The 63368-nt window shown below is 43.3% G+C and overlaps 1 protein-coding gene across 1 annotated transcript; it reads right to left on the reverse strand.

Annotated features, from left to right (window-relative positions):
• Positions 1 to 11487: 11487 nt before the first annotated feature.
• LOC311227009 (proteasome subunit alpha type-2) lies at positions 11488 to 56492 on the reverse strand. The gene is made up of 8 exons (XM_084312505.1): positions 56433 to 56492; positions 51662 to 51738; positions 32189 to 32321; positions 31495 to 31617; positions 25497 to 25578; positions 13215 to 13288; positions 12353 to 12410; positions 11488 to 11850 (listed from the first exon to the last, which is right to left on the reverse strand). The coding sequence occupies exons 1-8, from the start codon at positions 56471 to 56473 to the stop codon at positions 11734 to 11736; spliced, it is 705 nt and encodes a 234-aa protein (XP_084168631.1). The 5' UTR covers positions 56474 to 56492; the 3' UTR covers positions 11488 to 11733.
• Positions 56493 to 63368: the final 6876 nt, after the last annotated feature.

A 63368-nucleotide genomic window follows, 5' to 3' on the forward strand; every position in this document is an offset into this window, starting at 1 on the left:
GGGGGGGGGCGGGGGGCACACTGTATAAACAAGTAACACTGTACATTGAGGGGGGGGGGGGGAGGAGACACTGTACAAACAAACACAATTGTACATTGAACTATTGACAAAACCATACTAGGTAAATGACTGTACATTGGAGGGGGTTGGGTTAGGATATTTACAGGGGCCAGTGTTGAATTGCAGTCTCCCGTAGGTGTCCCTTGAGAGAGGTTTTGAAAGTGGGTAGTGATCCACATTCCTTTACAGCTTTGGGTAGGGCGTTCCACATTGATGTGGCATAATTGCGAAACGTGTTTAGTCCCTTATTTGAGCCGAATCTGGGTTTAACATGATTTGTGGAGCTCCCTCTGGTGTTGTGATCGTGGTATTCACTGACCTTTGGGAAGTATTTTGACATGTACATGGGTACCTTGGTCGTGTAGTGTATCTTGTAGACCAGGCCCATTGCAAGTTGTTGTACTCTGTCGTCTACTCTAAGCCATCCTAGGTTGTCAAAGTGGGCAGGGGTGAGGTGGGTTCTAGGAGTAAGGTCAAGCAGTAGTCTGACCAGTTTGTTTTGAGATGTTTGTAATTTTGTTTTTAGCGCCTTTGAGGTGCTTTGGTACCATGAGGTGCAAGCATAGTCGTAGTACCCCTGAATGAGTGCTCCTGCCAGAGTCTTCAGGGTGTTCTTGTTTACCAGAGAGGAGATCCGGTACAAGAATCGAGTTCGTTGGTTGACTTTTTTTATTACATTGGATGCCATTTTGTCACAGGAGAGATTAGCCTCTAGGATGGAACCCAGGTAGGTAATTTCATCTTTCCTTGTGACAATATTGTCACCCACTGTAACTGAGAAGCCGTCGGTCTTGCTGAGTTTGTTATTTGAACCGAAGAGAATGGACTCTGTTTTGCCCATGTGTAATGATAGTTTGTTATCAGCGAGCCATATGCAGATTCTGCCTAGTTCCGAGCTGAGGGTTTTTTCAACCTGTAACTTGTTCTTGTCAGAGACCAGCAGGGCTGAGTCGTCCGCAAACAGGAACAAGTTGCAGTCACAAGCTGACGACATGTCATTTGCATAAATTAGGAACAGTAGCGGTCCTAGTATGCTTCCTTGTGGAACACCACAGCTCACTGTGAGGGGGGGGGATAGGGTACCGTTTACCTCCACCATCTGTTCCCTCCCCTCAAGGTAGGATTGCATCCAGCTCACTGATAGACTATAGACTCACTGATAGACTAAGAGGGGCGGAAGTTGCCCAATCTGGACCGAGGCTCCGAGGCTGCAGCTGGACCCTATTGGAGAGGTTAGGTTTTGTTTCTCTGTCTCGAAGTTCGCATTAATTTTTCAAGAGGGAGAGCAAGTCAATACTGTGCAAAAATGCAACAGCAATTATTGCTTATCGCCACCAGATTCCTGTGTGGGGTCCACACAAAGAAAAAAAACATACAAAAACAATTATTATTGCAAAAAAAAATTATTAAAAGTCAGTACTCAACACACAATGCATAATGAAACTAACAATTAAGATGGCTAAAATTACATGCAAGCACAGAAACAGAAAACAAAAAAGGTTTTGAGGCAGGTTATTCCAAAGAGTTAATGCTCTAAAAATAAAAGATCTATATAGATCTCGTTTATTTTGTCCATTCTCTGCCTCTGCCACAAATGTATGTCTTAGTTATAAGGTGGTCTGTCACAGAGTTAAACATTTTTCACTATCAATATATTAAATTAGCCATTGTTTTTGTTTCTGGCCCCCCATACAATGGATTGGAAAAAATTTGGCCCTCGGCCAAACTTAATTGCCTACCCTAGAGGTTCCAGTAGTGGGTGGCTTGAAATAGGTCCTAAAACCAACGCTTTAAGGAGTTGATTGATTGATTGAAAAGTTTATTAACAGATTGCAGAATGGGTACAGTACAGTACAGTACAGCTCAATACATACAATTGTTAAGGGGATGCAGACGAGAGAAAGACTTTCATCTTGTTTACATCAGGGTCCCCCATTTTCAATTCATCATAACATATATGACACACACGACATACAGATAGACAGTACTGCTACATCTATACATTTATGACATACCAGATTTGCAAATACAGTACTGTTTGTGATACAAAAAGTGTCCAGAAAAGAGTGTATATACATTTGATGTAGAAACTGTACATTGGAGGAGGTTGGGTAGGTGGGGTGGGGTTGGGTGGGGGGACTGTACATTGGAGGTGGGGGGGGGGGGGGGGGTTGGGTAGGGGGTGGGTGGGGGGGGGGGACACTGTACACTGTACATTGGAATACTGACAAAGCCATACTTGGTCATTTACTGTACAACTGGGTTAGGACATTTGTAGGGGCCAGTTTCGATGATGATAAATGGATAGATACAGCGGATTAGATGCAGTCCAGAGAAAACAATCAATCTAGATATTTCAAGATTCTATGCTTTACATCCGTGCATTCTCTGAGAGATGCACAACATTTTTAGATGACAATCGATTCCGATACAATAAAGCAAGTTTTTATCACAAACAAATCCAAAGATATTTAATGTTTTACAAAACATGTCTAGTGTTGCGCCCGGCTTTAGAGGGTTAAAAGCCTAATTGTATTTTTTATTTAGTTAATAAATGTCTTGTTGTAATTCCTTATATACCTAATGTAGCGCATCTTCAGCTTTTTTTGCTCTGATTTGACTTGTTTAATTGCATTGTTACTGTTCACATGTGTGGTGCCGTCAGTCATATATAAGTAAAGATAAAGTTTGAATGACTTACTGAACTAGTGTTTTAATTTCACGCCACGCTGCTTGTTTGCTATTTCAGCACCAGGCGCTGTCCACCGACTTTTTTCATGTTGAGCAAGCGCTACATTGCACCTCGCTGCCTACCTGTTATTCACTCTGGATAAAACAAAGTATAATAAGCATTCTTTAGGTGGTAGTAAGGGAAATATATGAAAATCTGCAAACTAAATCCTTACCAATCAATTTCTTCACTAATGTGTTTGTAAAGGTGTGTAGTAAGATGTATTAAAAAGTTGAAGTTCAAATCCTGTATGTTTTTTCGTAACAACTGCTCAAAATTGAGGTACCGAATACCGATTTTCGAAAAATCAAATAAATTCTGTTTGGCCTTGGGTAACTTGTGAGGGGTCAAACTAGGGTTTTTTCAGGATTCTGAGTTGATTGCAATCATGTATTTTTCACTAAAATCATTCCTTGGTTGAAAAAAGGCCACGCCCACTCTTATATTTAAATCGAAAGTAGCTTTATTTGTAGTTACAAGTGCTGACCACTTCAGGAGTCAATCTCTGAGTCTTCTCCAGACTCACCAACATCATGACCACAATTCTTGCATGAAATTCCTTTACACACTCCACATGCTGAGATGCACTTAACGACATTCCTCTTGCAGCTGCACCGCCGGTTGCTGCAATCTCTGTCACAGTTGCAGCTTGTGAACTGCAGTAGCTCCTCAGGAGCCATGGGGTCTAGTGTTGGGACTGGCTCATAGCCATGTACACCTAATGTCCATCCATAGTCACTGGGGTTCAGAGACATACTCTGCAGAAGGATCCAGTCCTGGGTTTGTAGGTAGGCACGGATAGAATGCTGTGCAGCTGCACCCTCTGTTGGAGGTAGAGTTTCTGGTTTGATCAGCCCTGCCGCTGCCTTCTGTGAGAACATGTTGTGTTGAATTTCACCCAAAGAAGTACCTGCCTGGTAAATGTACTGGAAGATGGTAGTACCAGCCTGTATCACTGCATCCTTAGTAGCTTGTGTGTCAAGGAAGATATCCATGTGTTCATCAATGTCCCCTGCACAGAACCTGCAAAAAAAATGCACTTTGACATTTGTTTCAAATATAAAGTGAAATATAAAAGAAAATACATAAGGTTGTTTTCCCATGGCCAGCTATTGCAGAAACCGTATCACAACCAGTGAAGAATAGAATAGAATAGAAATACTTTTATTATCCCATGGGAAATTTGACACTGCAAATCGCTCAACATTTAAACATTTAGACAGAACAGGTCACGAATTAGAATAATAAAACAAATCAAATCAAGTTGCCTAGGATAAGAGTAGAGTCAAATAGAATACAAATGGAATAAAATATACAGTAAATAAATACAGTAAAAATATACTGAGGTCTACAGTAGGTGTAGTATTGCACTGAAATAGATATTCACAGTATTCACAGTGTCACATAATGTGCAGTATGCATCAGGTAGTGTTATAATTTACTATCTAACTAACTGAAATAGGGATGTCCCGATCGCCTTTTTTTGCTCCAGATCCGATCCCGATCATGTGATTTTAAATATCTATCGATCCGATCGTTTCCGATCCGATCTTTCACATTAGTAATCCATTTTGACGCACTTTTGTCAGAAACTGGCAGAGCGAGACAAGCCCATCTGTTGCCTATAGTCCGGGGCGCGAGCGCGGAGGCTTTTGTTATTACATTCACCCTGAGAAATGTGCTTCTGCTTCATATGAGAAATATTAAAAGTTTCAATATATGTTTGCACATTAGTATACATTCAGTGTTCGACTTACGTAATGGTCCATTCTGGTCTGAAACGCTGACGATAATCCTCAGTCACGTTATCCTCCAGGTGAAAAGTTAGTCTGAAAACTTCGCCTCCAGCCTGTCCTCCTTGCAAACATTGCAACTGGCTTGACTTTCTATTTTAAAATGCTTAGTTCCAAACCTCTGACATTAAGTCTAGCTGCTCAAGTCAGTGGATATTAACCGTGTTTCGGGAGCGACGTGTTGTACTGTTGTTGTGATGTGGAGCGTGTAGCGTGTAGCCGGTCTAAATTAAAGGGGATGTGTTTGTTGCAACGGTGTAAATTAAAGGGGAATAAATAATTATAATAATAATAATTTAGGACCTGCTCCGAGGTCATCAATTGGCACACATGCGATGCATGCATGCAATTCGTATCTGCGATTAACCCATCCCGTCGCCCTTCCCCCCCAAGGGCAGCCGGGAGCAGACAGGCGTCAACGTGAGCCGCGCCAGGGGACCAATCCAAGTGCTCCTGTCCGTCTTCGTCAAGGACGCCACAGCGTTAGCGATCTTGTTGTTGTGCATGTTTTTCCATTGGGTTTATCTTATCGGGGGGGAAACCCTTGCGAGCACGGGGAGAACATGCAAACTCCACACAGAAAGGCCTGGGAGATACCCCACCTGGGTAACTGGCATCATGGAAACCTGGTCCCCAAGCGGGAATCGAACCCTGGACCTTCTTGCTGTGAGGCGACAGTGTTAACCACTACACCACCGTGCCGCTTTGTGTTGTGTTTGTTGTGGACAATTATTCTGCTCTGTGTGACAATAAATACATTAATGATGATATATTATATGTAATTTAAAACCAAAACTAAGGCCTCCGTATGAGTTTAAGACGTGGACATGGTCATGTTTGTTGAATAAAATTTTTCTTTTTTTGACTGCCGATTTTTATTATTATTTTTTCCCGATCCCCGATCCTCTGAAAAGCATGTGATCGACGCCGATCCCGATCACGTGATCGGATCGGGACATCCCTAAACTGAAATATACATTATTCACAGTATCACAGTATCCACATAAGGTGCAGTATGCCTAAGGTAGTGTTATTGTCCTCCTTGGGTTCCTATTAGTCCTAGGTCAATGTCTGGCAGCAGTCGCTGCCCCCTGTTGTGGAGCCTGGAGGCCGCTAGTCGCTGCCTCCTGCCACTATGGAGCTGCCACTCTGTGCTCAGTGATGCAGTGAGGCACAGTGATGCATTGTATAGTCTGATGGCTGTTGGAATGAAGGACTTCCTGTGCCGTTCAGTGCTGCATTTGGGTAGTGTGGGCACTGAACATGCTCCTCCTGTCAGCCAAGTCTGTGTATAGTGGGTGGGAGGGGTTTTCCCTGATGGCCTGGAGCTTAGCAAGGCTCCTCCTCTCCGCCACCCTCGCTAGGGAGTCCAGCTCCACCCCAACCACGCTACTGGCCTTCCTGACCAGCTTATCCAGCCTGGTTGTGTCCCCTGCTCTCAGTCCGCTGCCCCAGCAGGTCACAGTGTACAAGAAGGCGCCCGCCACCACCGACTCATAGAACATCCTCAACATCCTTGTACAGACATTGAAGGATCTCAGCCTTCTGAGGAAGTAGAGTCGGCTCTGGCCCTTCTTGTACAGTGCCTCTGCGTGTTTTGACCCGTTCAGTTTGTTGTCGATGTGCACACCGAGATATTTGTACACCTCAACCATGTCCACATCAACTCCCCTGATGGAAACGGGGGTCACAGGTGCACTCCTCCTCCTCCCCAGCTCCACAACCAGTTCCTTGGTCTTCGCCACATTTAGCTGCAGGTGGTTTTTATCGCACAATGTGACGAAGTCCACTACCAGTTCCCGGTATTCCCTCTCGTCACCGTCCTTTATACATCCCACTATCGCAGAGTCATCAGAAAACTTCTGAAGGTGGCAGGACTCTGACCGATAGTGGAATTCGTTGGTGTAGACAGTGAAGAGGAAGGGAGAGAGGACTGTCCCCTGCGGGGCCCCGGTGTTGCTGACCAGTCTGTCTGACACACAGCTCCGTAGGCGCATGTACTGTGGTCTGCCCGTCAGAAGGTGTGACAAAGGAGCAGGTAGCATCTTTCTTTCAGAGAGAGCTTCGCGGATCCTTCTGACATCATAAGAGCCCTTAGATGTTGTGAAGAAGAGTGGATGGTTGGTGCTTGGAATATGGTGTACTACTGTAGCATCACTAGCACATCTGCATCTTCTGCCCGCACCTTAAAATAGAACAAAATATGTAAAGCGTGTTGCACTATACAAAACCAGATAAAACTATTCAAGTTTGAATACTCGAGAGTGAATACTTTTGTTTCCAAAGTAATTGCACAAATTAAATAGGCTACCTACACAAATGCTACTAACCTCAACAGAGTCATCTGTAGCAGTGGCCAATGCCTCTCTCACAATCGAAGTGTCAGCATCATTGTCACACTGCTCCACTGTGATGTTATGTTTTCGGAATGTTGAAGAGAGGAGGTGGATTAGCTCACTCTTGTTATTGGTGTTGTCCAGGAACTTTGCTCTTGGTGTCCAGTGTATCATATCCGGTCAAATGTGGAGATCACAGCATGACTTCTTAGTGCACCGGATGTGGTCATGATCTTTTGGTGATCGGCTATAGCCATCAAAGACCACAATGATCTTCTGAGAGCGGCGGCCAAGACACTGTACGTAGCTCAAGTAACTGTTGGCAATCTCCTGCCAAGTCTGACCTTGTTCCCATTTTACCATGTAGAGAAGCCATCCGCCATCAACTACAAGAGTGGAGCAGGATTGGTTAGTGAGGTCAAGCGGATCAGTTAACTCCTTCAGGCTAGTCTTGGAAAAGCCTGCCTTGTTCGCCTTGTTCATTTTCTGAGCTTTATTGCTGAAGAGGGACAATGGGAAGGGAGTCAGCTCATACTCCAAGCTTGTCTCAACTGTCATATCCCGTTGGGCAAAAATTATCAGTCAGTTGAACAACTTGAGTGAGTCAAGGTGTATCTTCTTCTCGTTGATCTTGGGAATCTTTCTGAGTGATGACAGGGCTTGTACCTTTGACTTCACTTCCATGGTCAATGTCACTGACTGTCCATCCAGCTTGATCTGCATCTCTCTCAGCATTGACTGGGTCATCTCCTGTGCTCCTGAATCCTGTTGAGAAAGACTCAAGCAACTCCTTGTCTCGATCGGGTGAGGGTGAGCACCCAGCACTTGTGACCAGAATCACTGTGTCTCATCCTCCCTCTGCTCAGTCCACCTTCTGACTTGGCTGCCTTCCATGGGCAGTGAAACTTTCGAATGTCTCCTTGTAAGCAGGCAAAGTTTCGAGTTGCTTCATGAGTTGACAGTACAGCCGTGCACCATTGGCATATTGATGATGCCCTGCAGCTGCAAAGATATCCAGCATCCTGCTAACAATGCAGCACAGGTGGCCGTTGTGATCTGCAAGCCGCCCAGTTCTGATGATGTATTTGTCTCCTGTAAGCGCTCCGAGATTCTCGCGAATGTGGAGCGCGGTACAAATCTAATCCATTATTATTATTATTATTATTAAGACCATGATCACATCTACCATGTTGTAACTGACCGCCAAGGGTAAAGATGCCTATCATCTTTATTGTCAGTAAGCTTTAATTTACATTGGTAGATGATCGACTTCTCTTTATTAGCTCAGAATACTGGGCTTTCTATTTAAGAAAAGAATATTTCAGAGCCACTTGTGCATTTTCATTTCGTGTCCACATGGGGGCAGAGCTCGTCTTTCCTATAGTATAAAGGTCACAGCATCCTGTGTGTGACCAAGGAGGAAGTAACTCAGAGACAACGATGGAGCAGACAGCGAATTATGTAGAATATAAGGACCTTACTTCAGTAAATAACACCCCTTGGTAAAGCGGAATAAGGTACGTCGAACACTAAAATGTATTATTGTTATTATTATTATTACTGTTGTTGAAGAGGTCTATATTTATGTGTGGTAAACATGTAAAGTGGTGCACTCACTGATTAGGTTCTAATCAAAGGCACCTGCTGCATTACTATTTATCATTATCTTTCCTTAAATGCCTTTATTATGGAAGACGAGTTCACCCTCAATAATATCTTTAAATTCAAATGTTTGTTTGAACACGTTAGGTGCTTTGTTGTGAACAATATTGAACTGTGAACAATATAACTAATTGTGTATGTTTGTGTTTGACTGTCCTATGCAGTTTTCACGGTGCAAACGGAGCAAACGATGCAACCGTCACAACATGTACAACTACGGTGCAACGACAACTACCAAAGAAAGACGACAGTGATGCTATGCTGAAATGCAAAATAAAAATAAATAAAAGCACCTGTACGAAACATAACCGCATCTTTATTTCAACACCAAGCCGGGGGGGCAGTTAAACATGTAGTGGTACTGCACCCAGAGAGCAGGCGTTCTTCCTCCTTCAGTAAGTATTTTTTTTTGTATCCACTTTTTCTTCCATTTTCTATTTTTCTCCCATCCCAATTTCGTATCGTCCAATTCAACCCTCCCCTGTTTCTTGCCTCCCACAAGCCGGCTGCAATGTGGACGAAGCCATACATAGCACGAGTCCCCTCTGATACTCGAGGTAGCAGCCATCGCATCTTTTCACCTGCGCGGCGCAATCTTTCAGCGTCAGGGGTCTGTGCTTTGGAGGGGCGCCGCCCCCATCGCTTCCTGATTCTACTGCGCAGGCTCACCAACCGACCTGTAGGAGTCGCTGTCCACAACGCCCGATCCCCACCCATCAGTTTCCCACCCCCTAAGTACGGACGACCAGCTAAACTGAAAGCAATGTGGAGCGCTGGGATCGAACCCAGCGTCTCCAGCATTTGAGGTGAGCGCCTTGCCCACTGCACCACGTAGCCGCCCCTCCTTCAGTAAGTCTTTTGAAGGTTTCTTTAAACCGCTGTTCAACCAGTGCCACTACTGGATGGTAAAGCGCTTTACGTTTTGTTACTCACATTTTACCCATTCCCTCACACATTCACTCACACACCGACGGCGGAGGCAACCATGCTAGGTGCCAACCTGCTCATTGGGAGCAATTATGGGTTAAGTGTCTTGCTCAAGGACACATTGACGCGCTGCCTGGAAGGAGCAGGAATCGAACCGGGAACCTCCGGATTGCCAGACGACTGCTCTACCTCCCAAGCCATTGTCGCCCCTGGATCTGTGTGTCTGGCTCCCATCATCCCATCAGCTACCTTCTCCATGAAAGTCCTCATTTCACCAAGTTCCTCCTCGGTTAAGGCATGTTTCATGATGTGCTCATAGATGGCTGCATCGATGAGGTGAGCACGGATTGCCTTGTCAAAACATCCTCCATCCAGGATGTGGTTGGCTGTTATACTCCCTGGATAGATCAGCTCCAGTAGTCCAGAATCCTCCATGATGTTTCCAATGGATCCAAGGTAGGACATCAGCAGGTGAAATCCACCCAACCTCGGAATGATAGGTAGATTTGTCTGTTTTATGATGTCCACAGCCAGATGGGAAGATCGAATGTCACTATAGTGACTCTGTCTGCAGAGAGCCGCATGCACTCTTTGAGAGTGGTGAAGATGGTGTTGAGGTCATTAGGGTCACCTTCAATGATTGGGAGGAAGTTGATCTGTGACTTCATAAAAAGCAGTCTGTCCATGATCAAATGAAGGTTGCAAATGGCTTCAGCATGTTAACTCTAAACGTCCTCACTCTGAATGCCAACCAACTAGCAACTACCACTAAACAATAAGTCCTAAAAGGGCAAATAGTCAAATAATCAAAAAGATTTTATGCTAGCAGTGGAAAGGTATTGTGGGGGTGGGGGGGGCGAGCGGGAAAGGTGGGCGTGGCCGTTTTTCCACAAAGGAATGTTTTTAGTGAAAAATAAATGTTTGCTATCAACTCAGAATGATGAAACCCCCCTAGTTTGACCCCTCACAAGTTACCCAAGGCCAAGCTGAACATTTTAGATATTTCGAAAATCGGTATTCGGTACCTCAACTTTGAGCAGTTGTTACGAAAAAACACAGGATTTGAACTTCAACTTTTTAATACATCTTACAGTACTACACACCTTTACAAACACATTAGATCGGTCAAATATCTGATAAAATGCCCTTACTAGTGGTGGTAGTTTCTCTATTTGGACATTATAGCTAACATATAGCCTAGCCTAGTTAGTCGGAATAATTTTTTTTTTTAATAATCTGAGGGGCCGGATATGATTGCTGGCGGGCCAGCAAGTCTAGTGTAATGCTCATGCACAGTATTACTAAACAATCCGTTTATGTATAAAAACTGGAGTTTTTCTGCTCATGAACAACTTGAACAGCACAACCCATCAACTGTATGCACATTTTATGCATATGTTAATTTTATGCTATTTGCTGTGGGGCACTTTGGGCTGCGGTCCATATGTGAAAGGTGCTATATAGTTATTTATTATTATATTGTAAAGAAAAATGTATGCATTGCAATGTCTAAGTCTCAACGACATTTAAAATGAGGGTGACCTCAATTGTACTTTGAGAATAAATAAAGGTTTGAATTGAATGTCTGTAAAATAGCAGTTAATAAAATATAAGGAATATATTACTCTGCAGAGGGCTCATGGATTTGACACAGCCCTCTGCCCTAAAGATATTCTCGAAAATAATCGGGCACACAGGAAGTGACATGTCACTGTTACGTCACCAGCAGCAACGGCAGTTTGTTTGGAATTAATAGACTAACTCAGTAGTTAGCACGCATTTTCAAGATGGAAAGCAAGTCAATATAGTGCAAAAACTACAGCAATGACCACTTATCACCAATAGACGTCGCCAAAAACAACTGAAATAAGGAGTTTACAGATGACCACTTTCAACATGAACGTTGTTTCAGATTTGCAAATCTGAGGCACCCGAGAGGATTACCCACAATCCAAATTGGAAGTGACAAAAGACGATCAAAGTCTGTGACTTATTTTTATTACATGAAGATATGCTGTATAAAAATAATCAAAACACACGTTCAGTAAGACAATAGAATAATTTACTTTCCAGGATAGTTTATTGAGTCGTGCTGAACTTGTCAGACGGAAGGGTGGGGAATCGGTATACAAAAAAACCAAAACAATAAAAATGCTGTTATGTTTAAGAAAAGAAAATACAGTGGATTCCAGAGATAAATTCTAGACATATTAAAGCGTTGGAATCAAGCGATTGCTGCCAGGTAGTCTTTGACCTCAGATGGTGACAGTCGTCTGAAACCGCCCTCGTTGCAGATTCCCACTTCAATGTTGTCTTCAGTCATCTGGCCCTCGAAGCTCTCCTGTTGACAAACAAACCTTTTAGATTAGATTCAGACGTATTGTCATCATGCAGCACAAGTTGTAAACAACATTAATTTTGGACCCACCAATATTTTTGTAATGATAAATAAATTAATAAATTTTGAGTTTTATTCCACACCTTCAAAGTATGCTAGACTGATGTATGTACACAGTATGCTTATGTACAGTGAAATATCCAACAGTTGTAGATACAAATATATACAGAATAGTATTATTGTACATCATACAGGTATGTAAACAGTAATATATGGGTAGACTATAGGATGAGGTAGGCATATTACAGTGCAAGGCAGTTGTAGACAGTGAAGGCAGTAGATGGGTATACATTGAGTATAGTCAATAGAGTTTACAGTTTGTACGGTATAGGCAACAGAGCGTAGAGTATAGACAGTGGGGTTCAGGGTTTATAATGAAAATGGATAGTTCCGTTTCAGGGGTGATACTCTCTTTAGAGACGAAAAGGACATGATGTAATCTGACCTTGAGTGTCAGGATGGCTGTGTGGATAGCGTCCTCCAGCTCTAGATCCTCATTGTACCTGAGAGGATGGGGGAGAAAAGAAGAGGAAGAGGATGAGAAAGGAAAGAGAGCAAGAGGATGAGAGAGGAAAGAGGATAGAGCAAGATGATGAGAGGAAAGAATAGAGCAAGAGGATGAGAGATGAAAGAGAATAGAGCAAGAGGATGAGAGATGAAAGAGAATAGAGCAAGAGGATGAGAGGAAAGAGAATATAGCAAGAAGATGAGAGGAAAGAATAGAGCAAGAGGATTAGCGAGGAAAGAGGATAGAGCAAGAGGATGAGAGGAAAGAGAATATAGCAAGAGGACGAGAGGAAAGAGAATATAGCAAGAGGAAATAGGATAGAGCAAGAGGATGAGAGAAGAAAGAGGATAGAGCAAGAAGATGAGGACAGAATAGAACAAGAGGATAGAGCAAGAGGATGAGGATACATATTTAAACTTGAGCAAGAGATTCAGCAGGTGAAATGGACTGCTATGAATGCTGTGGCCTATAGTTTAAGGTTTTCAACTTTTGTTTCATTTGTCACAATGAAATTGTGCTTCATACAGTAAAAAGTAAAAGAATAATGACCAAACACTATAAAAAATATACAATAAACTAAACAACAATGTACAAAATGCAAAAATATATAGATACTGAATAGGTTACATTTAGAAATAGTCTTGTTTTTGTAAATGTCAACAATGCTACTGTTGAGACCAAACACACTAGTCTTCACGCATGTTATCCTAGTCATCAACTGTCAAACTGACCTGAGTAAAGAGAGATAAATATTTGTCTTTGCGTTGTATCTGAACGTATTGAGACTCGCCAATGTTACCTTTTCTCCAAGAATGTTTTCCCATTGACGTAGTTCTTCCCCATCGCTGTGGCCTTCCACGCAAAATAGGCCCCCTATGAGGAGACAAACATTACATCACTATTATCAACAAACTATCTTTATGATCACCACCCGCATTTCATTTTTTTTCTTTTTCTTTATTATTTTACAGACACTGAGCAGTACCAACATTCTGTAGTATTGCTCGTTTTAGTGAATTACTTATCGGTATAGATGGACAATAATTATCAGATGTTTTGTAATTATTAAAAGCATCAAATTTTACTATGGGTGAAGCTGCTGCAACCCTATTGTATCTGTTAGGATTGAGAATGAGTAGTATATATTAGGTGCAGTAGTATATATTAGGTATAGTAGTAGTATTAGTGAGAATGAGTAGTATATATTAGGTATATGAGGTATAGTAGTAGTATTAGTGAGAATGAGTACTATATATGAGGTATAGTAGCAGTAGTAGTATTAGTGAGAATGAGTAGTATATATTGGGTATATATGAGGTATAGTAGCAGTATTAGTGAGAATGAGTAGTATATATTGGGTATAGTAGCAGTATTAGTTAGAATGAGTAGTATATAGGCATAGTAGCAGTAGTAGTATTAGTGAGAATGAGTAGTATATATTGTGTATATATATGAGGTATAGTAGCAGTATTAGTGAGAATGAGTAGTATATACTGGGTATATATGAGGTATAGTAGTAGTATTAGTGAGATACTATAGGGGTAGTATATATATTATTAGCAGGGCTCGAAATTAACATTTTTACTTGGTAGCACTGGTGCTCCCAACTTCAAAAAGCTGGGAGCACCAGCAAAAATTTAGGAGCACCTACCAAAATGTAAGGAGCACCAACAATATATATGTAATATATATTTTTTATTGATAAAAAAAAATGACAGACTTCCGGTATGAGAGCAGACGGGTAATACACGTGCGAAAGAGCTCCTGGTCAAATGAGTGAAAAAACGGATAAAAAAAGACCCGAAAAGTAATTAAAAAGGAAAATGCTCACGAGAAGTAAGGAAGAGACAACGATTGTGAAGGAAATAGAAATGGAGAACATACGAGAAGGAGAGAATCCGAAGAAACAGAATCCCCGGAGCGAAGCCGAGAAAAGCCAGGCGAAAGAAGGGGGAGGTACCGCCGAGGCAGACACGGGAATGCCAGGATGGGCTGTGAACATGCAGGCCGGGATACTGGAGAACATAACAGCGGCGATAAAACTGAACACGGACACGATAAGGAATGATATTGGGAAGCTACGGGAGGAATTGAGGAAGGAACAGGAGGACTTCAGAGGTGAAATGAATACAGAAATCAAAAGGGTGGAGGAGAAGATGGCGGGACAGGACAGAAACGTGACCGAGTTACAGACTAGGACGGCTCACGCGGAGGAATGGAACACGGAGATACACGAGGTATTAACATGTGTGATTCAGAAACAAGAACAGATGGAGACAAAGATGTCGGACATGGAGGGGAGGTCACGGAGAAATAACATCAGAATATGGGGACTGAAAGAAGGAGTCGAAGGGGAATCGGTGACCCTATATGTGGAAAAGCTTATCAAAGAACAAATGAAGGAAACGGGACTGGGAAAAATGGAGATACAGAGGGCCCACAGGGCGTTGGCTCCGAGACCACAACCGGACAGACCTCCGAGGGCGGTGATTATTAACTTTCTGAGATTCGAGGTTAAGGAATTGGTACTCAGAACCGCGTGGACCAAGAAGATTGAAATCGAAGGGAAAAGACTATCATTTGATCACGACTACTCGACAGCGGTAGCGATAACACGCAGGTCCTACGCGGGACTGAAGAAAACCCTGAAAGAAAACGGAATGAGATTCCAGTCACCCATGACCTCGCTAAGGATTCACTGGGAGGAAGGAGCGGCGATGTACGCGACGGCACGAGAAGCGGAGCGAGAGATGAGACGGCGAGGGATGAGGATGGCGGAGGACGGAGAAGGAAGGAGGCGGGAGGAACAGACGCGGAGCCTGCAGCAGAGATTGGAAGGAGCCCGCAGGTGGATCAGAGTGGAAGACCGAAACCGGAGAGAGGAGAAGGCGGAGGTGAAACGTGACGGAGCGAGGACGGAGACGGATGAGGAGGCCAGACGGAGAGGAGGCGGGAGGAGACGAACGGATGAGTACACGCACAAGAGATTGAAAAAACTATTCAAATAGAGACAAAGTATAGAAACTGAAATAACATATGCATAAGCACACATTCCCAGGTAGAGGCAGGATATAGAAATGAACGTAACGTATACATGGACACATAATACACAAGCTGATGGAGGAAATAAATGGAAATATAACTAGGTTTGATAGGCGAGACACAGACCATACTGAAACAGATACATAGAAACACGCTGTGAGTAACACAGTTGGGAGGGATTAAGGGGATAAATGGACATCACATAGAAAATAGAGGAGAGGAAAAGAAAATAATAAGGGGTACACGGGAGGCACCGCACACGGATATGGGAGGAAGGAGGGACAATGAAACATATGAGTCACATTGAGAGGGACCAAGAAAAGAGGGTCTTTGATCAAAAGGAAGGACAGAGCGCTTTTGACCAGGAGCTCGAAAGCAAAAAAAAAAAACAGTAAGAAAGCTGGACAAATATGACGAGCGATTGGGGGCAAGGGTTTCAAACCCCCAAGCCGTCAGGAGGGGGCCCCTCGCTAGGAGGGCAATTACCCCTCACCCACCAGCAGGGGACAGGGGGGGACACAGGGACCCCCCGAACGCCTTGGGAGCACTTTATGTAAAGTTTATGTTTTTTATTTATGTTAATCATTATATGTATTCGGTGAAGAGAGCGGAGGCTCCAACCGGAGGGGGGAATGAGTGTGACATGGGGGGGACTGACAGACGAAAGAAGAAGAAAGATGACAAGGGTTAAAGGTATAAAAATGATGTCGTTAAACGTTAATGGAATGAATAATGCGATAAAAAGGGGCAAAGTGATGTTGAAATGTAAAAAAAGTGAGATGGAAGTGATTTTTCTGCAGGAGACACATTTGGTAGCACAGGGTCATGAGAAACTGAAGAGATTTGGATATGAAAATGCATACTATAGTTCCTTTGAACAAAACCCGAGGAGAGGAGTAATCACGTTAATCAAAAACAGTCAAATTTGAATTGATCAAGGAAGTAAGAGACAAGGAGGGAAGGTTTGTTTTGGTGAAGGGGAAAATGGAGGGCCAAATGGTTACGTTAGTAAATGTTTATGCACCCCCAGAGAGTGAGAGGGATTTATATGAGACCATTTTTGACATGATAGTGATGGAACTAGAAGGGATATTGATATGTACAGGAGATTTTAACGTAGTACTGAATCACGACCTAGACACCACGAGTACTAGAAAAGGACGGGCGCCCATCAGTAGATATATGAATATTCAGATGACGGAAATGGGAATTACAGACGTTTGGAGGGAGATGCACGCCATGGACAGGGAATACACACATTACTCACACCCACACGTGACGTATGCGAGAATAGACTACTTTTTGATGACGACGGGGGACAGTTACAGGGCACGGGAGAGCAGTATAGGAGTGGCGGACATATCGGATCACAGTGCCATATATCTGACAGTAGATCTAGAAGGGAGACGGAGGAACACGATTTGGAGACTAAATGTAGGAATATTAAATAACAAAGGGGTGGTGAGTCAGATCAAGGAGGAGATAGCCAGATATAAGGAAGAAAATGACAACGGGGCGGTAGACCCGAACATTCTATGGGACACACTGAAGGTAGTGATAAGGGGGAAATTGATGGAAAAAACAGCAATGCTGAAGAAGGCCAGAACGGAGACATATCACAATCTGATAGGGAAGCTAAAGAAGCTAGAGGGGAGACACCAGATATCAAAAGAACAGGAAACGCTCGGAGAAATCAAAGAAGTAAAGGCCAGGATAAATAGGGAATTATTGACGGAAATAGAAAAGAAAGCGAGGTTCATGAAACAAACGTACTATGAAGGGGGACCAAAAGCGACCAGACTGTTGGCTAGGAGAATTAGAACGCAACAGAAGTTGAACACGATACACACAATAAGGGATACAAAGACTAATGAAATATTGAGGGACCCAGCTGAAATAGAGAGGACATTTAGAGAATACTATGAGAAATTATACACACAGCCAAAAGCAGCGGGAGAAGAGGAAATAGAAACATATCTGGAGAAGCTAGAGTTACCATCGATAGGGAAAGAACAGAATGAAGAGTTAAATAAAATAATTACGGAACAAGAACTGGAAGATGCAATTAGTAGAGCTAAAAACAACAAGTCTCCGGGGAGCGACGGATTCCCATCGGAATTCTACAAGACATTTAGAACTGAATTAGCACCCATGTTAGGGGCGGCGTTCAGACACACGATGGAAGAGGGGAAAATGCCCCCCTCGTGGAAGGAAGCCATAATCACCACGATACCGAAGGAAGGGAAGGATAGGGAATTATGTAGTAGTTTCAGACCTGTGTCCATACTCAACGTAGATTACAAGATGTATACATCGATAATATCAAAAAGATTTGAGACGTTTATGCCAGACATTATAGATGAAGATCAAACTGGATTTATTAAAGGGAGACAGACACAGGACAACGTGAGAAAGACATTACACATAGTAGAGGAGATACAAAAACAAGGGGGTAGCGCGGTACTGATTAGCCTAGATGCAGAAAAAGCGTTCGACAGTGTGAGCTGGACATTTTTATATAAAACATTGATGAGGTTCGGACTGAACGGGAGGGCGATGAAGATGATCAAGGCGCTATATCAAGAGCCGACAGCGAGGGTTAAGGTGAATGGCAGCTTGACGGATAGAATCAGATTAGAGAGGGCTACCAGACAGGGATGTTGTCTCTCACCGACGCTCTTCGCCGTTTTCATAGAACCACTGGCACAACTGATCAGGCAGACCGAGGACATCAAGGGAGTAAGGATAAAGGGAACGGAATATAAACTAGGCTTATTTGCAGACGACGTGATAGTATACATGAGGCAACCAGAAAAGAGCTTCCCGGCACTGATGGATCTACTGAAGGAATATGGCCACTACTCAGGATACAAACTAAACGTGACAAAGACACAGACCCTAGCATGGAACTATTCTCCAACGACGGAAATTAGAGAACAGTACGGGATAAGATGGGACATGGACAAGATTAAATACTTAGGGGTGAACATCACGAGAGGGGTGGAGAAACTGTTTGAGGCGAATTATACACAGATAAATCAGAACATCAAGAGAGACCTAGAGAGATGGACAGTAATGCCCTTGGACTTCAATTCAAGAATAGAGGTCATTAAAATGAACATACTATCAAGGTTACTGTACCTATTCCAGTCACTACCGATACAAATACCACAGAATCAATTCAGGGAGTGGGACAGACTGATATCGAGGTTCATATGGGCGGGGAGAAGACCACGGGTCAGATATAAAACACTACAACTACCAAAGGAAGAGGGAGGGATGGCAGTACCCAGCCTACAAGATTATTACTATGCAGCACAACTGAGAGCAGTGACGTGCTGGTGTAACGACAGATATGAGGCAAGATGGAAAGACATTGAAAAAGAAGGGGAGGGATACAAGGTACAAGCTCTGGTGGGGGATAGGGAACTATTTAAAGAAAAAGAGGGACTATTAGATCCAATCACCAAATGCACCTTGACCATATGGAACAGAGTAGTAAAAACACACAAATTGGAGAAGCAGTCAGGGGTCCTGAGATGGGTAGCACATGACAAGAGATTCAAACCAGGGAGGTTAGACCATGGATTCAGAAGGTGGGAGAGGGGGGGGGGGGCAACAGCAATATGCAAAATGATAGAGAAGGGAGAAATGCAGACACTACAAAAATTAAAGGAGAAATTTGGACTAGAAAACAGGGACCACTTCAGATATCTACAGGTTAGAGACTACTACAACAAAGAAATAAGGGGGGCCAAAGACGAGGAACAGAATGGAATAATAAAGATGATAGTATGGGCATACGAAGGGGGGCAAGGAAGAGTAATATCAGCAATATACCGGGCTATAATGACCAGCAAGGGACACACGACAGATTACATAAGGGAGAAATGGGAGAGAGAGCTAGAGATAGAAATAACAGGGAAGGAATGGGGGAACATATGCGAGGTACAACATTCAACAACAGGATCGAGAATATGGAAAGAATTTGGATGGAAAAACATAATCAGATTCTTTATAACCCCAGAGCTGAAGGGAAAATATGCACCAACACAAAAAGCATGCTGGAGGATGTGTGGGAAGGAGGGGGCAAATCACACGCACATATTCTGGGGATGTCAGAAGCTGAAGGGGTATTGGGAGGAGATAGGGGAAGCAATGATCAGAATATTAGGATACGGGATACCACAAACAGGACTGGTGCTTTACTTAGGAGACCTGACACACGAGGGAATACAAGGGGGGGACAAATTTTTAATAAAGATAATGTTGATAGCGGCCAGAAAAGCAATAACGAGACTGTGGTATAAGGAAGACCCACCGACAATAGCAAAATGGGAAGGAATAGTGGAAGAAATACAGGATATGGAAAGGATAACACACATGCTGAGGTTACAGGAAGAGAAATTTGGGGAAAGATGGGGAAAGTGGGAGGATTATAAAAGGAACGAGAACGACATCACAGAGGAAGAACCAAATGCAACACAAGAGAGCGAAGGGTAAAGGAGGAAAGATGTTCAAGCAGGGTCTATGAACCCATGTCACACACCTGTACTTTAGTTAATATTTTCTATTTTGTTTTTGGGATATTACAAGTGCTGAATGCTTTTATACCTTATTATTTATGTCTGTTTAACGGTGTGATATTAAATATTCAGGGATGATGTGGTTTGTGTATGGGTGAAACAAAAGGCAAAGTGAAAGTTAATAAACAAGAGAAAAAAAAAAGAAAGGACGAAGGAGAAGGGAAGAAAGAAACTCAAGGAGGGTCTCTGGACCCAGATCACAAATACAAACCGTAGTCAGCATTTATTGTCTTTGAGTAGGAATTACCTGTTTATGCCTGTTTAAGGGAGATACACAATCAGCCTTTGTATCAAATACCTAGAAAACAACAGTAGGGGAACCAGACAACTAACCATGTGATACCCATGTAAATATTTATGTGCACTGTTTTTTCTTTTTGTTTTTATTGTGATACTAGTCTCTTAATTTTTTATTATTTATTTTTTGTAAGTGCTGTCTGTCTAAATAACTGTTAATAAAAAATTTAAGTTTAAAAAAAAAAAAAAAAAAAAAAAAATGACAAACAGTACTGTAATGCAGTAAAACAGTGAAAGTAGCCTTAAACTATAGTATAGTGTAGACCAGGGGTCTCAAACTCGCGGCCCGCGGAATCATATTGTGCGGCCCCCTCCTTGACAAAGTTTAGTGGTAGTGCGGCCCGCGCGCACCTATTTCCTGGTGGCGCGAGTGTGATGTTTTATTTATTTTATCACTTGTAGGCTACCGTAGCGCATGGTACATAACAGCTGACAGCAACGTTAGTGACTTGCTTCAAACGTGACACCAAGTTTCTATTAATTGTTCTATTCTTGACTTGACTTGACTATTATTATTTCTAATAGTCATGTCTTTATCAAAACCTGCCGTGAAGCGAACGATTGGCGACGAGCACAGGCAATTTCAGGATAAGTGGGAGACGCAATATTTATTTATCGAGTACCGGGGCACCCCAATGTGCCTTGTTTGCAAAGAAAAAGTTGCGGTGCCAAAAGACTATAACCTCAGGCGTCATTACATCACTCGACATGCTGAGGAGTATACCAAATACCAAGGAGATGCGAGAAGAGGACCGGATCGCAAATCTTAAATCTTGTTTTACAAGGCAACAAGGTTTTTTTATACAAGCAAGCAAGGAGAGTGATGCGGCAGTCAAAGCCAGCTACGTGGTCAGTGAAATGATTGCTAAGGCGGGGAAGCCATTCAAAGAAGGAGAGTTTATAAAAAAGTGTATGTTACAGGCTGCAGGTATAGTCTGTCCGGAAAAGAAGAGTCAGTTGGGAAACATCAGCCTTTCAGCCAACACAGTGGCAGAGCGCATTTCTGAGCTGTCAGGCGACATCTACGACCAACTGCGTGAGAAAGGCAAACATTTTTGCGCATATTCAGTCGCTCTTGATGAGAGCACAGATATAACGGACACTGCGCAGCTTGCAATGTATGTCCGCGGTGTTGACGACCGTTTTGAAGTGACAGAGGAGTTGCTCACACTGATTCCAATGCACGGGCAGACCACCGCTCAGGAAATATTCTGCCAGCTGTGTGATGCCATTGTATTGAGCCGTACTGTATTGTATCCATTCTGCAATCTTTTAATAAAGTTTTCAATCAATCAGGTTTGCTGGAATAACAACCGACGGAGCGCCATCAATGACGGGAGGAAAAATGGACTGGTGGCACTGGTTCAAAGGAAACTGGGAGAGGAGGGTGTGGAGGAGGCCATTGCTCTGCACTGCATTATCCACCAGCAGGCCCTTTGCAGCAAATGCCTGAAGTTTGACAATGTGATGTAGGGCTGGGCGATATGACGATATTATATAAATATCGGGTACAGTTCATTAACGATACACTTTTTAAATGTATCGTGGATATCGTGATGTTTTGCCCTCGCGTTAGAGGCCGCCGCGGCTGAGATGAGACTAACAAGCGCAGTGCTAAATGCTTTCCTCTCCCTCTCGCCTCTCCCTCTTGCAGAAAAAAAAAGTCAGTCACACACACACTTGCCCAAATTACGTCATCTACACGCACATACACGCACGCAAGCGCACACACCTAGCCAGAGACAGAGAGGCGGTGGCTCGGTGCTAGGGATGCCCCCTGAAACCCAGGAGTAAGCTCCGACGTTAACGGTACTGCTATCGGTAAATTAGTCTATGAGCGGATTAGCTACGGAGCTAACAGAGTGTACCATCCATCTGCGACGCAACAGTGGCTGCAACAGTGGACACGAAGTAATGTTAACATTATGTCGAGTTCATACTACACTACACGTATGAACTCGACATAACGTTAACGTTACTCCGTTTCCATGAAGTGTTTAATTAGCAGCAATCTGTTGTTGAAAATGTAACGTTAACCGGAAAACCGGAAATGGAATGCGAGGACAGGAAGCCGTCATGAAGTCGGCTTCTGGACCTTGTAGTCATATATATTGTAGTCTTTTAGTCTTATTAACTAAAAGATTTTAACAAAATAAAAAGCAGCAGCACTATTGGATAACTGAGTCATGTTTGCTATGTATTTCTTTCTTTAGGGGAGTAGGACATTTGTTTCACAGTTTTAGCATGTTTTATAGATGGCTAGGTTAAACACAGGTTTTTGTTTTTAAGAGGGGGGGTTTGATTTGATTGAAGTTTATTTCAAGTATGCAACACAACCAACAAATCAAGTACAGATATAGCCTTAAGTCGTTCAAATAATAAATGTATACATACATGTAAATAAATAAATAGTTACAATATGTAATCTAATCATCTAAATCTAATCTAATATATAATCTAAAAAAACGAAAGGCTAAAATGCTAAATATATAATCTAAGAATCCAATAATCTAAATCTAATATATAATATAAAAATGCTAAATGCATGAGTCTTTTGTCTTTAATGTTCGCTTGCAAACTCAAATACTGTCTTGGTAAGCCTCATAATGAATTGTTTGGGGAAAAAAGGAAAAACATTGTGATGTGTATCGTGTATCGCCGAAAGGTCAGAAAATATCGTGATATCATATTTAGGCCATATCGCCCAGCCCTAATGTGATGTCTGTCGTTGTGAAATGCATCAACCATATTAGATCCAGGGGCTTAAAGCACCGCCAGTTTCGTGCCTTTTTGGAGGAAATAGAGTCAGCATATGAAGATGTGATCTACTTCACCGAGGTACGTTGGCTCAGCAGGGGAAATGTTTTGAAGAGGTTTTTTGAGTTGAGAGCAGAAGTGAAAGCCTTCATGGAGAAGGATGGGATGGCTGTTCCTGTGCCAAGTGATCCCAAATGGCTCATGGACTTAGCTTTTCTTGTTGACATCACACATGAGCTGAATGTACTGAACAAGAAATTACAAGGCCCGGGGCAGCTTGTCAGTGCTGCCTATGACAACGTCAGAGCCTTCTCCACAAAACTTATGTTATGGAAAGCCCAGCTCTCTCAGACAAACCTCTGCCATTTCCCAACATGCAAGGCACTCGTGGATGTGGGCACACCATTCAGTGGTGCGTATGCTGATGCCATTGTTAAGCTACAGGAGGAATTTGATCGCCGGTTTGCAGACTTCAAGACACACAGAGCCACTTTTCAAATGTTTGCTGACCCCTTCTCCTTTGATGTGCAAGATGCCCCTCCTGTGCTTCAAATGGAGCTCATTGACATGCAGTGCAATTCTGACCTCAAAGCCAAGTTCAAGGAGGTGAGTGGACAAGTAGACAAGCTTGGACAATTTTTGAGAGAATTGCCCCCCACCTTCCCTGAGCTTTCCAGGATGTTCAAGCGGACCATGTGCCTTTTTGGGAGCACATATCTGTGTGAAAAGCTCTTCTCCACCATGAACTTTAATAAGTCAAAGTACAGGTCCAAACTGACTGATTAGCATCTTCAAGCCATACTGAGGGTCTCAATTGCTTCCTCCCTCAAGCCAAATGTGGCTCAGCTGTGTAAGAGGAAGCGCTGCCAGATCTCTGGCACCAAGGAGTAGGCAAGAGAAGCCTATATGTTCTGAAGAACCGTTCATGTTCTGAATAAAATTTTATTACTAAAGATTGGATCAGTTGTACTTTTTTTTTTGAATACTTGAAACCCTTTTTTTGTGGAATACTTTTTTGTGGAATATTTGATGCGGCCCAGCCTCACCCAGACTCTACCTCCAGCGGCCCCCAGGTAAATTGAGTTTGAGACCCCTGGTGTAGACCTAGTAGTGTAGCCTATAGTGTAGACTAGGCATGTGCCGGTATGACATTTTGAGGGTACGATAACTTTTGGCAAAAATACCACGGTTTCACGGTACATAAAAAAAATCCCCCATTGAACAAAACGTATTAGTTATTACAGTGCACAATAAGCTTTTCTGTAAGTGTTATTCATGAATGTGTGAAGACTATGTCTGTATTACACACAGAGGGAACTGTCTGACCACTTTAAAGTAGTCAAGACACTTAAATATATTCTGGTAAGTACAGAATAAAAAATACTTCCAAATAAACTTTCATGATTATGAATATGTAGGCTACATGTCAAAAGGGCATTTTGCTAATGTAATCTACTTGCAAAGATGTATGTTATATAGCCTAGTACTATTCTTACTAGCGGTGGGAATCACCAGTCACGATACGATATGATATAGATTCTTTGGACAACAATACAATATTTGCCGATGTCACAAAGTCTGCCACAATACGATACAATTCGATTCAGGTGCCTGCGATCGATATGAGACGATATTATATGCCCATTTAACACAATCAGTAACATTTAGATCAACTCAAAAAAGGCAACGGAAATATCATTTGACATTTTTATTTTTGAGCTCTTCCAGTCTATTGTTTTTAATACAAATAGACCTCCTGTTCACTGTAAAGTGCCACGTTTTGATATATTGAGCTTTAAACTTTAAGTAAATCTTTTTTGGAACTCCCGTAGCTCACCGCATATCTCGGCGCTATTTCTGCGTCGGGGAAAACCGTGCTCGTCACGGATCTGGGGGACACGAGTTCGATTCCCAGACCCGCCGTCATTTCTCAGAATGTCTTCCCCTGCTCTACATCCCATTTCAACCTATTTCTGTCGGTCATGCTTGACCAGAAAAGCGATAAACGCAAAAAAATAAAGTTAAAAAAAAACAAACAAAAAACGTCCTCTCCCAAACCGTTGCTGCAATTGTTTTATGTTCCATGATTATCATGAATACATTTAATATGTATTGTATTTTTTATGTTTAAATATCAACATTATCTGTCCATTATCTGTACATTTACTATAAATATACTATACTTCATCTGGTCTTTCCAAACGCGCACACGCGCGGGAGAGAATGCCTGCCTGTCATACCGGCACATGCCTAGTCTACTCATATATAGGTATATACGAGGTATAGTAGCAGTAGTAGTATTAGTGAGAATGCGTAGTATATAATATTGGGTATATATGAGGTATAGTAGCAGTATTAGTGAGAATGAGTGGTATATATATCAGGTGTGTTTCTCTCACCGAGGGGTCTGACTGGAACAAGTATGGTCGGTCCTCATCCCAGCCGGCTATCAGCAGGGACACTCCAAATGGACGCACACCACTGCACACAGGAAACAACACGTTTCATACAGGAAATGACTGTAGTGGAGCTCTATGGAGAAACAATGGTACCGACTAGGGATGGTACCATTGTATTAGTATTGAGTAGTTTTTGAATTTATTTTCATTTTTGATAATACTCCACCAAATATGTCCCCCAAAATTGCATGTTTGTACCAATGAAACAGAAACCTCGCTCTGATCCTGTGAGGCATGTGAGGCATGAGTTGGAAGCTGTGGAGCATGGATAGTACACTTTAATGTTACCGTGAGAGGTTTGTGCATTTCCAAACTGTGGCAACAACATGTCGCCCACTTTGCGTAGCGTTCATAGACTATTGATACTATTGATACGGACATGCCAAAGGGTGTAATTTTTTTTTTTTTTTTAAACTTTATTTTTTAGCGTTTATCGCTTTTCTGGTCAAGCATGACCGACAGTTGTAGGGTGAAACGGGAGAGAGAGCAGGGGGAGACATTCGGCAAATGACGGCGAGTCCGGGAATCGAACTCGGAGAGAGAGAGAGAGAGAGATCGCGTCATTTATTATCTACAAAGCACGCAGGCATGGCCAGCAACCTCATTTCACTGTCTGTATGCCAGGGTTTCCGTTAGAAAAAAATTGTTGCCGGCCTCAGTGTCGGGTAGATTTCAATCTACCGGTCAAATGAGAGAAATTCCGGTCAGAGTTTATTGAGCTTAAAACAATTGATAGGCAGGCTATATAAAGAATGACATCCTCAAGGCATGTAGATTTATAATATTTTAACTTAAAACTAGGCTACTTTTGCGTATACAGTCATTATATTCCAAATAAAATAAGTCCCGAGACTCCGTGCTGCTGCTGACTTTAAATCAAATGGGTGTCTGTGGGCAGTCGGCCCCATTAATAAAACAGCAGTCTGTTATAATCACATTTTTATGAGCTAACGAATTCCGTTATATTGGACATTTGTATTAATTATATCAAGCAAAGAACTGAGAAATTTGGCAGAGAGAGACGGCAACATTATCGTGGGTTTGCGTGATGAATCTCCACCTCCCAACAACTTATTTGCGAGAGTATGCCGCTGCAGAGCAGCAGATTCAGCTGTTTTCAGGCCCTATCTGGGGACCGCTCAACAGCGCCCCCCACCCAACAGCTGAATTGCCAATGGCTGAATTGGAGTATTGCACTGTGCCGGCACAGCTGGTGTGCAGCTGCGGCTCTGCGGCTGCATGCTTCTCGCAAATCTAGCAGCAAGCTCCCGCTGACACACCGTTGTCATTATTAGACCTGCTTGGTGAAGCAACGATGAAACAAATGTAATGATTGTTTCGTTCATCGCATAGGCTATTTAATTTTAGCCTATTTTAATACAATTCAAATAGTGCTTAGAGGGAATTATTTTCACCAGACATTATGACCGGAGAGATTAAATATGTCGGACTTCAACAGATTTTGCCGGTCAAATACCGGTAATTACCGGCTAACGGAAACCCTGCTGTATGCGCCCCCAGACATCATATTTGAAGACCCTGATCAGATGGGCCAAATTTATTTGCTTGATCCATTTACATTGGCTGCGACTAGTGATGCACCGATGTGAAAATTGTGGCCGATACCGATAACCGATATTAATATTGCTGTTCTGGCCGATACCGATATTTACCGATGTCGATATCTCTGTATAGAAAACACTTTTTTATGATAATCAAATAAAGAGCTATTTTCCAAAACGCATAATTATTTTACTTTTGTAACTTATTTTCAGAAATGACTGATATTTTGAAACTATTTAAGGCCAAAACATGTAAAAAAATAAAAATAAAAAATAAGTTTTTTTTTTTTTTTTTTAATATCGGCCCTATCTTGATATCGGTCCGATACCGATGTGTAAAAAAAATGCCATATCGGCCGATATTATATCGGCGGCCGATATATCGTGCATCACTAGCTGCGACGATACATTGGCCTGAGCTATTGTTATGCAAAGACAGGGTACTTGGCGGCTTGGTTGTTTATTCTGAGACAAAGAGCAGCCACCTCTGTCTGGCGTTCAACTACAACGCAGGTCACAAATTACATGATTTTGTCACAAGCCAATGGCTCGTCCCTCGCCAAGTACTCACCTGGCTACTTGTCTTTGCATAACAGAGAGGGAACAAGCAGCCGTTTTCCGTGTGGGCCTAGTGCCACGTCGCGTCTCCGTTTATTATCGTGTAACATTGTTTTGGATGGTAAAAAAGTGGGGGGGACAATATGCCTTCTGAAAACATGTAGGGGACATGTCCCCCGTGTTTCCCCCCATAATTACACCTCTGGACACGCCGAAGAGACCTGGGCCCTGTTCCTCGTACGTGGCTAACTGAGTTAGCCGGATAATTTGCAGGATAACTTGACATAAGTCAGGCTTTTCGGTTCCACGAAGCAAGCTAAATCACTATGGCAACAGATCGAAAAATGTTAACTTGATGTTTACTTGAGTTAGCTGGATAAGGTGGCCACTCCCTCGAAAAAAAGAAATGGCACTCCCTTTCTCAGAGATCCCATTATACCATTCTGAATAATGTTTTTGTGCTTAGTTTTTCTAGGGCAGCCGCGGGGGGGGGGGGGGGGGGGTGGTCACGAGATGATTTCCAGAATGTATTGATTTCATAGAATGTGTGAAATAGACCTATAATTAAAAACAATTTAAATACATTAAACTGGTAAAATAAATGCTTTTGAAAATGTTAAATAATAGACCTAAAATGCTGATAATAAATCATATTCAGCCTATGGATTTACTTTGTCCTAAATAATGCACGTCAGCTACAGTGCTCGCGACACACAGTGGTTATTTTAATAACGGAGCATTGCAAATGTGAATCCTGCTGGGATATTTTGAATTAATGAAACTTTTTATTGTGGATCAGTTTCATATTCTCCACTGCGGATGCATTTGGTTAACCGGAGCACACGGATTGTGTTTCATTCAAGCGGCTTTACGGATTGTGGATATGAATTACAAGGAATCTGTGGATTGTTGAATTGTATCACTGTTACACGTGATTGTGATATTGTAACTGGGATTAAAATGTCTGATGAGGAGATGCATGTGCTGTTTGACGGACTTGATGACGTGGACATGGGGAAAGGGAATGAGCAATTGCAAGCCTTTGGATGTTTTGATGAATGAAAATGCATCAATCTGTTTGAAGCACTGTTATCTGATGATGAAAAAGAGGGCGATGAATATGACTGGTATAAACCAAAGGTTAACACTTTGAATGCCAGCCACGCTTTTTGTCGTTAGTTCATGCCGACCTTTGAGTGCCCGCCAACGCTATATAGCGTTTGTTTGTCTTTTTTTTTTAAATTTATTGGCGATTTGAATTCATATTTCATCAATCGAGCCTCAGGTTAGTGTTGCAGACTCTCTCTGAGCTCAATTGGGAAGATACCGCCCCCCATTGTCTCTCCCTGTGGTACTGCACCCCATTACTTTAGACTGCTGAAGGGGGGGGGGCAGTTTCCTCATTTTACTTTTTCCGTCAAGGCCAACTGAAGAATCCATTGTGCTCGCCGGCCCGGAAAACGCGTGGATTATGTATTTACAGTACCCAACACTGTAATCAATAAGCGTGATCGATATTTGGAATGGCGATCAGGAATTGGAATCATCTTTTTGGATAACATCTGATCTAAGGTAAGGAATCTATTTTACCAGTCTTGGGATAATCAGAGCTGTTTTCACCTATATATCAGCGTTTGCCCTATGTGTGTGTGTGGCTGTGCCAGCGATCAAGAAATGAGATAATCGATATTTCAGCCCGCTTCTATAGCGTGCATAAGTACACATATACTATCAATAATCTAGCGTTTATTTGAAAACGATTCATAATAGGCCGAAAAATGACTTTTGTGTATTCCCGAATATTCCAGTAAATGCCTTTTTATCACGGAATCTTTATATTTTCCTTGAAAACGAGGGCTTTTCAAAATGCTATAAAACGGAAATGAAGCGATTAAAAAACAATCAGTTTCGACAATGTTGACTGCAAACAAGTCATTGATAAACGACGGGCAGATTAGACACAGACATAATTTAAGACAGAGATTATGCGTTCACACCGCTATCATTGAAGTGGGTGCTGGCATTCAACCATGTTTTACCATGTTAATGGCCGGTAATCAAAGTGTTAATCAATTCAATGCATTTATGGACAATGTCCGAAACAGATTAAAACCTGATTAATAGTGAAACTGTTAATAGCCTCCAATGCTTATTAGGGCGTCCGAACGTTTGCATGTTTCAACCACCTCCTATAATAGTGGGGTTCGCTGCTCTCTGACAGTTATTTCAGGGGTCACGGCTTGAAAACTTTGGGAACCCCTGATCTACACATACATCTATTTATATACCGTAGTACATGTTAGGGCTGGGCGATTCTTGCTAAAATGTGAATCACGATTTTTCTCTCTAAGAATTGAGATCACGATTCTCACGATTCTTATCTTTTTCAATAAAATCATTTAAAAAGTAAAAAAATTAAAGAAAAATTGCCATAACTTAGAAATGAGATTGCATAGGTCTATGAATCGAGATTTTTTTTCTTTTTTATTAATTGCCCAGCCCTAGTACATGTTACCTAATATCCTCATAAGTATCTATTAATTCGTATCAATTAGATACTATTTGGGCTTGTTTTTATCTACTTATTCTGAAAGAGTTGAAATAATTATTTTTTGCTAGCAAGATCTCATTCGATTATTCATTCCATTAAGCCTACTGCCAGCAGGCACATTTAAAGAAATATAATCTGATTGATTGGGGTATTGAGGGACTTAAAATTTGCCTATAGACATGCATTTAACTTGTCTGCGATATATTCCCGTTAGGAAATCATGGTTTTCATGGGATCAACACCACCCCATTTTAAGGTAAAACGGCCACGCGCAATTATCCTGATTACTGAAGTCTGGTTCGAATTAACGAGATTCTTTGAGACCAAATCAGCCTTCGAGAAACCGAGATAGCCTGACATCAATCATTGGGTTAATTTAAGCTGGCTAATGGGACTTTTGATCGACTTTGTTGAACCAGGTACGAGGAACGGGGCCCTGCTGCAGACAAAGTGTAGGTAATGTAATTATTACAAATGGTAACTGGCTGTTTTGACTGACAATATGCATTAAGCATTGGGTATATTGCTGTGCATTGTCATGTCCGTCGAGCAAGACATAATAAAATTGGTAGCGCGTGTGTGTGTGTGACTCCATGCAATATCTCGTTATTGCTGCCATGTGTTTTCAGATGCGTTCTATAAATTGATTTCCCTAAACAATTGTTTGAGCACTACTCGAAGTACTATGAAGTAATTCATGAGAGTACTCAATCTGGGAAGACATTACTCCTGCCCATCCCTAGCACTGACCTGATTAAAAGGCATAGTGGAGCTCTATGGAGAAACCATGGGACTGACCTGACTAAAAGTCATGGTGTCTCTAGGTAATGACAACAAGTCTAAATTAGACCGGTGTGATCCTTTAATTTCTGCAAGGAATTAACTTAACAACTGAACTGTTCCACGAGTGAATGGCAACACCAGATACATTATTTCATTATTTCAGTCGGACTGCATTTCTTATATATCTCTTTTATCCAAAGCGCTTTAAAACGTATGCCTCGCATTCAGTCATTCACACAGAGATGGCGGAGGCAACGATGCAAGGTGCCAACTTTCTCATCGGGAGCAGTTAGGGGTTAAGTGTCTCTTGCTCAAGGACACTTCGACACACTGCCGGGAGGAGCCAGAATCTAACTGGGAACCTTCCGATTACCAGACGCCGGCTCTACCTCCTGAGCCACTGTTGCCCCCCAAGTTCTACACCTAGACTGTATGTGTGTATGATACACCCAACCAATATATACATATACAATAATCTACCCACCCAGATTGTGTGTACTCCTGCATGACCGAGGCTACTCTCTGGACCAGCTGGCCCGTGGGGATTGGCTCCTGGTAAACCAGGAAGTATTGCTGGGCCAACTTCCTGGCTCGACGCACCAACACCCTGCACAGGAACCAAACAAACACACTGACAAACTGTACTAGTCCTACCATCTTTGTGAGGTCCGACAAGCCCTCACAAGTAATGGTCCAATTATAAAATGCCCACAGCTATAATTTGAATGTGTGTAATAGTACCTGTAGTGGTGATTGGTGTAGTAGTATAATAAGTACTATAGTAGTATAATGTGTGTACTATGGTGATTGGTTTAATAGTATAATGTAGTATAACTAGTAGTATAATGTGTGTAATAGTACCTGTAGTGGTGATTGGTTTAGTAGTAGTAAACTTAGTACTATAATGTGTGTAATAGTACCTGTAGCACTCAACACTTTGATGAACATTGTTACTCAGCTGATCGAGTTGTGCCCTTCCTGATGGCTTGTCGTACAGAACTTGTAAGTCGCTTTGGATAAAAGCGTCAGCTAAATGACTAAATGTAAATGTACCTGTAGTGGTGATTGGTTTAGTAGTAAAGTTAGTACTATAATGTAGTATAATGTCTGTAATAGTACCTGTAGTGGTGATTGGTTTAGTAGTAGTACAATTAGTAGTATAATGTGTGCAATAGTACCTGTAGTCTGGTCCCATGCCACTGTACACCATGCCTATGTGTTTGGTGATGGGCTCCACCTTGTGGACACTCTGCTCATCGTACAGGATGGACTTCTGTTTCTTCTCTGTCGCCAAGACAACACCGTTGGAGGCTAGAAGAGGGGCAGGATGTTGTAAATAATGTACAGATAACAGATAGATAACAAACAGTGTTGTAATGTGCATTATTATAATAGATAATAAGCAACATTGCTGTGATGTACATTCTTATGGATTATAAACAACAGTGTTGTAATGTGCATTATTATAATAGATAATAAACAATAGTGTTGTAATGTACATTATTATAATAGATAATAAACAGTGTTGTAATGTTATGTACATTTTTATAATACACTATAAACAGTGTCATAATGCAATGTACATTATTATTATAAGATTATAATAATCCTCATCCAACCACTGTCCTACTAGGGCTGGGCGATATGGCCTAAAAATAAAAATCTCAGATTTTTTTCACACCACATCCGACATCTCTTAAAAACTAGAACCACCAAGGAAATCATTCAAAAAAGCTTTGTTTTTATTCAACACAAATATTATCAAGCCAAGATGAATTTCCCTATTGGGATTGAAGTGCAAACCTAACTTTCACCAATCTTCACTTAATTTTTTTTATATATATGTATATATATATAAATAAAAGAAAAAGAAAAAAATCACTTTTTGTAAAATAAAAAAGTCCAACTATGAATAAAAAAAATTATTCTTTTTGTGTGTTGAAAATAGTCCGGTGGCACGGTGGAGTAGTGGTTAACACTGTCGCCTCACAGCTAGAAGGTCCAGGGTTCGATTCCCGCTTGGGGACCAGGTTTCCGCGTTGCCAGGTACCCAGGTGGGGTATCTCCCAGGCCCTTCTGTGTGGAGTTTGCATGTTCTCCCGGTGCTCGCAAGGGTCCCCCGGCCAATATTGGCATGTGATATGTTTATTTAACCTTTATTTACCCAGGCAAGCAAGTAAGAACAAATTCTGATTTTATTTATTGTCAAAAGTATGCATAATGTTGTGTTAATTCCACAACAAGAGATATGTAATGTTAATTACCTGAAATTATTCCGTTTTTTGGGGGGGGAAACCCTGCATATATCGGTATCGGTTAATATCGGTATCGGAAATTAAGAGTTGGACAATATCGGTATAGGTAAAAAAGCCAACATCGAACATCCCTAATTTAAATGCATGCTGGATAAGCATCAGCGCAGCGCCGGCGACTGACAGACTAGGAGTTTTCCTGCAGGAGTTCTCAGAGGAAGAAACCGACCCACCCATCAGAGTGCCAAGTAGACCATTATCCTATTTATTACTCTATTCTGGAATTTTTCCTTTGCCTCCCTCTCTGCCATTTCCCTGCCTTTCTTCCAGCTTCTGGCTCTTACCGAGACCTGGATAACACCAGATAACTTGAGAACACCTGCAGCAGGGCTGTACGTTAACTTTTTTTGCACATAGCACTGGTGCTACAGAGGTTGATAGTTTTGTAGCACTGGCCAAAATCTTGTAGGACAAGTATAAAACGTGTTATATTTGTAACAGTCACAAATGTGCCTATTGTATTTGTGTTATTTAGTTGCAGTCAGGGAACAAACTTAACTTTTTGACTTACCAGCCATTTGGCTGGTAGATAACCAGCCATTTGGCTGGTAGATTTTAAAAGGGCAGATTTTTTACCAGCCAAAAATTATAAAATAGCTTTTTAGTATATCGCCATGTGTTATTATTACTATAATACTTTCATATGCTATTTTCAATTAATATCATAAACAACATAAGGAATATTAGCATAATTTTGAGTGGACTGAAGGAATGAGTCAGCGTTAATAGTTTTAAATGCAAATTTTATTGAAACATAGAAGTGGGGTCGGTTGGGACACACACACACACACACAATGGGGGACCCTGATGTAAACAAGACGAAAGTCTTTCTCTGGTCTGCATCCCCTTAACAATTGTGTGTATTCAGCCATACTGTATTGTACCCATTCTGCAATCTGTTAAATAAAGTTTTCATTCATTCACACTGTTTCAACTCACCACCCCCGCATCATATTGTAGTCTAGTCTGTCTTCAAACTTCCACTCCTCTCGACACACACACACACACACCCTTTCCCCAGTCCACACTGTCTGCTGTTCTCGATGGCTCTGCCTCTGATCAGGATTAGCTTGTTAGCTTACGCTAATGTAACGTTAATTTCAGGCGATGTGGGCATAAAGGAATGGCGACGATGCAAAGCGTGTTAGATGCATTTGACCCGTTGTAAATCCATTCATCGCACAGACCGCTGTTGCTGTAGCACGTGCGATATATATGTCGCACTGTACAGCCCTGCCTGCAGCCTTATCAACAAACTATAACTTCACTCACACACCACAACCTTCCAGATGTGGTGGATGCACTGGTCTTTTGACCTCTCCCTCATGGTCTACACATTTAATATCACTTCCAGCTCGAATACCATGCAGTACCCGTCTCTAATCCATTAAATCTCACCATTGTTACTCTCCATCGCCCTCCAGGTCCCCTCGAACACTTCCCAGACGAGCTGGACATGCTTCTAAGCTCTTTTCCAGAAGATGGCACCCCCTTCCTCCTAATGGGAGACTTCAACCTACCTGACTCGTCTCAATCAGACACAGTGGTCCCTCACCTACAATCCTTTGACCCGACTCCCACTGTCATGCTTCCAACTCACAAAGCAGGCAGCTCCGTGGATCTCATATTCTCCCATGACTCCAGCATAATTACCACGGTAACTCCCCTTAATGTATCAGACTACTCCTTTATATCCTTCTCACTATCTCTTATGCTTAAGCCCAAACCATCCACCCCAACCGTCTCAGTCAGACGCACGCAACCTGCACTCCCTATTAGGGATGCCCCGATCGATCGGCCACAGATCGTTATCGGCCGATAATCAGTATAAATATGCGATCGGTGATAATGCTTTATTTTCGCCGATCATCAAAACCGATCGAAAAACATGATCCAATTCTTAGCGGAGATCTCACTTGCTGAGTTCTGTCTGACACACAGAGCTGTAAACTGCCCCTCCGTCTCCTCCTCCTCCTGCCCCTCCCATACCCATGTAAACAAGCTCGGGCAATAGTCTGCTCTAACCTAGTGCATGCGACCTCCGTGAGCTAACGTTAGCTATCGTTACTGTTTAAACAGAATGACCCAGTCAACTATTCACTTTTAGTTTAATACATGAGGCATTGTTAACGGTATCTAGCCGGCTAGCTACTGATAGCTCCTGATATCAACAAATGCTCCAGCAAGTCTAGTAGTGCATGATAGCTCACATTAGCTCACGTTAGCTCACTGTTCAAAACGAAATGTCCCATTCAACTAGGCCTGCCGCGATAAGCAATAAATCGATTAATCGGCACGATAATTAAAATTAATGCAATGATTTTGACAGGCGCGATTAATTGCTATTAAAAACAGGCGCGTTTGTTTTAATGAGGCGGAACCAGTACCCCTCGTCAGTCACTCTCTGTGTGGGGGGCCGCTGGCCTTACTAGAGCACAGCACGGGAGCTCCGTGGGGCACTAGCAACGCCACATATAGCTTAACTACATTTCTCAATAGTGTTGCTCCTTTTAACCAAGTAGCGTTCTTTGTAGTGTAACGTTAGCTATTTTTAGACCCAAGTAGTTACTCGCTACTGCCCGGAGAAACTGGACTGCTAAATAAAGATTAAAGATCTAGCGTTGATGCTCATTCAATGCTAACAACATTAGCTAAATAGCTAACAAACGAAATACAACGTATAGCATAGCTACAACACAGAATAACGTTAATACAATTACATGCATCATTGTTTACAATGAACGGGTGGGGCTAGTCAAAGGACTGGACACGGGGACAAGTTAAACATGAATTAATTTATTATAACAGGTAATCGAGTTGCGCTCTCGTGCCTACGGACCACAGGGCTATTCTATTATATACGGCTTTGACGCTTCCTCCTCATCGTTGATTGCCTGTAGACTGTAGTAGCTGCATCTAACGTTAGTAGCTAACGTTAAAACTAACCTAAAGTTAGTTGTTCACCAACAATCTCAACATTTGTTTTATCATTAGCTCAAAAACACAGAACCGGACGAGACAAGTTGGCCGCTCATAGGTGCTGCTAGGATAATAACAACAATACTTCCGCTCCGGTCGGTGGGCTTCAAAATAAAAGTCTAAAACACCGGAAAAGACGGAGCGGTGGGCTTCAAAATAAAAGTCTAAAACACCGGAAAATACGTTTATTTTGTACAGCGTTTTCCTCCACGAGTACTCGAGTACATCATGTGATCAATCGATCTGGATTATTTTTGCCCATCCCTAGTTTATCCTGTGCTTAAGTCTCCATTCCAATTAGGGCTGGGCGATATGGCCTAAATATGATATCACAATATTTTCTGACCTTTCGGCGATACACGATACGCATCACGATGTTTTTCTTTTTTCCCCCAAACAATTCATTATGAGGCTTACCAAGACAGTATTTGAGTTTGCAAGCTAACATTAAAGACAAAATAAAATACCCATGCATTTAGCATTTTTATATTATATATTAGATTTAGATTATTGGATTATTAGATTATATATTGCATATATTTAGCAATGAGATATTATATGATTTAGATATGAAATATGATGAATTGAAAATGGGGGACCCTGATGTAAACAAGACGAAAGTCTTTCTCTGGTCTGCATCCTCCAGTCCACTGTTGACTGTTGTTGCAGGGTATCTGCAGGTTTAGCCCAGTCAGATTTAAGGCTTTTTAAGACTTTTTAATGCCACTCAGAATTTAATTTAATACCAATTTCACAATAACAAAATGGCAAAAATCATGCAACGACACCAATTAGTTTAAGTTTAGGGACACGTTGGTCCAAAGATGTTTATTAAAAAATAACTTGGAAACTTAAAAATCTTGAACTTAAAGGAGTAACTGGATTGGATGAATTTCAACAAAGGGGTGACCAAACATAAATAGCAAATATAGCTATACAAAATATACCAGGGGCCAAGCAGCAAGTGCAACAGCCACATTTCCGTCAGAACACATACTACCATAGGACTGATACCTGTAAGAACACATGATTATCACCATAGGACTGATACCTGTCAGAACACATAACTATTACCACCCTCCCCAGGGTATCAAAAAAGTCAACCAACAAACTAGATTCTTGTACCGGATCTGCTCTCTGGTAAACAAGAATACCCTGAAGACTCTGGCAGGAGCACTCATTCAGGGGTACTACGACTATGCTTGCACCTCATGGTACCAAAGCACCTCAAAGGCACAAAAAACAAGATTACAAACATCACAAAACAAACTGGTCAGACTACTGCTTAACCTCACTCCTAAAACCCACTTTACCCCTGCCCACATTCAAAACCGCTCTTAAAGAGCACCTACGGGAGGCTGCAATTAGAAACTGGGCACCGTAAATGTCCAACGCCCCCCCCCCCCTCCTAATGTACAGTCTCCTCCCCATCATATGTATATATTTTCTGTTAGGATCTCTGGGTAACAGTACTGTATATTTGCATATGTCTAGTGATGCACCGATGTGAAAATTGTGGCCGATACCGATAACCGATATTAATATTGCTGTTCTGGCCGATACCGATATTTACCGATGTCGATATCTCTGTATAGAAAACACTTTTTTATGATAATCAAATAAAGAGCTATTTTCCAAAACGCATAATTCTTTTTTACTTTTGTAACTTATTTTCAGAAATGACTGATATTTTGAAACTATTTAAGGCCAAAACATATAAAAAGAAGAAAAAAAAGATTAAATTTTTTTTTTTTTTTTTTAATATCGGCCCTATCTTGATATCGGACCGATACCGATGTGTAAAAAAACGGCCATATCGGCCGATATTATATCGGCGGCCGATATATCGTGCATCACTACATATGTCACAAATGTAACAGTACAGTTACTGTATCTGAGGGGTACAATTCCCTGACTGTATTGTTAGATATGATACTTACTACCACTACCTCTTGTACTTTAGACTCTGGCCACCCAGTACTAGGTATAAATAATTATGATAAACACTCCCACCTGATGAAACGGATCCAACACAAATGTACCAAGTCGAAAGTCTGCGTTTAATAATAATACATAGCAAAAGGTATGTACAACGATCACTTAATTACATTTATGATTTGAAATAGTATGCACTTTTATGGCAAATGAGTATTCGTAGGTAGATCAATATCGAATGTCCAATCTCTGATTGCGCAGGAAGCAAATATACAACCTGGAATATTTAGGGAACAATAGCAATGATACTTGAATGATTATATAGCTGGATACACTAGGGGAAGGTTCCGACTGCTTGTAGGACAGCTGGAGGGGGGGGGTAGAGTCTGGCTGTATCCCGTCTGGCCGAGGGTATCCTGGGAGAGCCCACAGTCGTGCGACCCGGTGCCCAGCGATCCTCGATCCACAGATGAAAGCAGTTGGACTCTCTGTGGCCGGCGTCCTCCGGTCCACGATGGAGAGACGTGAGGCGACCTCGTCGTGTAGAGCGTCCTCTCACCTGTCGTCCTCTCCGGGGGGGGTATTTCCAACACACCGCAGTGTTGGCCTTTATCCATAGAATAATCAAAGTACTCAAAGCATAATCCAAGCCGGGGAAGGCTAGCCGTCGTCGGTAGAATAATCCAATATACAGGTCCACTCGCTCTTTGGCCTGGAGCTCCTCGGGTGCAGCTTCACGTGGGTCAACCACCCTGGATAAGCGTCCAGCTGATGCCCGAAACGATGGGGGTGCTGATTACTATAGAACTCTTACCGCACGAGGCACTACATATGAATAGACTATTATTAGCTTAATAGAACACGTCCAACTCGACGATATAGTGCCAAATATGACTATTCAAATATTAATATACACGATGTCTCAATGCCGATACTGGGCCGAATTGGCCTTACTGCCCACACGTGGTTCGCGGGGAGGCTTTTGCGTCTGTCACTCTGTTGGAGGGTAAGGAACTGGACTAAAAGAAAGCTCTACTTTAATAGCGCAGTATATATACGCACTATGAATAAATAGTACCATTAGTGGTGCGGTAGACATATTCCTACGCGGAACTAGGACTTGTCCATACATGTTGAGCGGTACGATTGAACCTGGTCTGAGGGGTATGGCGACCTGGCACCAAGGTCTCGTCCAATGGTAGAATGGAGACTATTATGGGATGTTCAGTAGACTAGAAGGGATATTCAATGCATATTGTACAAGGAATATACAAGGGATATCAGGGGATATACAAATACAATTAAATATATATATATAAATAAATATATATATTCGGTTTAATCTGATCCTTCAGAACAGCCGCCCCCTAATTGGTCCCAACCCAATTAGTTAAGCAGAGACAGATTAACCGCACTGTCTACCACTCAAGGGTTCGCTGTAAGGGTCAGTCAACTCACAAAGTCATAGGGTCATGGTCATCATCGATTGTGTCTGGGAGTCGGGGCAGTTCTATGAGCCTCGCCACAGGACGGGTGTAAATGCGCCCCTGGACGAGTACTTCAGCTGCTTGGACCTTGCCATCGGCACCGGTGATCACTTTGCTTACGCGGCCAGCCGGCCACATAGCTCTGGGTAGTGACTGGTCAATAATCATGACGACTGTTCCTTCCGTCAAATTGTCTCTCTCTTTTACCCACTTCTGGCGGGTCTGTAGAGACGGTAGGTAGTGCAGTAGGAAACTGCTCCAAAACTTGTCGGCTAATACTTGGCTGTACCTCCACATTCGTCGGCCGTTCGCTTCTTCAGGCCGGTACATTGTCTGGGGTAACGCGGGATCTAGCCGCCCCATCAGGAGGGTGTTGGGGGTGACTGGGTCGACATCTGCTACATCACTGGAGACGTAACCGAGGGGCTTTGAGTTCAATACTCCCTCAATCTCCGTGAGGACTGTCATTAGGACTTCTTCCGCCACAGTCTGGGCCCCAAGTACTGCGTACAGGGCTGTCTTTATAGAACGTACTTCTCGTTCCCAAGTTCCACCGAAGTGGGGTGCGTTTGGGGGGTTGAATTGGAAGTCAATCTGGGCTGGAGCGAGGTGGGTCTTAAGTTCTGGGCCCATAGCTTGGAAGCTCTCCCTCAGCGCTCTTTCTCCGCCTTTGAAGTTTGTCCCGTGATCGGACAATAATGTAGACGGTTTTCCTTTCCGTGCTGTGAATCTTCGGAAGGCCATAAGGAATGAGTCTGCGCTCATGGTCGGAAGGAGCTCAATATGTATCGCTCTGGTGGTCATGCATTTGAATACAATACCCCACCGCTTCTCGGTGCCTCTTCCTTTCTTTATGTGCAGCGGGCCAAAACAGTCCATGCCTGTTGAGTGGAATGGCTTGTCGCCGAGTCGGAGGCGACATGGAGGTAGGTCAGCCATCCGTGGTATGCTGGGCTGCGCGCGCCACTTTCGGCAGTCTAGACAGGTTCGCTGGAAGCGTCGCACCGCCTCTCTTCCTTGAAGTATCCAGTAACGACGTCTGATTTCCGCGAAGACTCTCTCTGCTCCTGCGTGGTGTACATCCTCGTCGTATTTCTTTATAATCAGCTCTGTGACCTTGTGTCGGCTGTTCAATACGATCGGGTACTTAATGTCATCCGGTAAATTGGGGGCTCTCCGCAGGCGACCACCCACTCTGATGAGGGTATGTGTGTCACTCTCGGGGGCCAGATGAATCAATCTGCTGTCTGATGGGACGGGCTTTCCTCCCTGTAGACAGTCTAGTTCATCGGGGAACGAGTCTCTCTGGGCTCGTTGCAGTAGAAGCAGTTCTGCTTCCTCGTAGTCAGCTGCTGACATATCAGCGGGGGACTTAATCTCTGGGTGGTGCCGCAGGAATGTCCGTTGCTGCGCACTCTCTATGGTAATGCAATCGTCTATGTTGGGGTCTGCGGAGACAACAGTGCTCAATCCACAGAACATGGGTTTCTTATTCTCAGCCTCCTCGTCACTTGCTTCCCTCGGGGTGGGCGTGGGCCAATCTCCTTCCGGGAGCTTGAGGAATGCTGGTCCGTCACTGTAGATGTCATGACGGGTTAAGTCATCTAGGGACATTCCCCGGGTGATGACGTCAGCTGGGTTGTGTTTTGTATCAACATAGCGCCAGTTTGCTTCTCCGGTTAACTCTTGAATCTCAGTGACTCTGACTCCCACGAAGACTTTGTATTTGCATGAATCCGATTTGATCCAGGCGAGTACTGTCGTGGAATCTGACCACAGGATTGTTCTATGCACCGGAATGGTGAGCTCACGTTGGATGAGCGTGGCTAGATGCGCTCCTGCGAGGGCTGCGCAGAGCTCTAGACGTGGGATAGACTGTTGCTTGCGTGGGGCTATTCTCGAGCGGGCGAGGATGAATGCTGTGTAGATCTCTCCCCCCTCTTCTTGGGCCCGCAAGTAGGCTACTGATCCGTAGGCGACCTCGGAGGCGTCACTGAAGACGTGTAAATCCATTTTACATGTCTCTGGCCTCACCGTGGGTGGGAAGTAGCTTCGGCGTATATTAACGCCTGGGAGTGAGTGGAGTTCCATCTCCCACTCTCTCCAGGTGGATGCAAGGTGTGCGGGAATGGGGTCGTCCCAGCCCTGGTCCTTGTCCCACAATGCTCGTACAATCATCTTTGCCCTGGTGGTGTACGGTAGTATACATCCTAACGGGTCATATTGTCGGGCGAGTGTTCTGTACACACTCCGTCTGGTGGTCGGTATTGCCGTCGACCTTCCCTGCTCCGTGGTCAGGGGTTTGTGTCTATAGTGGAGCGAATCTGTTTTGAAGCGCCACACTAGTCCTAGTGTCATCTCTTGGGCTTCTCCTGGGATTGTGGCCATCCAGGTCTCGCTGCCTTGTCCTCGGAGGAGAGGCTGCGCAGTACGTGCGGATCGCTGCTGGCCCACTGCCTGAGATCAAAGCCGCCTTTGATCAGAGAGGCGCGGAGTTTATGTAGGAGAGCCTCGGCTTCTTCCTGGGTCGAAACGCTTTGTAGACAGTTATCTACGTAGAAGCTGTTCTTCACACTGTGTCGGACCTCTTCGTCCGCTGCTGGGTCCTCTGCGACATGTCTCTGTAGTGCAAATGTAGCACAGCATGGGCTGCATGTAGTTCCGAAAGGGAGGACTTCCCATTGGTAGATGGCTGGGTGCTCATCTCCTGGCCTCTCTCTCCATAGGAACCGCAACAGGGGCTTGTCCTCCTCTACTAATCTCACCTGCAGGAACATCCCTTTGATATCCCCGCTGATAGCCACCTTGTCCTGGCGGAAGCGGAGTAGTACGCCTAGTAGGGAGGGGCCGAGTGTAGGACCGGGCAATAGCTCTTTATTCAGATTTTGGGATCCGATCTGGTAGCTGCAGTTAAACACGATGCGGTCTTTGCCGTTGTGATGCACCTTGTGGTGGGGCACGTACCACGATTCAGTCGTCTGGTCGGCCTCTTTAATGTCAATCTTTGTGACGTGTCCCGCTGTGATGAGCTTCTCAATCTCAGCGCGGTATACACTTTCTTGGGCGGGGTCCTTGGCTAAGCGCCGCTCTGTGTTTAGTAGGTACCACTCTGTGGCGTCTTTCTTTGCGTGAAAGGTAGGCATCCCTTCCCGCCGCAGGAGTGGCGTGGCGTATCTCAACACGCCGCTGACTGGGACTCTCTTTGTTCCCGTCTCGAGGAGGTTAATGGCGTAGATGTCGTCTTTAGAGCGAATGTCTTTCTTTTCGTTCTTAAAGGGCATTTGTTCTAAGGTCCATAGCCTCTCTACATGCTGCAGGAGTGCGGTGTCTCCCTCTGTGACTCGGGAGTGGAGACAGCTAGTGGCTGTGGTTCGGTTGAGAGATTTGGCGAGTGGGCCTTGGAGAGTCCATCCTAGGCGGGTCTCGACTGCTGCAGGACGGCCTCTGGGTCCGGTATGAACCCGGTCTATCGGGACAATGAGGTCTGCATGGTCGGAGCCTATCAACAGTGTCGGGGTAGCACCGTCTATGAGTGGGATCGGTAGCTTGCATAGATGTACATATTTCTCCATCAGCTTGGCTACGGGGTATGTGTACCGCGACAGTCCTATTTCTTGGCTGGTGAAAGCGTCTGTAATCCTGTACCGTCGCTCGGGCTGGCCGCTTGCTGCGATAGAGAATGAGACATTCTCGCCCTTTATCGTTTTCAAATCTCTTCTTATTGTCCGAATTGTCATTTGGTTTTCGCTCCCCCGCAGCCCTAGCTGGGCCGCAGCGGACGCGAGCAGAAGGGTCTTCTCTGACCCGTCATCAAGGACGGCGTAAGTGTCCATGACTTTATTCTGGTAGCTCAATGTCACACGGACTACCTTTAAGAGCACTCTGGCTCCGCTGCTGCTGGCGGGGTCGATGTACATGACGCTTGCTTTGCTGCTTGATGGTGCGGGTGGAGGCCGCCGTCTGTTACTGTCGTGGAGTATGTCCAGATGGGCTCCATCGCACCGACTGCACTTTTTCTTTAAGCGGCATTCGGCTGCCATGTGTGATCGCGCACAGCGAAAACAGCGTCTGTTGGACTTTATCCATTGACTCGCTTCCTCCGCATTCATCTTGGGGAATGAGTCACATTGTGACAGCCAGTGTTCTTTCTCACAGTAGGGGCACACTATCTTCCACTTCTCCTTTCTTGAGGGGGTACTGTGGCTCCTACTGCTTGGCACTGACTCCGATTGGTGCATGACAGTCACCGATCTTCTTCCATCATTTAGTCTCCTGGTTCCTTCTCTGGAGCCAGGGGTGCTCCGTCCGAATGTATCTAGCCGTAAGCTGCTGACTTCTCTCGCCAGGAAGTCGGCTAGATCGAGGAGGTTCGGTTCGGGGCCATTAGGGTCTCGGTGGTCTTTCTGCCGCCTAAAGCGCTCCTGTCGGGCGGGCGGTAGCTTCTCCAAGATCCTCTCTACATTTGAGTTGGCGTATAGTTCATGCCTACCCTTTTCCCTCTGCGCTCCCAGCATCCCTACTAGGGACTGCACTCTGATGGACAGGTCGTCCAGTGCTCGATTGTCTGTTGCTGGGGGTAGGCGGTCGATGTGCCTGATCTCCTGGATCACGTAATCCCATATACGTCCATATCTCTGGTCCAACGCTACCAGCGCTGCGGTGTATGGGGTCGTGGAAGTGGCGTAGGCGAGCGCTATGTTGTGCGCGCGGGGTACCTTTAAATGCTTCAGTAGTATCGCGTATTTATGGCGTTCATCAATGACATCCACCAACATTGTCTCCAGACACATGCGGAGCTCCGTATACTGGGCCCGGTTCTCCTGGGTGAAGTCTGGTACCATAGGTGTGCCAATGTATGACGCGGATTGTTGATACATCGGCGAGCGTTGGGGGAGAGGCCTCCTAGGCGAGTCTCCTCCTGCTCCTTGGCGTGGGCTGGTACCGGCTGTGTACCATGGCCCGCTGGTCCAGGTGCTGTTCCTCGGTGCGGGTCGTGCGTCGTGCTCACCCGTGAATAGCGTCGGGGGTCTGTAGCGCAGCTCCGCGGGGGTATAGCCTGGGCTGTACTGGACCTCCTGGTCCGGTAGAGTACTGTGCTGTCGTCGGGCGTGGTTCTCCTCCTCTTCCTCTTCGTCTTCCGTTAGGTCATCCAGGGCTTGTAGTCTCTGATTTAGCCTCTCCGCAGTGTATGCTGCTCCTTCCCGGTGGCTGGGTCTCGCTTGGACCGGTTGGGGAAGGGGGTCTGCGGGGGGTATAAACCTCGTCTGTTGGTCAAGTTCAGGGTCGCTTACTCGGCTAGGGGATGCCGCCCTGGAGTGATGTCTAGACGAGTTCCTGGAGCCTCTGGTGGAGGGAGGGGGTGTTGTCCTTCTGATCAGCTGTTCTATTAGTTGCGCTTGTGCTCTGTCACGCTCGGCTTCGCGCTTGGTGAGATCCGATTCTCTCTGGGCACCGGTGGCGGCGCGCTGGGCGTCGGCCCGGTCTCTTGCCATATTCTCTTCCATCTGAATGCGTCTTATTTCCAGGCGTATGTGCTCTTCTTCGCTCCGTTGCTGTATCTGCAATCGATCGCGTTCACCCTGGAGTCTATCGCGTTCAGTAGAGGCTTTCAGGCTGACGAGGAATGCCTGCTGTAGTGTCCTCTCTGCCTCGCTGGGAGAAGACGGTTGTATAGGGGAGCCGTCCCTTGGGGTACTCCGTGCGGAGTCTTGGAGCTCTATCTCCACGGTGCTCTCCTCATCTTCTTCCGTGCCGAGTTCTCTCTCGGTAGTGTTGTCTTCCTCCCGGGACTCGTCGGGGACTACTTCTTCGGTATTGGCGGGGTGTAAAGTCATGTCTGGTTCCCCCTGGTCCCCACCGTGAGCTGGGTCAGTTACGTTAGAACCCATAGGGGCCTCTATGGTCGGGGTAGCCTGGTCGTTAGGGTTAGACATAATTTTACTTTCTAGTTTTACCGCGTTTACTGTTGGTAGAAGACTAGGTTGTTGACTGACAGCGTAAGCCTCTAGGTACTGAGGGAGCTGTCGTTTGCGCCGCAGGCGTTGTTGGTTAGGAGGATCGTTTCGTGGAGTGTTCATCATAGGCCATTTTAATATTAATAACACTATATTAATATTACACTGATTACCCTCCGGCTCGAAGGACCAATTGTATCTGAGGGGTACAATTCCCTGACTGTATTGTTAGATGATACTTACTACCACTACCTCTTGTACTTTAGACTCTGGCCACCCAGTACTAGGTATAAATAATTATGATAAACACTCCCACCTGATGAAACGGATCCAACACAAATGTACCAAGTCGAAAGTCTGCGTTTAATAATAATACATAGCAAAAGGTATGTACAACGATCACTTAATTACATTTATGATTTGAAATAGTATGCACTTTTATGGCAAATGAGTATTCGTAGGTAGATCAATATCGAATGTCCAATCTCTGATTGCGCAGGAAGCAAATATACAACCTGGAATATTTAGGGAACAATAGCAATGATACTTGAATGATTATATAGCTGGATACACTAGGGGAAGGTTCCGACTGCTTGTAGGACAGCTGGAGGGGGGGGGGGGTAGAGTCTGGCTGTATCCCGTCTGGCCGAGGGTATCCTGGGAGAGCCCACAGTCGTGCGACCCGGTGCCCAGCGATCCTCGATCCACAGATGAAAGCAGTTGGACTCTCTGTGGCCGGCGTCCTCCGGTCCACGATGGAGAGACGTGAGGCGACCTCGTCGTGTAGAGCGTCCTCTCACCTGTCGTCCTCTCCGGGGGGGGTATTTCCAACACACCGCAGTGTTGGCCTTTATCCATAGAATAATCAAAGTACTCAAAGCATAATCCAAGCCGGGGAAGGCTAGCCGTCGTCGGTAGAATAATCCAATATACAGGTCCACTCGCTCTTTGGCCTGGAGCTCCTCGGGTGCAGCTTCACGTGGGTCAACCACCCTGGATAAGCGTCCAGCTGATGCCCGAAACGATGGGGGTGCTGATTACTATAGAACTCTTACCGCACGAGGCACTACATATGAATAGACTATTATTAGCTTAATAGAATACGTCCAACTCGACGATATAGTGCCAAATATGACTATTCAAATATTAATATACACGATGTCTCAATGCCGATACTGGGCCGAATTGGCCTTACTGCCCACACGTGGTTCGCGGGGAGGCTTTTGCGTCTGTCACTCTGTTGGAGGGTAAGGAACTGGACTAAAAGAAAGCTCTACTTTAATAGCGCAGTATATATACGCACTATGAACAAATAGTACCATTAGTGGTGCGGTAGACATATTCCTACGCGGAACTAGGACTTGTCCATACATGTTGAGCGGTACGATTGAACCTGGTCTGAGGGGTATGGCGACCTGGCACCAAGGTCTCGTCCAATGGTAGAATGGAGACTATTATGGGATGTTCAGTAGACTAGAAGGGATATTCAATGCATATTGTACAAGGAATATACAAGGGATATCAGGGGATATACAAATACAATTAAATATATATATATAAATAAATATATATATTCGGTTTAATCTGATCCTTCAGAACAGTTACTATGAATTGAAAATGGGGGACCCTGATGTAAACAAGACGAAAGTCTCTCTGGTCTGCATCCCCTTAACAATTGTGTGTATTGATCTGTTATCTGTTAATACAGTTTTTCATTTATTCATCCAGTCGTTTTGTTTTTGTGGTTTGGTTGAATGAATGAAAACTTTGTTTAACAGATTGCAGAATGGGTACAATACAGTACGGCTCAATACACACAATTGTTAAGGGGATGCAGACCAGAGAAAGACGTTTGTCTTGTTTCCATCAGGGTCCCCCATTTTCAATTCATAGTGACATTTATGACACTCAACATACATGACATTTATGGCATAGGGACATACAGGTATATAGTACTGTTACATTTGTGACATATAAGATATGCAAATATACAGTACTGTTACCCATAGATCCTAACATACATATGATGGGAGGATACTGTACATTAGGAGGGGGTGGGTGGGAGGAAAAAATACATAGTGGGTGACTCTCATCGAACATAAACACAAACGTGTCCTTGTTTACATCCGTGAATAGATTATTTTCAAGTTAAGACCTCAGCTTCAAGTGTTGGCGTGGAGCCGCATGTTATCCAGACTTCTGTTGGTGCAGATGTTATAGTCCTACCTGAGATGGCGGGGCCGAAAAGAAATTCGAAATAGTAGTTTGCAGGTGCCGTTTTTGCAGAGGTACGCTTAGCGCTGCTCAGCATGTGCGACTCGACTGCTCTTTTTTTGTTGTTGCAGCGGGCCTCGTAATGGTCTTTGACTTTGACTGGGACCAACCATCGCGCAAACAGTGGATTGTCGAGCCAGTTCTCGTTAAATTGGCACTTTCCCATATTAACGAGTGCAAATGCTAAACTAAACGTAACGTTATCGCTTCCGCTTCGCCTTGCTAACGTTAGCTAGACTCCACTGAAATTGTTCCCGGCCAACATAAGGACCCGTGTTGGTTCCGCCCCATTCCGGTCTGCGTGATGCTACAACGCGGTCAATAAAAACTCCCGACTTTATCTCCCGTTAACCGTACTTCCCCAGATTTCATAATAAAACATGACATGGCATTTTATCTTTCCTTTCTATGGCATTTTTAAGACCTCTGAAAATGGATTTAAGACATTTTAAGACAAACTAAGGCCTTAATTATTGATAAACCAATTTAAGACTTTTTAAGACTTTTTAAGGATCCGCGGACACCCTGTGTTGTATTGAGCTGTACTGTATTGTACCCATGCTGCAATCTGTTAATAACTTTTTCATTCAGACTGCAAACAGAATCATTTTGATTGACAGTCGCGTCTGCCAATTACGTCACACCGCTTGCACCCGCCCTGCTGTTCTTAGCACCAATCGGCAAGCGCGTATTCATTTTTTACTTCCGCCATTGGAGAGCTCAATGACAACAACAATGGCAGCGGTAGCTCGCCGCGGCCGACGTTTAGCTTTTAGCTCCGCAGAATGACTAAACGACTGGAGGCATAATGATTTTACTGCAACGGATGTTATAATAAAAGCCTTTCCATACATCTGTCTGATTGAAAACTTTATTAACAGACCGCAGAATGGGCACAACTGAGTCAGCACGGGCTGAGATATGAACGACTAATGCTTGCTATATCTAGGTCGACCTCGGACGTTGCTATGTAAATACGCTGATGTTATTGAAAGTCTAATTATATAACGTTAATGCCACAAAACAAATGCCTTTGTTATCATAAGTAGTAACTTTTGATGCAGGTGTGTGTGTGGGGCGGCGCTGTTCAAAAGTGTCAACGTGTGGACCAGATTGACGCGACACAAGCCTCTTGGGCAAAACATCACGATATCCACGATACGTTTAAAAAGTGTATCGTTAATGAACTGTACCCGATATTTATATAATATCGTCATATCGCCCAGCCCTAATTCCAATAGAGATAGTATATATTTTGGTATTTATTTGATTATTGTTTCACTGCCTTTTTATTTATTACGTTTCCAGTTTTTTCCTCACACTTTATTAACATTTTGTACATGGTACCGCGGCGCAAGGTACATTAATAATACATGTACATGTTAAAAGGATGACACAAAAAGCCAGACAGAGGGCTTGTTTCCAGTTTCAGTTTGTTTTATAATAAACAATCAAACTGAGCATTTTTTTATTTAGGATATTTAAAATGTCTTCCAATGTTAAATAAAAGTTTATTGCACTATGAAACGGTGTCCTTGCATTATTATGCTATTATCATTATATTAGTGAATTTTTTAAAAAAAATTGAACTTTTGGGAAATACATTTCTCCAAAAAAAAATTCTCTAACCGGTCGCAATAATATCGCTTATCGCGATATTTTCGGGGGCAATTAATCGCCCAGCAAAATGTGTTATCGTGGCAGGCCTACATTCAACGAAATAGTTCACTGAGGCGTTGTCTTAACGTTATCTAGCCGGCTAGCAGTAGCTACAGATAGCTCCTGATATCAATGTCTTATAATAACATTGATTCGATGCGTATTCGAGCCCCGGCTTGCATCGCAGTCACAAACGGGGCTAGCTGAGGGAGTAGGGTATATCTGCAGAGCCGCAGATATACCCTGCTGAGGGCATGCTGAATGTGATTTGATCAAAGCAGAGTATACACACAGACAGTGGAGATAGCGAGCATTTTGACTTGTTGCGTGGTGGCGATGTCTCGCAGATAATACAACTACAAGTATAATTAAATAATATATATATTTTATAAAAAAATAAAAATATACACAATTTTTTCTTTTTTTTAAATCAAAAACGATCTATATCGGATCGGTATAGGCCGATATGGCTCAAGACGATCGGTGATCGGTATCGGTGGCAAAAAACTCTGACTTTCTCTGCTCTCCCCCAAGATAGGCAACCGCCACCCTCCTATCAGCCCTCTCAACCTCCTTCGACAAGCTCGGTCCCTACGCTGAGAAACCTGCCCACCATTCCCCATCCAGCCCATGGCTGTCGGATGCAGTGAGAAAAAAAATACAGGTCCTGAGAGCGGCCGAGAGGAAGTATAGAAAGACACGCCTCACTGGTGACATCACAACCTCTTGTGGCTTTCTCCAAAACCCTTACTACTGCCAAAGCTTCTTTCTTTCACCATTCTTTCTTTCTTCTCTCCTCTGTAGGGGTGGACGGTATGGTCTAAAATTTATATCACGGTATAATTTGAAGCATAGACGGTAACGGTATATATCACGGTATCAGTGTTTCTGTTAGAATAATTTTTTTTGCCCGATAGGCAGGCTATATAAAGAATGACATCCTCAAGGCATGTAGATTTATAATATTTTAACTTAAAACTAGGCTACTTTTGCGTATAAAGTCATTATATTCCATATAAAATAAGTCCAGAGTCGAGACTCCTGCTCCCATTGCAAACAGCAGAGCCGCAGAGCCAGGGGCTCTTTCAGGTCATTCATTTCAGCCATTGGCAATTCAGCCGTTGGGTGGGGAGGCGCTGTTTGACGGGCCTGTGACCAGACCTGAAAGAGCCACTGGCTCTGCGGCTCTGCAGCTGCATGCTATTCGCAAATCCACTGCTGCACGCCGTCCTCCCGGCTCCCGCTGCTGCCGTCGTTATCATAACACTACACACATATCGTAATGTTTACAGCAAACTGTAGTTGATCACCAGGTATGTTTTATTAACGTAGAATAATTCATATAAGAAAAACGATAGGGAAATATCTTACCTTTCTCCACTGGTTAAAAATGCCAGGAACTGAAATTGAAACTTGCTGTGCGCCGCGGTGATATGTGTTTATATTATGAAATGACAATTGCGTGTTGACACGCCCACTGCGCGAAGCCTCCTAAATAACTTTTTCCAGTTTGCACATATCTATTATCTATGACTAATTCTATCTATTTTTAGGGGCAAATGCGATTGAAATAGTCGCGCTGTGGTTACATGACGTCATTGCTCTTTTAGAGCTGCTCTACCGGTTAAACGGTATAGTCAAAATCCATACCGTAGAGCAAATTTTACCGTTTATACCGTATACCGTTTATACCGTCCACCCCTACTCCTCTGTCCCGATTCTCCTAGACATGTCGGCAGCCTTCGACAGTCAACCATCAGATCCTTCTAACATCCCTTGCAGGAATGGGAGTGGTTGGCTCTGCACTGGCATGGCCGTCATCGTACCAAGTATCATGAATAAGGACCCGTTGCCCCCTTCAGACGGGTGTCCCCCATGGCTCGGTCCTTGGACCCAGGGCTCGAGACTAACACCGTCCCGTCGTCCCGGGGACTATCAAATGTGTATTTGGGATGTGATGTTTAGGTGATATAGAATGTTTGAGACTCAGCAGCCTCTGTAGGGGGAACATAGTTGAATCATGAGTTGTTCCATCACTACTAGCGACCCACCTTTGATGCCAACAGAAGGTGCTCCTGCTGCCACGGCTGACAGAGCATACTCTATCTGGACCAGCTTCCCCGACGGGCTGCAGGAAACACAAGAACAAGACTTTAAACACAGTGGCTCGGGAGGTAGAGCAGTTGTCTGGTAATCCGGAGATTCCCGGTTAGATTCCTACTCCTCCCGGGCATCGTATGGAAGTGTCCTGGTCTCCTGGAGCAAGACATTTAATCCCCAATTGCTCCCGGTGAGCAGGTTGGCACCTTGCATGGTTGCCTCCACCGTCGGTGTGTGAATGTGTGAGTGAATGGGTAAAAAGGAACTAATTGTAAAGCGCTTTGGATCAAATTAAACACACTACCAACAGCCAGCAAGGCATTGCTTTAACATAGCCTCATTAGGGCAGCAGAGTATGGAGTCTATCTCTCTCCCCTGCTCAAGAGGGCCTAAGGTTTGAGTAAATGACTGTCAATGGCAAGTTTACTGGAGTGAATTAGAGATCCATGACTAACCGTTGCCGACTATTGCGAGGCTTCTATCTCCAGGCCATCAGGATGCTCAACGAACAATAACACTATGTAACAACCATCAAATGCACTCGCAGCACACACATACACACGCACACACTCACTTTAAACAAACAACTCACTGCATTGATTGAAACACACTTTATATTTATTGGGAAAGAATTTGCACTACAACCCATACCTCATTACACCTTACTTACTGTAAATTGTACCTCATCCCATTTCTGCTTTGCACTATATAGTATATTGTATATTAGTATATTTATATTGTATGGTAAACTCAGTTACTTCTACTCTGCATTGAACATTGTACATATGTACATACTGAACACTTGTGTCCACGTATGCGACTTCTATTTTTACTTGCTATACTTGTTTAATTTTATACTTAAATCTATTTTTGTCTAGCACAGTCTCTGGAGCGTAATAGAAAGAAGCATTTTGTATAAAAGTATTCTGTACTTCTGTATGACAACTAATAAAGAAACTTGAAACTTGAGGCAACTTATTTTTGCGTGGCAAGTCACCTGCAAATGCAGTCACGTCACAGATGACGTAGCTCCGTTTGAGGAAAAGCCACATTGCAAACAGTGCTGGGATTATAAACACTTTACCAACAATCACCTGAATAGCGCAAATTATTGTAACGACAAAGTCAATAAAGTAATTTCACGTATTTGTATGAAGTCGCCAGATTGGCGAACATTTGTTTTCTCAGTAGATATTGTATATACCAGCTAACCTGTTTGCGGACGACTCAGCCCTGCTGGTCTCTGACAAGAACAAGTTGCAGGTTGAAAAAACCCTCAGCTCGGAACTAGGCAAAATCTGCATATGGCTCGCTGATAACAAACTATCATTACACATGGGCAAAACAGAGTCCATTCTCTTCGGTTCAAATAACAAACTCAACAAGACCGACGGCTTCTCAGTTACAGTGGGTGACAATATTGTCACAAGGAAAGACGAAATTACCTACCTGGGTTCCATCCTAGAGGCAAATCTTTCCCGTGACAAAATGGCATCCAATGTAATAAAAAAAAGTCAACCAACAAACTAGATTCCTGTACCGGATCTCCTCTCTGGTAAACAAGAATACCCTGAAGACTCTGGCAGGAGCACTCATTCAAGGGTACTATGACTATGTGTGCACCTCATGGTACCAAAGCACCTCAAAGGCGCTTAAAACAAAATTACAAACATCACAAAACAAACTGGTCAGACTACTACTTGACCTGAAACCCAGAACCCACCTCACCCCTGCCCACTTTGACAACCTAGGATGGCTTAGAGTAGACGACAGAGTACAGCAACTTGCAATGGGCCTGGTCTACAAGATACACTATACGACCGGGGTGCCCATGTACATGTCAAAATACTTCCCAAAGGTCAGTGAATACCACAACCAGTGGCGGCTCTACCACTAGGGGCGCTCGGGCGCCGCCCCCCCTCAGCTCCTACCCTGGTTATATGAGAGAACAAGAAAAATACGTTTTTAGTTTTTAGTTTTATAGCCCTATAAATAATATAAACATGTTTAAAATTAATAATATTTACTCATTTTAAGTATGTTTGTGTTTCCAATGCACAATATAACGTTATTATATTAAAAAAAAAATACTCGTTTTCTTGAACAGGAAGTGACTCACCTTTCTTTTTTATTATTATTTTTTTGTATTTCTCGGCCCGGGCTAGACGCGATAGCGCTCTGAGTGCGCGTCACGGTTTGATCGCTGTATCACGCGCAGCCAATCAGTGCGTAACGCGTTGTGCGTTGAAATATGACTATTATGTTGGAATCCGGGCGCGATTTGAAGCGGTCTAGCCAGTAGCGTCAAGAATTTCTGTAGCCGCATTTCGCGGAGACGCTCTCTGATTGGCCGACGCCAGTATTTTTTTTCCGTAGCAGAATTTCACAGAGACGATCTCTGATTGGCCGAATCCAATTTCTAATGTTCCAATTCTAGCTTATTCCTAGGTTGGTCCTCCGTTGGTGGTAGAGATTTGTGTTGTTGTGAGATGCATGCAGCTGAGCGTGCCGTGACTGCAAGTTCTTTAGACTGTTAAGCTTAGGCACTCTTTCAAAGTTGGTTAAGGTTAGAGTTTGTCTTAGAGCATGGCGATAGAACGCCAGGTAGTTTGAATTCGGAAATGGACAAAGGAATGAAGTACTTGTGTTGTGTGACCAACTGCTAACAAGCTAACACTTGGCTAACAAGCTATATGGCGGATGCAGTCTGGACACAGTGGACAGTGGTCTGGAATACATCAACAGTGGATTATACACTTTATCAAGGCAAGCCCTGGACGTGTCAACTAAACAGTGAGTCTCTCTCTCTCTCTCTCTCTGTGGTTAACGTTAACGTTTGTAAATAGTTTTTTTTAGGAGCAGTACTGTTAGGCTACTGCTGGCCATTCATGAAGCGAGACATTGCTGATTGTTTATTTATTTTATAACACAAGACAAGACTATGACTACCAACTGCCTAGCCAGCCGTGTATCAATCTTGGATGCAATAATAACGTTACCACACTGACTGTGTCGATGGCTCATTGATTTAACTACTGCAGCTCTCTCGGATTGAAAATACGTGGATTATGGCTTGTTCAATATCGTCTATGTTTGAATGAATGAATGAATGAAAACTTTATTAACAGATTGCAGAATGGGTACAATACAGTACGGCTCAATACACACAATTGTTAAGGGGATGCAGACCAGAGAAAGACGTTTGTCTTGTTTACATCAGGGTCCCAGATTTTCGATTCATATCGATAGTTTAATAGCTAGCCTTGGCTCGTTTAACAATATGCAAAATATGTGTACAGCCCTGTACTCATACTGAAGTTATTCTTGGTATATAATAGGTCTGATTGTGTAACGAATCGATTCCACGTCGCGCTGTGTGTGAGAGAGAGAAGGAGAGATCTGCGTGTGTTTGGAGACGGAGCGAGTTTTGTTTCTAACTTTTCTATTTATATATTGTGTTTCAAGTTGTGAATTAGACTATACTTTATTTGACTGGTTGTGTGTTGTTGTAGTAACAGCTGAGCGACTCGTTCATAAGAGCCGGTTCATTGCCGTGAGCGTGAGTCGAATCGCTCACGTCTTGCCATGAGTCGGTTGCGTGGTACTGTACATGTTTGCAAAATGTTTGGTATAGCGCCCCTAGTGGCGAAGCATCCACGAGCCGCCACTGACCACAACCACTACACCAGAGGAAGCTCAACAAATCATGTTAAACCCAGATTCGGCTCAAACAAGGGACTAAACACGTTTCGCAATTATGCCACAACAATGTGGAACGCCCTACCCAAAGCTGTAAAGGAATGTGAATCCCTGCCCACATTCAAAACCGCTCTTAAAGAGCACCTACGGGAGGCTGCAATTCGAAACTGGCCACCGTAAATGCCCAAAACCCCCACCACCCCCTAATAGACAGTCTCCTCCCCACCGCATGTATATATTCCCTGCCCGCCGTATGTATATTTCTCTCCCACCCACCCACCCACCCCCCCCTAATGTACAGTCCCCTCCCCATCATATGTATATACTCTGTCAGGATCTAGGGGTAACAGTACTGTATATTGGAATACCGTTTGTCACAAATGTATCAGTACTAAACTATATAGTACCTACATGTCCCTATGCCATAAATGTCATGTATGTTGTGTATGTCATAAATGTCTATATGAATTGAAAATGGGGGACCCTGATGGAAACAAGACAAACGTCTTTCTCAGGTCTGCATCCCCTTAACAATTGTATGTATTGAGCCGTACTGTATTGTACCCATTCTGCAATCTGTTAAATAAAGTTTTCATTCATTCAACCTCCAAGTAACTTCGATTCACTGTCTGTTAGCAATGGGCAGAATGCGACACCCAACGTTGTCTTATGATTTGAGAATAACGTATGAAAAAAAAAAAAAAAAAAAATCACAATTTCACGATTTTTAATCTTTATTTCATGCGCTGTTAACGTCACTGCTGTTTTCATACATCTGGTTAGCTAGCGCGTTAGCTGTTAAATAAAAGCAACTGTCATTGGCTACTAGCTGCGCTACGGCTAACGCGTTAGCAGCCCGGCATGACAAGGCATGTCATTCCTCGCTTTCTGGCGATTTCAATTACCTGACCACACACCCACCATAAGGCAATAACGTAAGAATGAGCTGGTTCGGATATTCTGACAAAGCAAAACGTAATGTTGATATGTTTTCAGTCAATTATACAACTCCGTAAACTTTACCTGAAAGTAGTCAGAGAGAAACTGTATCCTCGTTCAGCCATTGTTGATATTTGTGGGGACACTTTAGTACGACGGACAGTCGTGTCGAAACAAATGTAATCCGGAATGAAGCGCTGTAGCAACGTTCCTACGTAATAATAAAGATAATGATTTATTAAAAAATGACCTGTTGACAAAGTAATTTTAAGGTGAAAAACAAATATTTGAATAGATATCACTATGAAACTTACCCAGTTTGTTATGTACATAACTTAGAAAATAATGTATTGCAAGTTTTCTGAGATCTTATGTTTATATATGCAAAATATGCATTACCTCATTAAATATGCACTAATTTGCATATGACGTTTGGGTATAAATACCAACATTGGATGATGCCAGATTTTTTTTAATAGTTTCATTATGTTGACACATAACACTGAACTTTTTACAGAAGGGATTGTGGATTGGGCGGCTAGGTGGCGCAGTGTGCAAGGCGCTCGCCACCAACGCAGGATATGCTGGGTTTGAGCCCAGCTCTCGGCATTGCTACCAGCTTGGCTGGTCGTTCATACTAATACAATTGGCAGTATTAGGGGGTGGGAAGCTGGTGGGTGGGGATTGGACGTTGTGGACAGCGACTCCTACAGGTCGGTTGGTGCGCCTGCGCAGTAGAATTAGGAAGCGACGGGGGCGGCGTGTGCCTCCCGCGTCTATACTTTCCGTAGCCGCATTTCTGCAGGACGCTCTCTGATTGGCCACTGACATGTTTGCCCAATCGCGTGACGAGCTGTGTCTTTGCCCAAACTACCTGGCGTTCTATCGTCATGCTCTAAGACAAACTCTAACCTTAACCAACTTCGAAAGAGTGTCTAAGCCTAACCAGTGTAGAAACTGGCGTCGGCCAATCAGAGAGCGTCCTGCAGAAATGCGGCTACGGAAAGTATAGAAGCGTCCCTCCCACGCAGATTGATTGATTGAAAACTTTATTAACAGATTGCAGAATGGGTACAGTACAGTACAGCTCAATACATACAATTGTTAAGGGGATGCAGACCAGAGAAAGACTTTCGTCTTGTTTACATCAGGGTCCCCCATTTTCAATTCATCGTAACATATATGACATACATGACATACAGATAGACAGTACTGCTACATCTATACATTTATGACATACCAGATTTGCAAATACAGTACTGTTTGTGATACAAAAAGAGTCCAGAAAAAAAGTATATATATTTGGCGTAAAAACTGTACATTGGATTGGGTAGGTGGGGGGGGGGGACGACGACGACGACGACTGTACATTGGAGGTGGGGGGGGGGGGGGGGGGGGGGTTGGGTAGGAGGGGTGGGGGGGGGACACTGTACAACTATACAAACAAAACTGTACATTGGAATATTGACAAGACCATACTTGGTAATTTACTGTACATTGGAGGGGGTTGTGTTAGGACATTTACAGGGGCCAGTTTCGAATTGCAGTCTCCCGTAGGTGTTTTTTGAGAGTGTTTTTGAAAGTGGGTAGTGATTCACATTCCTTTACAGCTTTGGGTAGGGCGTTCCACATTGATGTGGCATAATTGCGAAACGTGTTTAGTCCCTTGTTTGAGCCAAATCTGGGTTTAACATGATTTGTGGAGCTCCCTCTGGTGTTGTGATCGTGGTATTCACTGACCTTTGGGAAGTATTTTGACATGTACATGGGTACCTTGGTCGTGTAGTGTATCTTGTAGACCAGGCCCATTGCAAGTTGATGTACTCTGTCGTCTACTCTAAGCCATCCTAGGTTGTCAAAGTGGGCAGGGGTGAGGTGGGTTCTAGGAGTAAGGTCAAGCAGTAGTCTGACCAGTTTGTTTTGAGATGTTTGTAATTTTGTTTTTAGCGCCTTTGAGGTGCTTTGGTACCATGAGGTGCAAGCATAGTCGTAGTACCCTTGAATGAGTGCTCCTGCCAGAGTCTTCAGGGTATTCTTGTTTACCAGTGAGGAGATCCGGTACAAGAATCGAGTTCGTTGGTTGACTTTTTTTATTACATTGGATGCCATTTTGTCACAGGAAAGATTTGCCTCTAGGATGGAACCCAGGTAGGTAATATCTTCTTTCCTTGTGACAATATTGTCACCCACTGTAACTGAGAAGCCGTCGGTCTTGCTGAGTTTGTTATTTGAACCGAAGAGAATGGACTTTGTTTTGCCCATGTGTAATGATAGTTTGTTATCAGCGAGCCATATGCAGATTTTGCCTAGTTCTGAGCTGAGGGTTTTTTCAACCTGTAACTTGTTCTTGTCAGAGACCAGCAGGGCTGAGTCGTCCGCAAACAGGAACAAGTTGCAGTCACAAGCTGACGACATGTCATTTGCATAAATTAGGAACAGTAGCGGACCTAGTATGCTTCCTTGTGGAACACCACAGCTTACTGTGAGGGGGGGGGGGGGATAGGGCAGACCCTCGCCGCTGAGAGATCGCGCTGTGCAGGTGAAAAGATGTGACGGCTGCCTCCTCGAGTACCGGAGGGGACATGTGATGCAAGGCTTCGTCCACATTGCAGCCGGCTTGTGGGAGGCATGGCCTACCAACGTTTGAGACAGGGGAGGGTAGAATTGGACAATACGAAATTGGGGAAGGGAGAAAAATAGAAAATGGGGAGAAAAAGTAGATAAAAAAAAGAAGGGATTGTGGATATGTGTTTTTATCATCCCATGAATCAGGAAATGCTGACTAGTCATAAAAAATCTATTTTCGCCATGTTTTTTGGTCTAAATGTACTATAAATCAGGCTATGAATGATATATCAACAAACTCCTCTGTAAAAAGATGCAGGGTATATTTAAGCATTACATCACACGCAGGAGTGGTTTGTGACCAATAAACCATGCCTAGGGGTGGTTGTTAGGCCCGAGGCGCAGCCGAGGGTCGTTAGACCCCCCTAGGCATGGTTTATTGGTCACAAATCACGACTGCACGTGGTGTAAAGCTTTTATACAACTGCCAGATTCATCCAACCTTATTTCTATACAATAAACACACATTAATCGAAGATTTATTGAAAAAACCATCCGCCAGAAAAAGTAGTTCCCACAACTCCATGTGGAAGCAGCTTGAAGTGCATCCAACCAAACTAACACATCCAACTGTGTATTATTGGAATGATTGAGAGAAGTTGCCTCATGTGGAAGCAGCTTGAAGTGCATCCAACCAACTAACACATCCAACTGTGTATTATTGGAATGATTGATTGAACATTTTATTACCAGATGCAGAATATAAAGTAGGTAAAACAAATTAAAACGTTTTCTTTGCCCTATAGGAAAAAAACGTTTTCTTCGCCCTATTTTTTTATTTATTTCTTTTAGCCTAAACTTAACCAGTTGGAAACCAGGGGTACAGTAATAAAATTAGCAATCAACCAATCAATCAATTCAATAGACCATGCTCACTTAAAACAGCGCTGCTTCTCTCTCAGTCTGACTCCCCCGCTGTTGCAGACAGGAGTGTGTGTGTGTGTGTGTGCGTGTGTGTGTGTGTGTGTGTGTGTCACAGTGTGTGTGTGCGTGTGTGTGTGTATGTGTGTGTGTGTGTGTGTGTGTGTGTCTATGTGTGTGTGTGTGTTTGTGGGTACGCCAGCGTCGGAGAGAGAACGCTGCAATCAGTAGAAAGTAGGAAGGAAGAAATTTAAATCAATCAATTAATCTATCAATCAATCCGCGATTTTTCTTTTGTTCTAGATTGAGTCAAGACCCATCAATTACATCATCCAACATTGTTTAAAGGACTAACACATTCCCCTTGACAGAATCGCTTCATATTTAGTCGTTATGGTGCTTTCAACATAACCATTTGTTGTCCGCGATCTTGTTTTCTCCCGGAGTGAGCCGGGGAGGGTTATGTGATTTGGTTGTGGGCGGGTCCTGAGCCCAGGACCGTGGATTGTTGCCAATAAAGACGTGTGAATGGCCAATCAGAATCGAGAAATTTGCATGCCGTTGTATAAATAGGAAGAAATGTGGAAAGTATGGTGTGTGTGTGTGTGTAGGTGCTATGGAATGGTATGTCTACCCTTGCTTGTAAGAAAAACGCATAAAAACAAATTTTTGGGAAAACGCCTTCAAAGTTCTGTATTGTAAAATGCCATACATGAGGGAAGTGCCTAATTTGCATATATAACATAAAATTCAGAAAACGTTCAATATATTTTTTCTTAGTTTATATGTACATAACAAACTGGGAAAGTTTCATAGTGATATCTATTCAAATATATTTTTGCCTATTAGGGGGTACTACACTGTAACTACACTGTTTGTAGCCTGTGTGTAGTTCTGTTCAGTTCAATAACATCATTATTATTATTATTCAGTTATCAGGCATGTGTTTAGGTTGTCAATTACTAATGGTTTGATTAGGTATTGTGTTTGTAAATAGCTGTTTAAAAAAAAATGTATGGCATTTTACAATACAGAACTTTGAAGGCGTTTTCCCAAAAATGAGTTTTTATTAGAGGTGGGCATAGATAATTTTTTTTAATCTAGATTAATCTATCTGCAATCCTGGATTTAATCTAGATTAATCTAGATTAAAATGGCTCAAAAAAAAAAAAAAAAAACCTGCCGAAGGCATTCAAAATATGTGTGTTCTACCCAAATAATGACCAGAAGTAAGTCCTTACTTTTTCTTTCCTCCTTATGTTTCTCAGGCCAGGTGGCCCATTACACCATGAGCCCATCTCCCGTTTCCAAAATGCATTACAGACTGTTTGAAAAAGCTGTTTTGCTATGATAATTGGTAATGAAATATCAAAATAATGTTCAATAAGATGTACTTGTGTTTAATAAGTTGTTTTATTCAGAAGTTAACACAAATAAATAATATTACCAGTACAGTACAGTATCTAGCACTCTCAGGAGCAAAACAGAAAGAATCATTTCAAACTTGAACTATGTGACATGGCTTGAATCAACTGCTCCAGTGGAGTTGCTCAGTGGCCAATGGTGTCAACTGTGGTTGTACTGGGCAGCTCCCAGGTGTGAATGGAACTGTGTGAATGTGAAGCAGGGCGTTCCTGAAGAAGAGCATCTGTGCTCAGCGAACCTACCCTGGGTAAATAAAGGTAAAAAAAAAAAAAAAAAAAAAAAAAAAAATCTTTTTTTTCTTCTTTTTTTTAGATTAATGCGTTAATTATATTATCGCGCGATACTAGTATAGCGTTAACGCAGCACGTTAACGCCGTTAACGGCCCAGCTCTAGTTTTTATGCATTTTTCTTACACGCAAGGGTAGACATGTACCATTCCATAGCACCTACACACACCATACTTTCCACATTTCTTCCTATATATACCCTGCATCTTTTTACAGGGGGGTTTGTTGATATATCATTCATAGCCTGATTTATAGTATATTTAGACCAAAAAACATGGCGAAAATAGATTTTTTTATGACTAGTCAGCATTTCCTGATTCATGGGATAAAAAGACATATCCACAATCCCTTCTGTAAAAAGTTCAGTGTTATGTGTCAACATAATGAAACCATTAAAAAAAATCTGGCATCATCCAATGTTGGTATTTATACCCAAACGTCATATGCAAATTAGTGCATATTTAATGAGGTAATGCCTATTTTGCATATATAAACATAAGATCTCAGAAAACTTGCAATACATTTTTTTCTAAGTTGTTATGTACATAACAAACTGGGAAAGTTTCAGTGATATCTATTAAAAAAAGAATTTTGCCTATTCACATGAGGTGTCTCACCAGTAAAGTACATTAAATGTGTTGTTTAGTCTATCTGTTCAGTCCTGTTCAGTCCTGTTTCAAGCTACACACTGCCTGTTCTGAGAGAATTGTGGACTACCGTAATTTTCGGACTATAAGCCGCACCTTTTCCCCCTATTTTTCGACCCTGCAGCTTATATAATAATAATGATGGATTCAATTTGTACCGCACTTTATATTCGTGAGAATCTCAGAGTGCTACAGGAGATAGACAAAAGTTAAATGAATAAAACAATTAAAAATGAATAAAAACAATTAAAAAGACTAACAATCAGTGAAATGGAAGAACCTAAGAGTAAAATAAAATAAAAATAATAATTAAATGAATAGAAGTAAAAATAAAAGTAAAAGAAAATTCAGGCAAAAGCCTTGTTAAAAAGAAATGTTTTTAGGCCCCTTTTAAAAGCCTCGACGGATTGTGATGCTCTCAGGTGGATGGGGAGAGCATTCCAAAGTCTGGGTGCGGCAGAGCAGAAGGCGCGATCGCCCATGGTGTGCAGCTTAGTCCTGGGGGCTTTGAGGAGGTAGGCTGTGCCGGAGCGGAGGGAACGTGAGGACTGGGGGGTGAGGAGTTCCTTGAGATAGGCAGGGGCACCACCATGTACACACTGGTGAGTGAGGAGGGACACCTTGTACTCAATCCTGTGTTCCACGGGGAGCCAGTGAAGGGATCTGAGGGTGGGGGTGATGTGATCATATTTGCGCACCCTCATCAGGATCCTAGCAGCGACATTCTGGATGGTTTGCAGTTTTCTTAATGCTTTTACTAGGGATCCCGATGAGGAGTGCATTGCAATAGTCCAGCCTGGAGGAAACAAAAGCGTGGATGAGTTTCTCTGAATCTGCCAGGGTGAGTGAGGGACGGAGTTTAGTGATGTTTCGGAGGTGAAAGAAAGAGGTCTTGCAGAGGTGTTTGATGTGTGTTTCATATGTGAGGTGGGGGTCCATTCTCACGCCCAAGTTGGTGACAAGGGTGGAGAGGGGAATGTCCTGACCGGAGAAGGAGATGGTGGTTGACCGGGCCTGGTGTGGGGTACCGATCAGCATGGCTTGAGTTTTGGAACTGTTGACCTGGAGAAACCTGTGGTTCATCCACGCCTTAGTCTCCTCCAGGCAAGCGGTCAGTGTGGGGGGTGATGAAGGTGATGATGGTGTGATCCGGATATATAGCTGGGTGTCGTCA

The sequence above is a fragment of the Notolepis coatsorum genome, assembly GCF_963971535.1.
Source record: "Notolepis coatsorum genome assembly, chromosome: 4".
Taxonomy (NCBI): domain Eukaryota; kingdom Metazoa; phylum Chordata; class Actinopteri; order Aulopiformes; family Paralepididae; genus Notolepis; species Notolepis coatsorum.

Excerpts from the sequence above, each read along its gene's own strand:
- LOC311227009 (XM_084312505.1), bottom strand. The coding sequence starts at position 56,473 with ATGGCTGAACGAGGATACAGTTTCTCTCTGACTACTTTCAG. Across the intron at positions 31,618-32,188 it reads GGCATGGGACCAGACTACAG|GGTGTTGGTGCGTCGAGCCA; the intron begins GTACTATTGCAC and ends GTTCCTGTGCAG. Across the intron at positions 12,411-13,214 it reads AAAACATTCTTGGAGAAAAG|GTACAATGAGGATCTAGAGC; the intron begins GTAACATTGGCG and ends CCATCCTCTCAG.